The sequence below is a fragment of the Aotus nancymaae genome, unplaced genomic scaffold (assembly GCF_030222135.1).
Source record: "Aotus nancymaae isolate 86718 unplaced genomic scaffold, 86718_ANA_hifiasm-v0.15.2.pri h1tg000022l_1, whole genome shotgun sequence".
NCBI classification, from domain to species: domain Eukaryota; kingdom Metazoa; phylum Chordata; class Mammalia; order Primates; family Aotidae; genus Aotus; species Aotus nancymaae.
The window spans coordinates 8,706,402-8,778,490 of record NW_026988435.1 but is presented as its reverse complement, the minus strand read 5'-3'; the positions used below and the strand labels follow the sequence as shown (position 1 = coordinate 8,778,490).

The 72,089-nt window shown below is 36.3% G+C and overlaps 1 protein-coding gene and 1 pseudogene across 1 annotated transcript; one reads left to right on the top strand and one right to left on the bottom strand.

Annotated features, from left to right (window-relative positions):
• Positions 1 to 37,514: 37,514 nt before the first annotated feature.
• Positions 37,515 to 48,292, bottom strand: LOC105718815 (NADH dehydrogenase [ubiquinone] iron-sulfur protein 7, mitochondrial-like; annotated as a pseudogene).
• A 10,224-nt stretch (positions 48,293 to 58,516) lies between these two features.
• On the top strand, positions 58,517 to 71,686 carry LOC105718814 (required for excision 1-B domain-containing protein-like). The gene is made up of 2 exons (XM_064379941.1): positions 58,517 to 58,605; positions 71,113 to 71,686. The coding sequence occupies exons 1-2, from the start codon at positions 58,517 to 58,519 to the stop codon at positions 71,684 to 71,686; spliced, it is 663 nt and encodes a 220-aa protein (XP_064236011.1).
• The last annotated feature ends 403 nt before the right edge of the window (positions 71,687 to 72,089 follow it).

The following is a 72,089-nucleotide window of genomic DNA, read 5'->3' as shown; positions in this document are numbered from 1 at the left end:
TGAGCATAGTCACAGACAGGTTGCAGGTGCAAGCCATGCATTCACAACTTTGCCATTCCTACTTAGCTGTGATTATGCCCTTGATTTTTCTTTGTCCTGTCCAACTCCAAGGAAGAGAGCCAACAAAGGTTACCTAATAATATTTATTTATTCAGAATTCTAAGCTTATCAGCATGCCCACTCAGACAATTGAAACTGCTCCTATGTACATGCCCTTGTCTTGCTCTGCTTGTCTGAGTTTCTTGGAAGTTAAACTGAGAACAGCCAGGACTTCTGGGATTCAACCAGAAACTCAGTCTCTTTGCTTCCAAGTCTGACACCCAGCTTAATGTTAGAATTATGAAAAACTAAATATTAGTAGCACCTTTTGGAGTCATGATGAACTCACAACACAAAACCTGAACCCTCAAAATTCATTAGTTTGTAGTTTGCCAGGGTACCTTTCTGTGAACAATGCCTAGAATGAATCATTTATATTATAGAAAATGTTTGTCATTATAATTGTTTCTGCTTGCATATTGGCTTTTTTTTTTTTTTCGTCTATGAGGCTGAAAATTTGGACTCACTTCATTTGAAAAGCAAACAAAAACAATGAACAACCCTTTAGGAATAGTGGCTATGCTATTGATATGAAATTTCAAGTTTTATGTGTGTTTGTGTGTGTGTAAGAGACAGAGAGTATGTTATATATATATATATTATTTGGATAAAATCAAGTTCAGAGAAAAAATTTTTAGATGGCAGCCAATGGTTTAGAAGTCTAAAGGGAGGTAGCATGTCCATATTTGGATGGGAGGTGAGGCAGACATGCTTGAAGATGAAGGGAAGATGCATGGCAATGCAGGAGAGGGGATCACACAGAAGCTGAGAGAGGAAGTTTGAGATGAGAGCTTCAGGACCACTATGTACAGTTATGCACCATGTCTATTGCACAACTCTGGGAGGACAGTGAATACCTGTTCCAATGGAATCTTTGTAAGTTGTGCCCTTGGAATTGTGCAGTGTACTATACACAAATCTACTGACCATATATGGTAATCTTACACAAGACAAGTGATAAAAAACACATCAAGAAACTCCTCAAAAATATTTTGAGGTTGTTGCTGGATTATGTAACATCATGCCTGGTAAGAACCTGAAATATTTAATTTAGATAACAACAGGAAAGATGATCACAGAACACTGGAAATTTCAGAGTGAAGAGATACCCTTATAATTTAAATAAATATCAGCTCAAAAAACACCCAAACCTTACTTTGCTCGTTGTTCTATCAGATAAGCTTTTCCCTTTGTAAGGTACTTTGTAATTTTGTGATCGGAACAAATCTTTATTTTCCATTTCCTTGATGAAAAAATCAACCTATTAGTTTCATACATATTTTTCCTGTTTTCTTTGTATTTCTATGCCATATTCATTTTAGTGTTCACTCAAAATAATCTTACCTTTCTTATCTTGTTCCCTCACAGCTGAGCCTCCTTCAGGCTATCCCTATTCTCCATCCCAGAGTTTAATCCCATTAAACATAGATCTATTGTTACAAATAGTGCATAGAGAGATGTACATTTTCAGTTAGAATTTATTGCATACTTACCACTATGAGTGGCAAGAAACCACTCTTCCTTGAGTGGTTATTGCTTTAATATAAATTTCCCTCTCTCTCTCTCTCTCTTTTATATTAAGCAAGAAAATCAGGGCTATTTTTTTTCCCCCATTGAACTAATTTAAAAGTGTTATCTTCGGCTTCTGAATGAAGAGATCAGTCTATATGATATGATTTAAAAGGAGCCAGAATCATTCAAATCTATGTAAATGATTAATACATACACCAGTAGTTGGCAAGCTATCTGATTTCCAAAGTTTCCTAGCTTTGGTGGCTTAGAAGGGACAATTCATAGGGAAAATTGATTTTACTGGTGTGTCATATGTTCCTGGATGATTGAATTCCTACTTTTCTGTGAAGACATTGCTGAGGCACCGCCTACTCTTTGAAGGGAAAACCATTAATTACTTCCTTCTTTTGCAAGTGAACTTCCATACATATGCATGTCCACTCATGGCTCATACCACCTATTTTGGAAATAAATGTTTACATCACTGACTTGAGGGCAGCAAACTGAGGTTACTCACCAAAAGGCTCAGCAAACTCCCAACAGGTGGAAGGCAGGCAATCACTATTTTCTGAATCAGACTGAGAAGGGACTAAAGAGAAAAGTTGAAGGGAGAAGAAACTACTATTTCCTGCATGTCGCTCCTCTGCTAGGTTTTCTTTCTTTCTTTCTTTCTTTTTTTTTTTTTAATCTGCTTTAGGTTCTGGGGTACATGTGCAGAATGTGCAGGTTTGTTACATAGATATACATGTGCCTTGGTGGTTTGCTACATCCATCATCCGGTCATTTACATTAGGTATTACTTCTAATGCTATCCCTCCCCTAGCCCCTCACTCCCCTGCTATCCCTCCCCTAGCCCCCCACTCCCCAACAGGCCCTGGTATATGATATTCCTGTCTCTGTGTCCATGTGTTCTCATTATTCAACACCCACTTATGAGTGAGAACATACAGTGTTTGCTTTTCTGTTCTTGTGTCAGTTTGCCGAGAATGATGGTTTCCAGTTTCATCCGTGTCCCTGCAAAGGACATGAACTCACCCTTTTTTATGGCTGCATAGTATTCCATGGTGTATATGTGCCACGTTTTCTTTATTCAGTTTATCAATGGGGCATCTGCTAGGTTTCCTTTCATGGCTATCTTTTAAACTTTCCTATAATTTTCTAACAGTTCTGCTAAGAGAATGCCATCCAGAAAGGTTCAGAGAGACAACAATTGAAAACAGTCTTTTTTATTACCCAACGTGTCTTGTTTTTCAGTATTGTTCAAAATTATCTCACTGGTGAAATAAGCTAATATTTGCATTTTCGCTGACTCATTTAAAACAAATGTCACTACAAGTAGAGAGTAGAAGAGGAATGGTAAAGGCATTTTAGAGCACATCAAGAAAAGATTATGAATATTTTATATATTTCACAAGAAAAGCTAACACTGGCAATATTAAATGTCCAGCATAGACACTTTCTTGTTGAACTTAAAATGATACAAGTGGTTACTTTAAAAAGTACTTGGTAATTTAGTTTAAACTATTTTAAGGACCATTAACATCTAGTTGATGGTAGAAAGACGGTGTAATATATACTATAGGTAAACTTAAAGATAACACTACTTAAGAATTAACGATAGAAAAAGTATTTTATGACTTTCCCTAGAGGACATCCCGCTACTGCACTTCCTATACTACACTTTGTAAGAACCAGCATTATCATATAATTATAGGTAGATGTTTATATATTATAAATAGTGAACACACTTCAAAAATAAAGTCTGGAAATGCTAATGAAGTTTAGGTTGTTCCATAGAAACAGACACTAGACACTTGCAATTGTGACTACACAAAACATTTTAAATTATTTCACCCCTTATTGTAACAGTTCCCCACATTCTCATGTTGTTAATTATCTTTTCCAAAGTAAATAAATCAAAATATATATTTTTTTATTGCCAGTGTATGCATATGTCACTTAAGTCTCACTCAGTAAACATCCCCATGCAAGGGTTTGGATTGGACGTGAGCTTTGTGAGGAATCAGTGAGATCTTGCTTCTTGCTACCACTGTGGGTGGAGGTGGAAGCTGGGTGCCGCTGTGCTCAGTGGCCGCCTCCGCAGTAGCAGTTTCCTCACCAGGCCAGCTCTGCAAAGCTGTTTGAGGACTATTTCTAGAATCTCACCCTACGGTGTTCCTATAATACTGTGAAGTTCCAAACATCCTTTAATAAATCTACTCGAGCTCAAATTAGGTAAATTATTCTGTTGTCTGCAAATAAAAAATGTATATCTTATTTTAAAGACTCTACATCTGATGCCTTAATAAAGTCCCAAACTTATATTTAGCTTGACTCATGGAGGATCCTTGAAAAACATTTGTTGATGACGATGGTGGTAACAAGCATTTGCCAAAATACGATTTAATGGGATATATTTTACTCACGATTTGTGCTCACTTTCTCTTTTCCTCAATAAGAATGTCTGTGTTATGTGCTTGAATGGAATAGATCTCTATATTGTTAAGAACGAAGATGCATGAATTATGAAGGTCATTTCTTAAAATTCTGACTGAAAATCCTAACTTAGCTATGCTAACAAATGTGTTTTCTGAAACCTCGGTAAGAATAATAATTACACACACACACACACACACACACACACGACAAACTTAATTTTTTCCTATATATCTTTTGGAACTAGTTCAGAGACATTTCTGCAGCCAAATAAATCTGTCACTTTCTCTACTATAAAAAGCAAAATTGCTGAATTTCGCCAAATCATCACCAGTAAAATGAAAGAAAATAAATTAATATGAAGCAGTATAAAAAATCTCTCATCAGCTGTGAACGCTCCAAGTATTCTTTGTTTTCAATGTTGCTCATCTATATTTAAAAATTACTGTTCAAAGATTTCCTTTTTTATAACATCTGAGATGTTATGACAAAATCAATATTTAATATAACTTTATTCATCTTGCTGTCCTAACAAACTAAACTGCTTAAATTGTATTATTTGATGTTTTACAATATTTGAATCATAAAGGGCTTAGATTTTATTGGTTTATGGGCAAGCTTGAAATACCTTCGTAACATTTTCCCCCTTTATACCTCAAGGGCGTATAATCAAATTGATTGCAACCCTTTCACATGACTCATTTTCATCATAGATCCACGTTCAACTCTCTTTTAAATGTTGTTTATTCTTTTGGTTTTCTAATATATAATGTAAATCTGTGACACTTTTTGCCGAAGATTTCTGTTTTCCATATTTTTCAACATTCACTCTCTGCGGAATACCAAACTGCTACAGAAGATAGAACGGAAATAGGAAACCTAGCCTCAGTCCTTTAGTAAATGACTCAGAGTCTTTTATGGAGAAAGAACACAGTCATCATTAAACAGCAATTTGTAATAAAAATAAGAGTTAGCAGACAACTTCTAGGTAAAGTTATTACTTTCACAAATTAAAACTGCCAGAAGCTTAGAAGAATATTAAGTGAACAGATACACTATTTGAAACCAAGGCTAAATGAACTTGTACAACTCATGAGTGTCCTATTTTCTATAGGGTAGCATGATGTACTTTTTATAGATGCCACATCAAATCCAAACTAGCAGATGAATGAGAAATGAATACCGTGTTGCTCATTTATTTCCAGGAATGATTTAATTGTAGTTCACTCTTTAGAGTTTGTAAGTGATATGTAGTAAATAAGGAAACCTGAAATCTCCATAACAAAAACAAAAGTAAATATTCTTCTAGCAAATACATTATGTGGAATGAAAATAAACTCACATTCTACCTTCTAGGATTCTGCACTACAGCATATTCTATAATTATATTGTTCATATGCATATTTTCATATATGCCCCATTGACTCATCTTCCTTATGTATAGTTATTTGTGAACTATTCTTAAGTCAGAATTTTTTTTTTTATGGGACAGCTCATGTGGTTGAAGAGATGCTAAATTTAGATGATGAACATTTGGAGTCCTGTTACAGAGGTAAAAAAGGAATGACAGGAGAACAGGTAAAGCAAGGATTAGGTATTGAGGATCCTCATGTTAATAACCAGCTGAAATCAAAAGTAGTAAATGTTTTAAAAGAAAGGGTATATATGTATGATGGCTTTCAAAGGCTAACCAAAGGCAACTAGGCATCCTCTTTTATTATTCCAATATACCACCGTAATTGTCTTCTAGGGCTGCTAAAATATAATACCTCAGATTGGGTGGCTTCAAGTGCAGAAATTGATTTTCTCAAAGTCTGGAGGCTAAAATCCAACAGAAGGTGCCTTCAGATTTGGTTTCTTCTGAGGCCACTCTTCTTAGCTTGCAGATGGCTGTCTTATTGCTATGTCCTCATATAGCATCTGTGTGTGTGCACGCCTGCTTTCTCTCTGCATCAAGTGGGATTAGGATGTATCCTAATGACCTCATTTTAACTTAATTATCTCTTTAAAGGCCCTATCTCCCAAAGCAGTCACATTCTAAAGTACTAGGGGTTAGGTTTCAACACATGACATTGTTTTTCCGTGTGTTGGGGGAGGCAATTCAGCTCATATTAATCACCCTACCTTGAAATATCACGCAGAATATTCTGAGCCCTATACTTTAATCGGATCGGAAACACTCAACTTTCCCAAGCAAGCCATTATTTTATTGCCTTCTCACTTTTGGAAAATATATTCTCTCAGTTTTTCTTTGTCATAATTTTACTCATCCTTCCAGAGTCCACTACTTCATCTGAGGCCATTTTTGATCTATTTGTCTAGAAGGAACCACTTCCCTTGGCTTTCATTAGTCTTTTAGAACTTTTATCAAATGACATATTCTATCAAAATTGATGTACACCTTATTTGCACATTCATAGTGTACTGAACTCTTGTCTTATTTTTTTAATGCCTGGCATACAGTAGATACAAAATATTGTTTGTTGACTGGTTAAAGTTGAATGACGTAAAGATGTTAGTTATGTTTTTTCTCCAGTCTGTTAACATTTTTTCTAATGTTTTCAATTTTATCCAAGTACAACTTGCTATAAATCTCCCCAAGAACGCACATTCCACTTTTAAAGATTGCTTTGTTTATAATATTTTAGGAATATTTGAACATATTTCTCTCAGTATTTGATAGAGAGAGACCTAAAAAGCAACAATGATAAATAGGATTGTAAGAACCAATTAGCAAGCTTGATCTAATTAGTTTACATGAAACATATCACCTCAACATATAGGTACACATTCTTCTGAATCGCAAATGCAGACCATATGCTGGCATATAAAGCAGTTTCAACAGATTTCACAGGATTGGTAGCATGCAACTAATGTTTCTAGGCACAAATAAGTCTGATATAAATAGTAAAAACAAATGGAATGTCTAAATTGCTAGAAAATTATAATTTATCAAAACAGATTGTAGAAGAAATAGAAGCTTAAATAGTTTTAAAAGCATTAAAAAATTTTAAAAGTTATCTATGTTTATTTTTTATAATTTTTAGTGTTATTCTTGCTCCCAAACCAGTATCTCTAGTTCAGCCTCTAGAATAGGGAGTCATAAACACCTTTAAAGTTCATTACAATTAGTACTCTATGGAAAGAATTATCAACACTATGAAAGAGAATACTGACAAGACATCATGAAAGCCTAGAGGAATTACATCACTGAAGATGTTGTCATTGTTACAGAAAAAGCCATGAAAGTCATCAGGCCTGAAACTATAAATTCCTGCTGGAGGAAACTGTGTTTAGATGTTGTGCATGATGTCATAGGATTGATGACGGAGAAAATCAAGGAAATTAGGAAAGAGGATGTGAATATAGCAGAAAAAAAAAATGTGGAGGTTGATGGGTTTAAAGACATGGATCTTAGAGAACATCAAGCGCTGATAGATACCACATCAGAGGAATAAACAGAAGATAGTTGCATGGAAATCAGTACTACTGAACCAGTGCCAGATAGTGAGGATGCAGGCATAGAAGAATCAGTGCCAGAAGACAAACTGACATTAGTCAATCTGGCAGAAGGGTTCTGATTATTTGTGGATTATTTCCAATATTTTATGACATGTGCCATTTAGTAAATGGTGAGAGAAGAATCGATATTGTATAAAAACATTTTTAGAGAAATGAAAACACAAAAACGTCAGACAGAAATTGCAATGTATTTCTGTAAATTAACACTCTGGGTGCCTGCGTCTTCTGCCTTCCCTTCCATCTCCTCTCCACTTTGCCCACCTCTGCCACCCCTGAGACAACAAGACCAACCCCTCCTTGATGGGAAGGATGAAAACTTTTATGATTATCTAATTCCACTCAATGAACAGTAGATATGTTTTCTCTTTCTTATGATTTTCTTAATAACATTTCCCTACAGTATATCACACATATTACCAGTAAAATAGGTATTAAAAGACTGTTTATGTTATCAGTAAGACTTCTGGTCAACAGTAAACTATTGGTAGTTAACTCTTTTGTGCATCAAAATTTATATGCAAAATTTCAACTACCCATAGAGTCAGCGCCGCTAACCCCTGCATTGTTCAAGGGTTCATTGTATTTGTATTGTAGAAGTTTTTTATAGTTTTGTAGTGATGTAATATTATAGTTTTAATCTTTATTTCCCTAATAGGTAATGATGTTGAACATCTTTTCATGTGTTCATTTTCCATCTGTATATCCTATTCCCTAAAATGTCTCTTTGTGTCTTTTGTTCATATTCTAATTAGATTATTTTAATTGTTGAGTTTTGCAAATCTTGTTTTTCTTTTCTAGATATCAATCACTTGTTAGATATGTCGTTTACATATACTTTGTAGCTTTTCATCTCTCACCTTTACCAGGTTTTTCACAGATAATTTTTGAAAATTTTGATGAAGTGCAATGTATTCATTTTTTCTTTTATGGATTATGCTTTTGGTATAGTCTTAAAAACTCTCATCTAGCCCTAAATCCCAAAGATATTCTCATTTTTTTCCTAAAAATTTTATATTTTACATTTAAGCTTGTGATTCAACTTGTGTTGACTTTTGTGCAAAGTCAAAGTTCTTAAGTCAAAGTTCTCTTTCTTTTTCCTTCTGTCTTCCCTCTTCTCCTTCTATCCTTCCTTCCTTTTTTCTTCCTCCTTTTCCTCTCTCCAGCCTCTTTTCTCCCCTACCTCCCCTATTTCTTTTTCTCTCTTTTCCCTTCTCTTCCCTTCCCTTCCCTCCCCTCCCCTCACTTCCCTTCCCCTTCCCCTTCCTTCCACTCCCCTCCCCTCCCCTTCCCTTTACTTCCCTTCCTTCCCTTCCTGTCTTTTCCTACAGATGTCCAGCTGCTCCAGTTGCATGTATTGAAAAGGCCATCTTTCCTCCATTAAATGTCATCTGTATCTTTATTAAAAAATCAGTTGTCAATATTTGTATAGGCCTATTTCTGTGTTCTATATTTTGTTCTATTGATTTATGTTTATATCCTCCTGTCAAGATCACATAGCTTTATAAATCTGAAAAGCAAGTAAACAGATTCTTCCAAATTTATTTTCTGTGTCATGATCATTTATATCTATTTTAGTTCCTTTGTCTTTCCATATAAATTTTAGTATAACATTATCTATAAGCAATCATGTGGGCTTCAAAAAAATTTGTACTAAACATTTTTCCATTTAGAGAAAAGTAAAATCTTTATTATTTTGATTCTTTCAATCTATAAATGTAATATGTCTCTGACTTTATTTGTATCTTCTTTGATTTCTTTGATCTGTGTTTTATAGTTTTCACCATATGTATCCTATTTATATTGTTGACAGCTATTGGATATTTTTAGATATTGAAGATGGTATTTTATTGCAAATTTTGACTTACACAGAGTCATTGCTAACACATAAAAATAAAAATAATTTGTATTTTTATTGCCATCTTGTGACTTAGCTGAACTTACATATTATTTTAAGGATTTTTTTGGTAGATTCCTTTCAATTTTCTATGTAGGCAGTCTTGTCACCTACAAATAAAGACAGTTTTACTTATTATATTCCAGTCTCTATGCCTTTTATTTTCTTTTCTTACATTATTTTACTCACTATAATTTTCAGAGATGTGTTGAGAATGAAAAGAGTACACATCCTTGTCTTTTTCCTTAACTTAGGAGGAAACTTTCAGTTTTTTGAAGTGTTTTACTTGTCCTCAAACACAAACAACTTCATAAATCAATAAATTTGACAACATTAAAATTTAGAAGTGCTATTCATCTAAAAGCACTATAAATAAAGTAGAAAGTCAAAACACAAACTGGAAACAAATACAACTCTGTAACTGGAAAACACTTAATAAATAAACAATGGTTGGTGTCACTCAAATCAACTTAAAGGGAAGCAAGCAACCCAAAAGGAAAAACATAAATAAGCACTTCATTAAAGAGGAAAACTAAAAGATGAATAAAAATGCAAAGCAAACCAAACAACATAACACCCCCAATCTTATCAGTAATAAGGATAAAGCAAAATATAAATAATTAATTCTTCACTCATGAGACTTGTAAAATTTTAAAAATTGGATAATACCAAGTATTTCTAAAGATACAGCACACATAGCACATATATTGAAAGTGGGTATATCCATTGTTTCAACCACTGTGGAAAACAATTTGGAATGTTTTAGCATAATAGGTTTGGTTGTTCTGAGAAATAAATGCAGATTAAAAAATAGGAGTGGAAGTGCAGTAGAACAGAGAGGCAGCTGTGGTCCTGCAACAGAGATGTGACAAAATCTCTGCCAGTGCAACAGAAACAAGGATTGCCCATTAAAAGAGTTGCTGTTGGTAGAAATGTCTGGGATCTTTTCTTTACTTCCTGCTCAGTTGTTACCCAGCAGCCACTCTGAGAAAACCTTAAAGATTAGAACAGAGGTTGAAGAAACACTATTAGTGAATCACGTAAGTCAAAGTGGGATAGCAAGTCTTTTCTCAAGGAGAATCTGAGTAGTCCTCTCCATGTTGGCCACATCTAGGAAAGTGGATGATGTATATATTCTAGGACTCAAGAACTTTGCTCCCAAGATATGCAGGTTGAGTACTCCTTGTCTGAAATGCTTAGAAGTGTTTTAGATTTCAGATTTTTTTTTTTGATTTTTGAATATTTGCATATACACAATAAGATATCTTGGGGATGGGACCCAAGTCTAAACACAAAATTCATTTATGTTTCCTACATTGCTTATAGACATAGCCAAAAGGTGATTTTATACAACATTTTAAATGATTTTATCCATGAAACAAAATTTGTGTTGAGTATTTATGTGTGGAATTTTCCACTTGTGTTGCCATGTCAGCACTTGAAAAGATTTGAGTTTTGTAACAATATGAATTTCAGATTTTTAGATCAAAGATGGTCAATCTGCATATTTTAGGAACACATTTGCACATGTGCATTAGAAACAAGTTCTTGGCAGTACCATTTTAATTCCAAACTGTTGGAAACTGAATATTTGTGGGTACTGAAAATACACACAAATAACAGAATAGATTAATAACTTTTGTTATATTGAAACATTGCTGTTGGACATTAGTAAAAATAAATCTCACAGCTAGACACACTGTCGTATACAATAGCATGCATAGGTCTCCAGAACGTAATATTAAAATAATGTTTCTGAAGACTGCACACGGTTTTGTTCAATTTATGGAAAGCTCGAACATTTGCAAAACTAAACAGGATGTTCTCTCTCTCTTTTTTTTTTTAGATGGAGTCTCGCTCTTGTTACCCAGGCTGGAGTGCAAAGGCGTGATCTCAGCTCACTGCAACCTCCGCCTCCTGAGTTCAGGAAATTCTCCTGCCTTAGCCTCCTGAGTAGCTGGGATTACAGGCACATGCCACCATGCCCAGCCAATTTTTTGTATTTTTTTTTAAGTAGAGACGGGGTTTCACCATGTTCACCAGGATGATCTCGATCTCTGGACCTCGTGATCCACCCGCCTCGGCCTCCCAAAGTGCTGGGATTACAGGCGTGAGCCATCGCGCCCGGCCAGGTTATTCTTTATAGATACAATTAGGTAAAAAAAAATATGACTAGGCTGGACACTGTGGCTCTTGCCTATAACCCCAACAGTTTAAGAGGCTGAGGTGGGTGGATCACTTGAGGCCAGGAATTCCAGACCAGTCTAGCCAACATGGCAAAATCTTTTCTCTACTAAAAATATAAAAGCTAGCCAGGCATGATGTGGCACACCAGTAATCCCAGCTGAGGCATGAGAATTGCTTGAACCCAGGAGGCGGAGTTTGCAGTGAGCTGAGATCATACCACTGCACTTCAACTTGGCGACAGAGAAAGACTCTGTCTCAAACAACAACAACAACAAAAAACCCTTTAAAAACAAACCAAAAAAGCCTAAACCAAAGCAAACCAAAAAACAAACAAACAAACAAAAAACAAAAAAAATACCCAACTATGATGATAAAAAGTAAGATAGCAACCACACAAAACCTTTGTGGAGAAGAGAGAAAGGGGGATCAAGGAAGACCACACAGAGAATTTCAAAGGTAAGTCCACATTATAATGTCTTCAAAGGATAGATACGTGAGGTTTTGTTTTGTATGTACTGGTTTTATTTATGTTTTAAACACATTTTTATAAATATTATTTTATATTAATGCCACATTTAATCAAAGCAATTAAATGAAATATCTCAATGGTATTGCTCTAACTGAAAAAGCTGGACTTAACTATGACTTTTTAAGGGAGAGAGTTTGGAAATTAATGTAGTTGGACATCTAAATAGTTGGGTAATTTTATAGCTACATGCGTCTTTGCATCTGTATCTATGTAAAAATGGGTACAGGATGCAAAGGAGTAAAATACACTGTACATGTCAGGATGCCTGCCGTACACAAGCCTCTTTTAGAAATAATCTCTCACCCATACCTTATTCTGGGAAGCTGGTGTTTGTTTGTTTGGTTTTTGTTTCATTTTTAAATGTAACCACATGTTTCTCCCTTCATTTCAGTGATTAAATGAGAGAGTTTTTTTGTCTTTGTTTTATGTCAGAGTAGCCCATTCAAGGGTTAGTTAGTGGTATATGGCCATTAGCTGCTATAAAAAGATATATTCTTTCAGTGATCTGATTTTCTGGAAAATGCATAAAGACCATAGCCATTGACAGCAGCATGGTGGAGGATGAAGGGGTAGAAGAAGTCAAAAAATTTTATCTGACAAGATCAGATAGAGAGACCAAGTGACACAACAGTATTGAGATAGCAACATCTACAACTCAGTAGAGGAATTAATAAGTGAGGCAATGGAAATAAACTCAGAGAAACAACAATCATAGTAAAAACAACCTGAGATGTCATGAAAAAGTAGGAAAGTGTGTTGTGACTGAGTGCAGAGTAACAGTCCTTAGGGTGGCCTTGCTGCATGAGAATTTTCCAGTCCACATTAATTCCACTTTTCCTTGGAATAGCCCCAGTGGGACACTGTTCCTTGCAGAGAAAAAAAAGCCAGATTAAAGTAAAAGATAAAGTTATACATAGAATGTAATTTTGTATTACTTTACTGACAATTTCATTTTATTTTGTCTTTTACCTCCTAATTTTCCCTTCTTCCTTTTTTTTTTTTTTTTTAACAAATGTGAAGTTGTGTTTTCTTGCTGTATTTAAGGTCTCCTTGTAAGCCACCTGTAACCATTCAGCATATTATTTCGTACAAAAATAAATTTCCTTAGGCAGAATAAAAAAGTAATAAACTCTCTACAAAGCAGTCTGGAAACTCACAAATAATTACTTATTGGAAATAATGCATAAAAAAATTTTGATGGCACATTTGAACAAGAAGGGAGTCCTATGAAGGAAACACACAGAGAAGAGGAACATCTGTTGTGTGTCTCCCTCAGGAAGATGAAAGCAGGGGACAAATGTGGCTTTCCTTTCCTGTTTGGCGGGAATAAGAAACTATAGACAAAGAGCCATAAAAATGTATAACATTCTTAGATTTTTTATTTGCAATTTTCTATTTTCCCAAAGAGATTTGGGGCAAAACCCATAAAGTAAAAAAGCCTACAGTTTTGTCTTTGGGAGTAGCAAGGAAAGGAACTGCAGTTTGATGGTGACAGTGCTTTGTGAAATGCAACCATTTACCCAGGTAGGTTTTGGGAGAAATGGATGATCTCACCTCTTGAGAAATAAAATGAATACATTTTCACTAACTCCTCCATTTTGGAAGCTAATTCTAAGAAAGAGAGAAGAAGAGAGGTTTGAGTCCTGGAGTGATATTGTACTTTGTAATGCCACATTAGGTGGGGTTCCCACAGACAGACACAGACAGAGGTTTCTGTTTCTTTCTTTCCCTAATGGTAAGAAAGGAAGCTTTTCTACATTTTTTAGTCTTTGGCAACCCACCCAGGAGGCTGGTCTTTGAACTCCTCCACATCCATTCCCACAGATACTAAATTTATCTAGAGCAGACTTTGGCTCTAAACTCAGAACAGATGGCGAGAAAGATGCTGTCTAAGAAAAGCAGAAATGGCAAAGTTGCATTCTGGTTTGAATGTTCTTCATTAAGAGTGTTTATTGTGTTAATGCTGTGACTACATCATCCTACTCCAAGGGTAAGTGGTCACTGGTCTGAATATGGCCAGAATAGATGAGCAATATGATTTTAATTTTTTTTGATGAGCCAACAATAAAGTAAAGGATAAAATGGAGAGAGGAAAATAAGACAGGGAAAGAAAGATTGGTCTTTCCCTAGAGAGTTGTGCTCCTTAGGCCTAGGTAGTGGCAGGCACTGGTCTGGAGAAGTGCATGTGGAAATCTGTATATTTAAACTTAGGTCAGTCTTATCAGCAGACAAATGGGAGAAGCTTGCCCAAATTCTTTTTCCTTCCTGTGAGTGCATGGAGACTAAAACACAAAACATACCAAAAATCACATGAAGAAGAATAGGAAAAATAAATGGACCTGTATTAAAATTTTTTTAACTTTGTAAGAAAAATTGTAAGTTTTCAAGGATGTAGCTCTGAGAGATCTATGTTAGATCGGAGTTTATTTCTGCAATTAAAACTGAACAGTGATGAATTCAATTGGTGGATCAATTCTGATGAATTCCAGGATGTACCCTAGACCTTCATGAATAAGTAGGTTTCTTGATTGCCAGAATAGATTCCAAATATCCAGAGTATCCTGCACTTTCTCTGACATTCCTTCTCAGTATTTGTGGAAATTGTATACTGAGCTAGTAAAAATTAAGAACCTATTTTTCATTAGCATTATGGCCAAATAAAGTGTAATTTTCATTTCCTATATTTTGCATCATGCATGGAACCTTTTATACCATGTGATGAGACTAGATACAGCCAATCCAGTTCTTAAGTCAGTGAGTGTTTTTAAAATTTGAATGCGATACCATTTACTTGGGAAACCTCTATAGAATTCTGATTTAATTCACTAAATCTGGGCTGGGATTCTGAATGTCTATAAAGTTCCCAGTTTATGGTATTGTTGCTGGTTCCAAAACCGTACTTTAAGCAGCAAGGGTACAGGTGACAAAAAGATGCACTTCTTTTATCAAATAGTTCCCTAATGAATTACTATAGAGTTATACATTTTTTTAAATTACTTTTGAAGAATATTTAAAGAAATTAAAATTCTTAAGTTAAAGGAGAAATACTGGATGTAATACCTGTACTGTATTTTAACTTTTATTTGTAAATATGACAATGGTATATCAAGAAAACTCATGAAGACACCAAGTACATGTATAAATAAAATTATTTTTGTACATAAATATGTAACTACTTTGATTTAATGTTAATCATTTAAATCAGTCTCAATAGTCTTTTTCTCAGACATCAACTTATTTAAGAATATGTAACAGAGTTCCTGTACTATTTTGGCACTCATTAAATATTTGCTAAATGAATGAATAAGTGAGGATTGTGTTTAGAAGTTTTATGCTTTATGGCAATTATATATCATAATTAATTATTATTTTTTTAATTGTACTTTAGGTCCTGGGGTACATGTGCAGGTCATGCAGGTTTGTTGCATAGGTACATACATAACCAGGTGGTTTGCTGCCTCGATTCTCCCTTCATCTATATCCAACATTTCTCCCCATGTTATCCCTCTCCACCCTCCCCACTCCCTTCTGTCCCTCCCGTAGCACTCCCACCAGGAGCCCCTAGTGTGTGATGCTCCTCTCCCTGAGTCTATGTGTTCTCATTATTGAACACCAGCCTATAAGTGAGAACATGCTGTGTTTGGTTTTCTGCTCTTGTGTCAGTTTGCTGAGAGTTATGGTTTCCAGATTCATCCAAGTGCCTACAAAGGACATGAACTCATCGTTTTTTATGGCTATGTAGTATTCCATGGTATTTATGTGCCACATTTTCTTTGTCCAGTCTATCATCGATGGGCATTTGGGTTGGTTCCAGGTCTTTGTTATTGTACACAGTGTCAAAATAAACATACATGTGCATGTGTCTTTATAATAGAACGATTTACAATCCTTTGGGTATATACCCAGTAATGGGATTGCTAGGTCAAATGGAATTTCTATTTCTAGGCCCTTGAGAAATCAACACACTGTCTTCCACAATGGTTGAACTAATTTACACTCCCACCAACAGTGTAAAGTGTTCCTATTTCTCCACATCCTCTCCAGCATCTGTTGTCTCCAGATTTTTCAGTGATCGCCATTCTAACTGGCGTCAGATGATACCTCAATGTGGTTTTGATTTGCGTTCCTCTAATGACCAGTGATGATGAGCATTTTTTCATATGTTTGTTGGCCTCATATATGTCTAAGAAAAATCCTAAAATTTGAGAGATGGAAGGAGGAGAAGCAGGGAGATATTGAAAAAAGAGGATTCAGTAATAGATGATATGGTTTAGTTTTACGTCTCTGTTCAAATCTCACCCTCAATTGTAGTTCCTATAATCCTCACGTGTTGTGGGAGGGACCTAGTGGGAGGTAATTGAATCATGGGGGCGGTTTTCCCCGTACTATTCTCATGATACTGAGTGAGGTTTCACGCCTTCTGATGGTTTTATAAGGGGCTTCCCCCTTCAGTCGGCTCCCATTCTTCTCCTTCTTGCCAGCACATGAAGAAGGATGTGCTTCCTTCCCCTTCCACCATGACTGTAAGTTTCCTGAGGCCTCCCAGCCCTGCAGAACTGTGAGCACTTAAACCTCTTTCCTTTATAAATTACCCAGTCTCGGGTGTGTTTTATTTAGCAGCATAAAAACAGACTAATAAGATAGTGTACATCAGTTGTGGGCTAGGTTAACAACATTTCAGCAAAAGTGTCAAGGTGAGACATCACAGAATATAAAGATAAATTATGTGATGTAAGAAATTTAATTTAATGTAATTTCTTTAAATTTGAGATAAACTATGCTTAATTTAAAATGTTACCCAATGCAGCCCTAAATTTTTTCCTCTTCAAGAAGCAAAAAACTTAAACAAAATCCGTTACACCTGACCATCACAAGTCAGCTACAGCTGGCTCTCATTCCTGGTACCTCATGTAGCCATTTTGCATGCATGCACAAGTGCTTGAACACAAATCTCCACAATCTCAAAGTCAACCTCTCTTGTCTTCCAGATTTCAGAGAACATGTCTCATTTTCTCTACCTCCTAAAGCTTCTGACCACAATGTGCTGCTTAATTTTAGTTCTAATGCCAAGACTTATCCCTACACTGACCATATTGATTATTAGTTGTCTCATCAGTAAAGTGTGTGTGTTAATAAGATAATTTATATGTTAAAAGACAGCTGATTGAAAACTAGACAACTCAGGCTCTCTTCTCAGCTTTTCCATTATTTTTGTGTGTTTCCCTGAGGAAGCCACATAATATTTCTTGGTTTCAGGATGGCAGTAGGCCATCAATCTCTCTGAACCTGCATCTCTAAATTTGAAATCCTTGAAGATTTTTTAATAAAGTCATCTTGTTAAAGTAACCAAATTAACTTTGCTATAGAGTGAAAGTCACAGACATCTGATATCTCTAATTTCCATTAAAAAAATCTTTATACGACTCTAATTTGATAGTGTTAATATATACATGACATAATCAAAGTTAAGTTTGAATATAATGTCCTTGAAAAGAGTGAGAGTTTCTATAAAGAGGAATCTGACTTTGTATTATGTTTTAACACATTTTTTAAAAACTATGAGTTATATGCAGGATGTATTTTATTAAATTCTTGGGTACATTGAAGTAAATATTAAGGCAGAAGTAAATTTTATTGCATATAGGTTTTAACATTTTCTACAATAGATATATCTTTAAAATAATATTCTATGAGAAATATATTCAGTATGCCTATAGTTGTTTGACATTGTTTTAATATAAATACCAAAGTCTTTAAGAGAAAATTCAAACTTAAATTATCTTCTTTTATGATTTTTCAAACTTTGGCTGCAAATTTATTACATAAGAGTAAATTCTATTCACATGTACAGTTTAGAAGGATGAACGAATGTAAAACAAGAGGAACTAGAATTAGATTTCATCATAGATTTTGGTTTGTTCGGCGTGATAGCAGATATATGCACAGAGGGAGTCAGTGTCAGTTGAATACAGAAAATCCTAGATCAGGCTCATGTTTTTTAAGAAAGGGTCTCACTCTGTCACCCAGGCTGGAGTGCAATGTCACAATCATAGGTCACTGCAGCCTCAAACTGCTGACCAGGCTCATTAATATGTTACCTTTGGTAAAGGAAGAAGAAAAAAATGTGGATTTTTTTGAACCCCATATGAGAAGTATTTGGCAATCTTTCTTTCAGAGAAAACTTTGATTATTTATTTTAATATTTTAACTACTTTATAGTTTATATATTATTCATCTGTTTTCCTTTATTTAATATTTTTTTTAAGGCTAGTCAAGTGAAGCAGTGGGAATGGAGAAAGAACAAAGAAATCTGTAACTGGTTGTGATCTATTAGTTGTAAACACCACTGCACTCGGTCAAGCTATTCATCTTTTTTCCAACAATTCTGAAATATTGGAATCATTCTAAAGGATTTGTATGTTTTGAATCACTTCAATATAAAAAAAGTTCAGAAGAAACTTTTTTGGGTTTTATGTGTAACAGTTAAAAATATGATAGCACAATTAGTGTATGTGGAAGTATATGTGTATGTGCATTAATTTATTTATATTTATTTCTCCGACTATAAAAGCCAATGTAAATTCAGTACAATTTTCAAGTACCTCTATGAAGGCCATATTTTTGCCACTTAGCAAAGGTAGCCCTATAAACTCTGGGAAAAAAATCCCAGAGCCTCAAGTACTATGAAGTAAAAGAGAAGTAACCTCACACTTAACTAGAGTTACCTTGAACGATCTTTGAGTCTTCATATATTTGAAGATGACACTAAGAAGGACCTATTTCTTTAATGATTTTCTGGAGAATTATTATCACTGGTTAGTGTAAAACAATCTCAGATTTTTGAAATATATATTATAAAAGATTTTCATAGCAATGTATCAATTGAAGGAATAATTGACCTTAAATAAATCTGAATGACAAGTCACTTTAAAGCAAAAATTACAATCTAATTTGTACATACGTTATGGAAATAAAATTAATCCCAGTTAACTAACTGAATGTATGTCATTAGTAATCATAACATTTTTATGTATTATTTCAAAAATATCATTAGTGCATAACTAAATTAATAAAGTTATTTCAAGAGTCTCTACAAAAATTAGCAAAGGAAATTAGTGAGATAATACAACACACTATTTTGTCAAAAGCTGTTTATACTACTTGGGAGGCTGAGGCAGAAGGATAGTTTGAGGCCAGGAGTTTGAGATCAGCCTGGGTAGCATAGTGCGACCTCATCTCTACAAAATCTTAAAAAGCTTTGGTGAGGCATGGTTACCCATGCCTGTACAGCTACGTGGGAGGCTGAGGTGGGAGGATCACTTGAGCACAGGAGTGCCATGCTGCAGTGAGCTATGATCATGCCACTGCACTCCAGCTTGGGAAACAGAACAAGACTCCATCTCTCTAAACAAAAGCAGAAAAAAAAAAAAACTATTTATAAAACAGATATAATATGTGATTTCTACTAATTGATATTTTCTGAAACATAAGGAATAACTACTGTTAAAATTTACCACTAATCTAAAATATTAGAACTTTTATAATATAATTATCAACATATTAGTGATATTCCAACATTTCACATTTTATTTTTCCATTGTAGTGAAACTCCTTCACAATTATTTGTCGAAATTCAATGCAACTCATAATACTTACGGCAGATTATTAAAAGTTATGCAACTCAAGCACATTTCTCTGTAGTTCCTACTGATTTTTAATGCCAAGAGTGCTTTGATTTTGTTCAACAAATTGGGGCCCAGTTTTGCTTTGGATCTTTTTTTCAAGAAGCTCCACGGAGTCCTAGAAATTTAGCTATTTACTACCTAACTTAGTTGACTGTTTTTGATTTCTGGCCTTTAGCAAAAATTTAACAATGTTATCTTGTTCATACAATTAGGTATACAAGGGAGTCTAGAAGTTCCTGCATAGTGGAGGTAATTAAAAATATTCTGAATATCAAGATTAATAAGGTTTGCAAGGGCATAAAGTGAATTATCTAAACAATCTACTTGAACATTTCAAGAATAAATGAGAACTTGAATTGGTGTTTGGTGTTTGTAAAGACTTTTGCCGTCTGTTTGACTAAAACCCATTCTGCTTCTAATTTCATCTTTTTGTTGTTTGTTTCACCTTTAGGATGATCAAAATAAAACTTTAGTAATGAATTTTGCTTTATCAAAATTTAAATTCAAATTTTCTTTTGCATTTAATTAATCTACAGATGGAAAATGGAAAAATTCTTTAGAGTGCAATGATGATTAAATTCCCATTGTCTTTGTACCCTGGTGTCATGGATATTTTGATTATGAAAATTAAATCATATACCTTTTTATCTCTTATTCTGTTTCAAAGGCAGGAAGAAAAATAGTGCAAACATAAGGTCTTTTACAATGAACATGTTACACTTCTTTTGGATGTTTGATTCATAAAATATCGGCTGTGTCTAAAAAAAATGTTAATTTTTCTTTTTTTTCCCTAAAAGAGAAGAATTTCCCAAGGGGAGAAAAGACAAGAAACCAGACTTCCCTTTCAAAGAGTTAGCTTCACACAGACTAGAGTCATGGAGAAATGGGATTGAAAGTGAAATGGTGGAAATTGGAATTCCTAAATTTCAACATTACTTACCTTTTTGGGAAGGGCACACTGTGGGTTGCAGGATGACTGGTGTTTCTATTGAATATTCTAACCTTACTCAGTAGAGATGGCTTCTTGCTGGTGGATTCTGGGTTCTCAGATCTGATAATACCCTGGAAGTCCAACTTCTCTCCCCAGACAGTGTCAACTTTGTATCCACCCATCATTAAGGGACTGTTTGATTATATTGAGTTAGTATGACATTAATAATAAGCTGTTGAAAAGAATTAAGAAGTAGAATCAAAAGATTTCTTTATTTCTTATTCTAAATATATGATTCTATCCAAAGATTTGTGTATCTTACTGATATCTAATACCATGTAAACTAGAAATGGGTGCATTTCATTTCATGATTCAAGTAACATTTTTAGTGATACTATATCAAATAGAGCACACTATGGGGCTGGGTGCAGTGGCCCACACCTGTAATCCCAGTACTTTGTGAGGATGAGGCAGGTGGATCATGAGGTCAGAAGAATGAGACCAGCCTGGCCAAAATGGTGAAACTCCATCTCTCCTGAAAAAAAGTAGCCAGGCATGGTCGTGTGTGCCTGTAATCCCAGCTACTCAGGAGGCTGAGGCAGGAGACTCACTTGAACCTGGGAGGCAGAGATTGCAGTGCGTCGAGATTGTGCCACTGCACTCCAATCTGGGTGACAGAGCTAGACGCTGTCTCGAAAAAAAAAAAAAAAAGAAGCAGCACACTATGTTTAATTCATGCTAAGTTGTAACTGATCGATGTCAAATCCTTTCTTTATAGCATCTTTGACAAACGGGAAGGGAAAGAGCAAGGGAGCAAGGCTGCTCTGTGTCTGGGAAGATGAAGAATAGGAAACCATTGCTTAAGTGTTTTACTGAACAGAACTTCTGCCCTTGCATAACTAAAATGTGACAACACCCTTTCAGATGGTCTCTGCTTCACTATGAACCACTTGGATACTCTACTCACTATCCTAAATGCATTTAACATCACAACGCATTAGCAAGTAATGATGTTTTAATGAGATTTTATATAGAAAGATAATAGGAAGATTTCACTATGTACCCAAGGGAAAACATAATATGCTTCCTCCAGATTATGGTGGTTTTTTTGTTTCAAGCTCACCAGCCATCTCATTTCTCCTTCTTTCTCCCTCATGTGTAATCTAAAATTGTTTCTTTGGTTCTGAATAATTCTGCTCTGATCTCACCTTATATTCTCCAATCAAGTGATAGATAGGCTCATCAATTGTCACTTCATCTGGGAGCATCGATGGTCACTTACGAGTGGCTATTGGATCTCTGATATCCTACTCTAAATGGCTTATCAAAATTTCTGTTTAACAGAAATAGCTTCTTCGTGTATGGGGACTTAAATTGGTTTAGAAAAAGTTATTGCTAAGGAAAAAGGTTTTATATACTTTTCTACATATGTTTTGCATATGTGTGTGTATGTGTGTGTATACACACAAGGGATAAAGGTATAACAATAAAGATAATGTGTGTATGTATGTATCTGTATATATGTATATATACATACATATATGTGTACATATAGCTATACACATATACACTTATATGTATATAGTTATACACACACATATATCTTTATTGTTAAACCTTCATCACTTTCTTTCCCAGTCTGATAAGCAGGACTGGACAAACTTAAAGAAAATCCTTAGGGCCTCTTTATCTTATTTCCATTACCATAGGATAGATATATAACAACTGTATTAGTTAATTCTGAGACTCGGTAATTCATGAAGAAAAGAGGTTTACTTCACTCATAGTTTTACATGGCTGAAGAAGCGTCAGGAAACTTGTGATCATGGTGGATGGCGAAGAGGAAGCAGGTACATATTCACATGATGATGGGGGAGAGAGAGAGCAAAGGGGGAAGTGCTGCACTTTCAAACAACAAGGACTGGTGATAACTCACATCACCATAACAACAGGGGTCATTCGCTCCCACAATCTAATCACCTCCCACCAGGTCTCTCCCCCAACATTGGGGGTTACAATCTAACATGAGATTTGAGAGGGGCCACAAGGCCAAACCATATCAGCAACTGACCTTCTCCTTCTTCAGACTGTACCCCTGCATTTGCTAAATGAAAGGAACTGCCTAAATTCAGAGTCACAAAATGTCCCTCATACCATGTCCTTTGGCTCTCCATGATTTTAACTTCCTTTACCCTTCACTCAGGGTTTCATCCTGAGTTCAAAAATGACAAATTTTAAAATGATGAGGAGCAGAAGGAAAGGGATCTGTGTTCCTCCATCAGTGGAGCAGAGTGGCATTACATGACCTCCTTATCTTTTTTGTCAGTGTTTAAATATGGTAGATTTTTGTGGGCACAAAGGCTCACGTCTATAATCTCAGCACTTTGGGAGGCCAAGCTGAGTGGGTCACTTGAGGACAGGAGTTTGAGACCAGCCTGACAAACATGGTGAAATCCTATCTCTACTAAAAATACAAAAATTAGCTAGGCGTGCTGATGCATGCCTGTAATCCCAGCTACTTGGGAGGCTGAGTCATGAGAATCACTTGAGCCTGCAAGGTGAAGTTTGCAGTGAGCTGAGATCACACTACTGCACTTCAGCCTGGGTAACAGAGTGAGACTTTCTAAATAAATAAATAAATTCAGTAGATTGAAGTTCAGAAGTATCAGTTTTTCCTGATGGTGGTAGTTCTCTTTAAGGCACAGAATACACATATTTTGCTTTTGTTTTAATAGTTTTTTAATTTTTAGTCATTTGGAAATATATTGATGTTACATAGTAACATTAGAGAAAAAAAAAATAGTCCCCAAAAGACTTCAGAATGTCTTAAATGTGTTTACCGTATCTTTAATTTTAATTTTCTCATATTTCCACTAGTGAAATTTTTTCTTTTTTTAGGGTATTCAAAATGTAAATGTAGGGGCACATTGTATTAAATGTAAGGCAAGTTTTTACCTGAAGTCTTTTTTTCTTGTGTAACACTTAAACCACTGATCAAATAAATGAAAATGCTATTTAATACCTAGTTGACTACATCCAGTTCTGTCCCTAAGGAAATGGGATAATTTCATGGTCTATTAAATTTTTTAGAGTTCAAAATTGTCTTTTTTTTGAGATGTTTTAATGTTACATTAGGTTATAGTAGGTTACAATGCAGCAAGATATAAGGACAGTTACTCAGATGAAACATTTATTTTTGTCAGTTGCTCTTGCGAGCTCATGTTTGATTTCAAGAAAACAAGCAGTGCATATAATGAGGCCATTCGCCACATGCTGCTTCACAGTGAAACTCTGACACTAAACTGAATGGTTATTTGAGAGGGTTGGGAAAAGTCTCCAGCTAGTTGTTTTTTCAGGCCAGTTTACTGTGACCCATCACATTTCTCTTAAATAAGCCACACTTACCAGTGAAGTACCACTTCCATTGTATCCACATCACATTCCACTTCTACTGAGGATATCTTTCAATAGTTTCTCACCACACAGTCCAGCAAATCACTCCAATGTGACACAAAAATTAATATACCCTTTGCATTTTCCATTCATGTTTCTTTTTATTGACATTGTTATTTTTGAAGTGACATCTTTTTTAAAAATACAAAAGCATTTTAAATGAAGAATAAAAGTATATTTTTACTAATTTTTAAGAACATTCCCTCAGCTTGAGTTTCACTATCAAAAAGTAAAACCCTCAGCAGTTTCTTGGATATCCTTCCAGAAAACTTGCATAAACACATTTATGTTGCACATATTGATTGTACCTTGCTTTCTGTTTTACTTCATTTTCATTACAGCCCTACTTTCCTTTGTTTTTACTTGTATATCTCTATTAATCTGTGCCTTCGATGAGCTACATTAAAAAAAAAGATTCCCTATGAATAATATTTCTAGTTTCTGTAGTCTTCCCAAATAATGCTACTTTGAATATAACATTCGTTACTTAGATATTAAATATCATGGTCAATTGTTTCAGTAAGAAGACAGTTGAGGTATTTTGTTTTTATTATTTAATGTATTGATTTCATGAGAAAATATATATAATGTTAAAATATGCTTAACGTTATTTTAAACATTTACTAGTTTTTAAGTATTTTTATGTTGTAAAACTGCTTTTCTTCTCTTTTGGCTGATTTACAAATACTTATTTTTATTTAAATCTAAATTGAGTATTTTTATGATAATAAATGTTAAGTATTTTCCCAAAAGAATGTTTTACCTTTTTATTTGTCTAAATGTTATGACCTTCAAAATGACTTTTATAGAGGTTCATTGCATTTTAAAAATATCTTATTTTCATTTTGTTGCTAATGTGATTAAAACACTTATTTCTATGTTATAGTATGTATGTATGTATGTATTTATTTGGCTTCACAAACTTCTCATTCTCTTCATCTTTATTCTTACCTGTATTCTACTTTTCCATCCAGATAATTTTCCTTTTGCAATAACAGCTCCTTGTAATATTGCTCTTAGTACAGGTCTGATGATAATGAAGTGAGTGTCTCAACTTTTTGTTTGCCTAAAAATATCTTTATTTTGGAGGAAATTTCTCTCCACTATGTTTGGAGAATGTAGATATTTTATGTCAATCTGCAGTTAACTAACACTGTCTTATACAGTAACCCATCCATAAATTCTGAATTTGAGACACTGTATTTTTGGAAGGAAGTATTTGATGATGACTCTTCCCTTTTACCTATTTCATTATACAATTTGCTCATAGTTATTTCAACGCTTTTGTCTGCTGATGTCAATGTCTAAATCATCTATGATTTCATTTCTTTTCCTTTTTAGGTTTTTTGTCATATGGCACTCTCTCTTAACATGCCCAGTAATTTTTGAATGCATGTGAGAAGTAGTGTCTAAAAAGTATAGAATCTCAAAAAGATATTTTCTGCTAGACAGGATTCCTTCTCCTTTCTTCTCCTGGACAGAGTAGAGTCTGAGTATCTCAAATCTAAGGATATATGAATTGGGCTGAGTTACTGTTTAGACAAAGATCAGTCAGTCTCTGATTGGCCTCCATTTCTGAAATACAGTCTGCTTCTTTGGGTTTTTAGTGAGGAAGCTGAAGTATTCTACAGGGTGTGTTCTCATGGGAGGTCTTGAATTTAATCCATTTTCTCAGCAGAAAATTGTTCTGATTTTCAGATAAGCCAAAATACTGTACCCCTAAAGATGTCCATATCCTAATTACCAGAACCCATTAACATGTTATGTTATGTGGTAAGAAGGAATTATGTTTGTTAATCAACTGAATTTAAGATAAGGAGATTATCCTGGATTATTTAAGTGGGCCCAATAATGTAATCACAAGGATCCTCAATTAGAAAAGAGGGAGGCAGCAGAGTCAGAACCTGAGTGATACCATGGTGAGACTTAATCAGCCATTGCTGGGTTTTGAGATGGAAGGGGTTTATGAGCCAAGAAATGTAGACAGCCTCTAGAAACTGGATGGGAATAAAATACATCCTCTTCTGAACCTGCAAGGAAAGTATACAGCCCTGATACTTTGAATTTAGTTCAGTGAGACCCCTTTATAAACTTCTGAGCTCCAAAACTGTAAGATAATAAATTTGTGTTGTTTCAATCCACTAAATTTGTGGTGGTTTTATAGCAGCGATAGTAAATGAACACAGAGGTTTGTGGTTTATGTCTTTAGTCTCCCACACATACATCTTCAGCATTTAGAAATTATTTTGATAAGGCAACAGTCATGGGTATGAGGCACCTGAAGCCTCATACTCTTGCTTTGCAAGACTATTTTTGCTGTTTTTTTTCTCCTTATGGGGAGGCTTCTACTCATTAAAAGGTCACATTCTTGGTCTCCTGCCAGCGTTCAGAATAAGAAGATGCCCTGAGAGAAAGCAGATAGCAAAGGTCATCTCATTTGGAATCAGCACCTTTAGTCCTCCTTGCTTCATTAGCTGTCCAGTAACTTTACATATGTGATGTTTGTATTGTATTGAGTTCTAAATTGTTTTCAGTTGAGTACTTGTTGCAATCTACTCCATTGTACTAGTTCATTTTCATACTGCTATGAAGAAATACTCAAGACTGGGTAATTTATAAAGGAAAGAGGCTTAATTGACTCACAGTCAAACCTCCCTTCATTGCCTGGGATGATTCAGGAAACTTACAGTCATGGTGGAGAAGCAGGAACCTTCTTCACATGGTTGTACAATGAAGTGAGTGCAAGCAAGGGAAATGCACAATACTTATAAAGCCATCAGATCTTGTGAGACTCACTAATTATCACAAGAACAGCATGGGGGAAACTGACCTTATGATCCAATTACCTCCACCTGGCACTGCACTTGACCTGTGGGAATTCTGGGAATTAAAATTCAAGGTGAGATTTGGGTGGGGACACAGATCCAAACCATATTATTCTGCTCCTGGCCCCTCTCACATCTCATGTCCTCCCATTTCAAAATACAATCATGCTCTTCCAATATTTCCTCAAAGTCTTAACTCATTCCAGCATTAACTCAAAAGTGCACAGTCCAAAGTCTCATCTGAGACAAGGCATATCCCTTCCATGTATGAGCCTGTAAAATCAAAATCAAGATAGTTACCTCCTAGATATAATGGGGGTACAGGCATTGGATAAATACTCCCATTACAAATGGGATAAATTGGCCAGAACAAATGGGATATAAGCCATATGCAAGTCCAAAATCTAATAGAGCAGTCATTAAACATTAAAGTTCTAAAATGATCTCTTTTGACTCTCTGTCTCACATTCAGGGCATGCTGATGCAAGAGGTGGGCTCCCATGGCCTTGGGAAGCTCTATCTCTGTGGATTTACAGAGTACAGCCCCTCTCCATTGCTTTCACAGGCTGGTGTTTAGTGTCTGTGGTTTTTCCAGGCACATGGTGCAAGCTTTTGGTGGATCAGTCATTCTGAGGTCTGGAGAATGGTTGTCCTCTTTTCATAGCTCCAGTAGGCCTTGCTCTATTGGGGATTCTGTGTGTGATCTCTGACCTCACATTTCCGTTCTTCACTGTCCTGATAGGGGTTCTCCATGAGGGCTCTGCTCCTGCAACAAACTTCTGCCTGAACATCCAGGTATTACCATATATCCTCTGAAATCTAGGCTGAGTTTCACAAGTCTCAATTCTTGACATATGATAAATACCCGCAGGAATATTTATCAATGTCATGTGAAAGATGCCAAGGCTTGGGGCTTGGACTCTCTGAAGCGATGGCTTGAACTGTACCTTGGTCCCTTTTAGCCATGGCTGGAGCTGAAGCAGCTGGGATGCAGGACACCATGTCCCAAGGCTGCACAGAGCATGGGGGACCTGGACCCAGCTCATGAAATCAATATTCCCTCCTAATCCTCTGGGCCTGTGATGGGAGCGGGTGCCACTAGGTCTCTGCATGCCCTGGAGACATTTTCCCCCTTGTCCTGGTGATTAGCATTCAGCTTCTCATTACTTATGCAAATTTATGTAGCCAGCTTGAATTTCTCCCCAGAAAATGGGATTTTCTTTTCTACTGCATTGTCTGGCTGCAAATTTTCCAAACTTTTATGCTCTGTCACATCTTGAACACTTTGCTGCTTAGAAATTTCTTCCATCAGATATCCTAAATCATCCTTCTCAAGTTTAAAGTTTCACAGATCTCTAAGGCAGGGGCAAAATGCCACCAGTCTGTTTGCTAAAGCATAGCAAGAGTCACATTTGCACCAGTTCTCAAGAAGTTCCTCATCACTATCTGAGACCACTTCAGCCTGGACTTCATTGTCCATATTACTATCATGTTTTGGTGAAAACCATTCAATAAATCTCTGGGAAGTTCCAAACTTCCCCACATTTTCCTGTCTTCCTCTTAGCCCTCTAAGCTGTTCCAACCTCTGCCTGTTACCCAGATCCAAAGTTGCTTCTACATTTTCTGGTATCTTTGCACTACCTTGATACCAATTTACTGTATTAGTCTGCTCTCACACTGCTGTGAAGAAATACCTGAGACTGAGTAATTTATAAAGGAAAGAGGTTTAATTGACTCACAGTTCTATATTGCTGGGGAGACCTCAGGAAACTTACAATCATAGCAGAAGGCAATGGAGAAGCATGGACCTTCCTCACAGGGTGGTTGGACAGAGTGAGTACAAGTGGGAAAATGCCAGATGCTTATGAAATCATCAGATCTCATGAGATTCATTCATCATCATGAGAGCACATGGGAGAAACCACCCCTATGATCCAATTACCTCAAGTGGTCTCACCACTGACATGTAGGGATTATGGAGATTACAATTTAAGATGAGATTTGGGTGGAGACATAGAGCCAAATCATATCATCCATTCACTATCTGGAGACAGAATTCCCTTCTGAGCCTTTTTGTCTCAAATGTTTCACCTTAAATGGTTTTCTTCTATTATATCTTAGAATATACTTCTATTTATTCTTATTGTTTCCTGAAAAACATTATGTTCTTCATCATTGGCATATTTTATACCATTATCATTGTTTTTTAATTCTAGAATAATTTCTAAGTTGTTCCCCTACAACACTGTTATTTTCTTCAATAACATATTTTCATTTTGTTGTTTAATGTATAGCATTTAAATCTTCTATTGCACTATTATGTTTCCTCAATAAAAGTGTAAAATTTGGAGAAAGGAGTGTGATTGCAAGGCTGGAAATCAGAGGATTTTTACATTATGAACATGTTTTGTATCATTGTCAAGTAGAGGCTTGAAGTTGGAATGGTTGTAATATTTATGTATCTTTTTTTTTATTTGGCTTCACCATTCTACTTTCAAGGCCCCATGTCTACTTTTCTTGAAAAAGTCTTAGCAATCTTTAGAATCAATTTCCTTAAACAATGATTATCATGTAACCACAAACCCAGATTTTAAAATAATATTAATTTACCTACCCAGTGATTCTTATAAAGCTATAAACAAGCAACAATTCTCAATTCAATTGTTAGGGAGATTATTTGAATGTTTTACCCCACACCACTGCATTCTATAATCTTCTCTTCCCCAAATGTATTTAGAATTTTATGTAGGAAAGGAAAGTTTACAAGAATTATTTCAGTAAGCATTGAACATGCTGACAAAGTTCTGGAAGTGCTAGTATCTTTTCTTTTTTCAGATGGAGTCTCACTCTGTTGCCCAGGCTGGAGTGCAGTGGCATGATCACTGCTCACAATTCTCCTGCCTCAGCCTCCAGAGTAGATGGGATTACCAGCATGCATCACCACACCTGGCTAATTTTTTTGTATTTTTAGTAGAGCCAGGATTTCAGCATGTTGGCCAGGCTGGTCTCGAACTCCTGACCTTAGGTTACCCACGTGCCTCAGCCTCCCAAAGTGCTGGAATTACAAGCTTGATGCACTGTGCCCAGCCATACTACATTTTTTGAACGTTTTATGATGCAAGATAGACAAGCTTTTTGGCCTTAGTGCACGTTAAACAAGACATACCCTAAAACTGCCTTGAGAGGCACCACTCCCATTAATCAAAAATGGTTAAAGTTATTGTAGGGTGAAATAATACTGAATAGGAAAATAATTAACATTTACATTGTAAGTCTTCTAATTTGGCTACAGCATCTTTTAAACCCACACCCAAAAGTGCCCTTTTCTGTAGTTTATAATCTTTTTTGATATGTTTCTGGTGCTTGGTTGTAGAGTGATTTACTAAAGTTTAATTATTTCTCACAACAGAGGATTAGTGTTACCACCTATCTGTAGCAGACTTAAATGTTCTGTACAAGGTTGTATTAGTTTGGAGAGAGGGTTATGCATTCTTTCATTCAAGATGAATACAGTATAAGTGATTTAATTATTGTGACCACAACTTTATAGTGTTGCATTGCCTAATAGTGCCTTTTTTTCTTTCTTTTAAAATTATAAAATTTCGTTGTGTAATTCAGTCAGCTGACTTAGTTTCTAAATATGTATCAGTCTTCTGGCACTAAAATATTAAAATAATATCATCATTTGACTACATGATAGATTTCACATTGGTGAAGATAGAGACTCACAAAATTCAGAGATCCAGCTGAGAGCGTTTGTCACTCACTACTTTGATGGAAAACAGTGTCAGGTCACCTCTGTAAAATTCTCTGCACTATAGAGATCTAACAGATATTTTCCCCCTCACCAAAAAAAGAGATACTTTTATTCCTGGAGTCTTCTGCCAAATTCCAACTTTACCTCCTAACGCTTCTCATTTTTTCAGCCACTTCAGTAGTAGCTAATAAGATAAAGTCATCAGCTATAGTCATTTTTTGCTAAATTTTATAGTACTAAATCTTTTGGTAACAATCTTTTTTAAAAGTTATAGATATTTGTTTGGTATTCAGTTTTTTAATAAAACAAAGTATTGTAATAAAATAAGAATTTATGAAATCTTACCTTAAGTAAAAACGTGTGATTATTCCTTCAAGCTATATCAAAAACATCTCTTATTCTACTTTCAATGTTTTATGGTAATTTTCCAAAACCTGTTTTTATCCTCACTCTGCTCTACAGAATAACTTTAAACTCAGCTATGTTAAGATTTTATGCCACATTTTATTCTTCCAAGTTATTTTGATTAATTCTGTTATCTATGAATTTTTACTTCAGTATGGTAGACCCATTTAAATTCTAAAGTAAAATTAAATACCCTAGAGAATTAAAATTGCTTCACTAGAAGAAAAATAATAATGGGCAGACTTTAGCCTAAGTATCCCATTATCATTTCCATCCCAAAATACAGTAGGGAAGCTTCATTCACAATGAAAAAAATGACCAGTAGTAGCATCTTAGGATACTGAAGAGGAGAAAATGTTTTTCCAATACATTATTCTTTTTCTTCTTATGTGAATATAAACTTATTGGGCCTCATTGAAAGTCTTTCCAACATAGTTACATTACGGGTTTAAGATATTAGCCCTCCTTTTGGGTTCTTCTTATACTTGCCCTTAGTATAACCAATGACAGTCTTTATTCTAAATTTTGAAGAATCCTTTTCTTGCATGGGGAGAGAAAGGGAGAGGTTTTTACAAAGGTATACACATTTCTCTCCTAGGATTGATCCCAAGGGTTGCCTACTCCCAGCGTTCCAAAATAAAAGAAAGTAAAAAAAAACAAAACTGAATTTAGTGTGCATGTGATCCCTTCATCTGTCTGTAAACAGAAGTTGTAAATCAATCTTTATAGAAACATAAGAAATCATTTTTTTTTTTTTTACATTTTCCAGTGTCATGGTGTTGCAGCTTTTTCACTCCCAGGTAAAATGAGTGGGAGGGAGGTTACTGCTCTTTCACTCCCACTGCAGGCGAGCTCCCAATTCTTGTCCTATGACCAAGAAGAATAAGAAACGTGGACGCCAGAGAGTAAGGAATATTTGAATTTATTAAGCAACAGAAAAGCTCTCAGCAAAGAGAGGGGATCTGATGGAGGGTTGCTAGCTGTGGGGCTAAGTTTGGGAATTTTGTGGATTGTGAAGGGGCAGGAGTGTGCTGACTGGTCTGCTGGCTGTCTTGAAGAAAGCACCACTCAGAAAGAGTCACCGTAGTGTAAAGGACCATTTGGGGCTGAAGTGAAGGCATTGGCCTGGGTTCAATCAGAGGCTAAAGTGAAGGCTCTGAGAAAACACTTGCTCAGTAGAGGAAAAGGATATATAAAGAAATGTGAATGAGAAAACACATTAATATCTTTCAAAAAAAGTAGTCCCTATTACACAAACACTGAGCTTAATAAGAGAAGTTGTTAAAAACAAAAAACCCCAAAAAACTCACTCCTTGGAGTTAAAATGTACTCTTCTGTAGTGTAAATGAAGCCTAACAGAAGTGAGAAAGAACCTCATGTATTCTAGGAGGAAACAGTATGCAAAAACATCATTGAGGTCCATTGCTTCATGTTTTTGACTTAGGACTTGTGATTTATTAGATGATTTAACATGTCTGAATCTCAGGTTCCTATTTGTAGAATGAATATAAATAATTTGTTAACAGTGGCTGTAAAGACATAACAAACTTAATCATGAAAAATGAGGAGGGTTATTATTGTGAAGTTAATGAAAATCCTTATTTTTCACTTTGGCTAAACTGTCACAGAAAAAAACAGAAAGGAACACAATGAAACACATTATACAGAAGGTACAGTAAATGAAACAGGGAGATTCCCAAACTAGTAGGAAATAGTCTCTTGGTAATCTCGCTCCACAAAACCACATAAGGACTTTAGTCTCTTCAAGCACCTTTTTATAAACTTCATCGAAGCAGAGCACAATCTGTATAATTCTCACATTGCTCAAAGGTGTCTCTCCAAGGATGTTGTAATGATTAATCAACAATCAATTTGATTATCCATTAAAATGTTCTCAATAATATATATTAATATATCGGGCAATGAATTCACCAAATAGTAAACAATATGGTGTTTGGCCTATTCGATATAATCGGGCACTTTAAAAAATTATTTAACCTAGTAAATGTATCAATTGCAATTCAAATAAAATTATAGCTTAATATTTCTGAATACGAAATTAAAAATTACCTGAGGGAAGATTCTATAATTAGTAATTTAAAATTTAAGTTAAGTAGACTCTTAGTTGGCCTCAATGTCTATTCTTTCATTTTCCCCTCCTAATAGAAACTCTGGCTTGTATCTGAACATCTGGACATCCAGTTTAAGAACATTGTTCAGTCACCCTTTGCCTCCAGATCACTCCTCATGACTAATTTCTAACCAATTAATTTGAAGTTTTATGTGGGAGATTTAGGAATCTTCCACAAAAGGAATTACACATAACCATGACAATTTTTTTCTTGACTTATTCTGCTGCAAGAAAATCAGAAGCCATCTTGGGTCATGAGAACAAGGGCCACACCTTAGGAATGGTGTACACTGGGCTAGAAGGAGATGGGTTTTTAGAGGGAGTAGAGCTGACATATCAGCCCTATACAACTTATCTTAGAATATTACTTATTCAGACATAAATAAACCTCTGTTGTTAAGGCACACTATGATTTAAGTTGTTACTTGCAGCAATTCCTTATCTTAAATAATACTGCATGTTTCTGATAGCTTATGTTTTATCTTATCATTTATCTATCTTATTTTTATCTTGAACATCTCATTTTATTAAAAATTTTGTCTGACAAACAGCTAATACCCAGAATCTACAAAGAACTAAAGATTTACAAGAAAAAAACAAACAAACCCATTCAAAAGTGGGCGAAGGATATGAACAGACACTCTTCAAAAGAAGACATATATGAGGCCAACAAACATATGAAAAAATGCTCATCATCACTGGTCATTAGAGAAGTGCAAATCAAAACCATATTGAGATACCATCTCACGCCAGTTAGAATGGTGATCATTAAAAAATCTGGAGACAACAGATGCTGGAGAGGATGTGGAGAAATAGGAACACTTTTACACTGTTAGTGGGAGTGTAAATTAGTTCAACCATTGTGAAAGACATTGTGGTGATTCCTCAAGGACCTAGAAATAGAAATCCACTTGACCCAGCAATTCCATTACTGGGTATATATCCAAAGGATTATAAATCATTCTACTATAAAGACACATGCACACATATGTTCATTGCAGCACTGTTTACAATAGCAAAGACCTGGAACCAACCCAAATGCCCATCAATGATAGACTGGACAAAGAAAATGTGGCACATATACACCATGGAATACTATGCAGCCATAAAAAAAGATGGGTTCATGTCCTTTGCAGGGACATGGATGACTCTGGAAACCATCATTCTCAGCAAACAGACACAAGAACAGAGAATCAAACACCGCATGTTCTCACTCATAGGCAGTGTTGAACAATGAGAACACATGGACACAGGGAGGGGAGTATCACACACTGGGGTTTGTGGGGGGGGGGGACTAGGGGAGGGACAGTGGGGGGTAGGGAGGTTGGGGAGGGATAACATGGGGAGAAATGCCAGATACAGGTGATGGGGATGGAGACAGCAAACCATATTGCCATGTATGTGCCTATGCAACAATCCTGCATGTTCTTCACATGTACCCCAGAACCTAAAGTACAATAACATATATATATATATATATATATATTCCCTTTTTAAAAAAATGTGTGAACTTAGCTACCAAATAATTTGACTTATTATACTTCAAAAACTACTATATTAAAATGGAACCACCTATTTATGGATCATATTACTTATGTTTACTTATAGCAATCCAGTTAGATGTTTAATATTTTTAAGGGAAATGTGAATTTTCATGTTCTAAAGATATCTACATTATATCTGCATATGTATCACATATAGTGATTTTAATGATACCCTGTTCTACTAGGGAATAGTTACCAATACTTAGTCCCCTAATTTTCTTTATAAACATACATTTTCCAAGTTTGGCATGATTGTAGTAAAGATATTTATCGTATTATATTTCCATGAAGTGGAAAGATTAGAAATAAATTATTAACTTAAGGCTACTATTTTCAAAATTGTATTTATGTAATGCATATAGTTTTATTAAATATTTAAGATTAGAGTCATTAAGCAGATAATCACTTAAGTCAAAAGAAAAAAAGTCAGACTCCTTATTTAGACTGTTAGCTAATCAATGTTTGAGTGAAAACAAGCAAAAGAGAGTCTGCAAACAAAATATTGGAAATGTTTGGTCTCTGGGCTGTGCAGGTACCATTTGGTAAGTGGGCATAATGAAAATCTAAGTGGTCAACAACAAAGTAATGCTAGTAGCTTGGTAAATGGGGCTTAAAGAAGTGGAAACTGTTGAGTTATTTTTTTCCTTTGACATTTTGTAAGTACTATTGAGTGGGTGTACGGAAAAGCATATTTCCAGTCTATATTTTCTGGCTACCTCTTGTGAAATTAAGAAAATCTCTGTTAAGACAAAGTGGCAGCTCCATCTATTACCTTCCTTCATAAAATAAAACCTGCAGTCACAGGATCATGGTGTCTAAACGGGGCTAATATTATTTGAGTATGATATCCAGAAAAAAACTTGTATGGAACATTTCTAAATATTATTCTTGGATTTTCATGAGAAAGACAGTATCTATAAATATTGCTTATTACTCTTAAGGAGAATTTTTCTGAGAAAATATTTCTCTTTTTCTTCTTGGTCCAGGTAGCCTAAAATATATTGTTGCATGCTTTGGATCAGTTTTGAACCCTGAGAAAGATGTACATCTCATACTGACAGAAAAAGTATCAATGACCTCAGTTTACTTATTTATCATCATGCAAATAACATTTTATTGTCTTGAAATATTTATTGTCTAATCTTGATTCATATACTATTTGCTATAATAAATATTTAAATACATAGTTTACTATAGCTGATTTGTAAAAGAAATAATGAATTAACTTACTGTTGGTATTGAGTGCTCCGAGGAGCTGTGGGTATAATTACCACTGAAAACAGTGATTCCAAACAAGATGCCTACCAAGAAAACAGCAATCTTTAATTACTATCTTCAAAGAAAGGAAGTGCTGTCGACAGTTACTTCCGTGAAAATAGGCAGAGACCTAAAAGAAAGGCCAGGTAGAGTGAGAAATACCTGAAACAAATAAAAACCTGCTTTTTTGTTACTATATCCCAGCACTTCAAAAAGTGAAAATTAGCAATGGCTAATGGCTATGAAAGAAAGACCCAGAAAAAGGACATAGTAGAAATTGTGGTTGGCATGAAGGCAGAGTTTTAAAAGATCATTCAATTTTAAGAGGGGGATAAAAGTTTATAACCAGAATGACTTCATTATCATAGTACTTGTATGTGTGGTGAAAGATTTTTTAAAATTAGACCGTGGACTTGCAACTAGCCCCGGGCTTTTCCTACAGCTAGATGGGAGCAGTAAGTTCTAGTGTTTTGTTCACTCTAGGGTGAATATGGCTAACAATAATTTAGTGTGTGTTTTCAAAAAGCTAAAAGCTAAAAGAGAATATTGAATATTCACAGCAGGAAGAAATGATAATTGTTTGAGGTGATAAAGATGATAATTACCTTGATTTGATCATTGCATATTGTAGCCATATAGTGAAATATCACTCTGTATCCCATAAATATGTACAATTATGATGGGTCAACTAAAAAGGAAAAAAGTTAACAACACATTAAATTTTAATTCCTTTACTAACTCTGTCCTGCTGTTCTCTACTCAGCCTGATCTTCCTTACAGAGCTTATAGGGAAAGGCTCTAAAGCCTTTCTCACCTAGTGGCCTTATTTTTACCTCTTGGCTAACTGAAGTTGATTGAATCAAAGGGAAGATATATGTCTGGCTTCTATAAAGTTCTGGTGCATTTTTTTCTTTCATTAAACATAAATATAAAAATTTTACTCAAGCTCCTCAGAGAAAAAAAATAAAGAGGTGAAAGATTTATTTGCGAGAAGTTGATGAGGTGAGCTGGCAATGATAGAACAATTTACTTCAAATAGCACTTACTGAATTCGTAGAATGGAAATGACATGGTTTACACCACCAGCACTTCAAGAATTTCTGCCTTTAAGGAGCTAGCAATTCCCTGAAAGGAAAGATGTATAAAGAAAATATTAAATGCAACAACTTAAGTATTACATAAGCGGAAGAAAGAATAAACGAACAGAACTGGCCTGCACAGGATTCCCCTGAAAGTCCACAAAGGGGATTTTTTTTTTGGCAGAGGCCCGAGGGTGGGTTTATTGACAAACTCACGGGACAGAAGGGGGACAGGACGGCTCCAGCGAGGCTCCGGGGCAGAGGTGGAGCTACCTGCGGTACCAGATCTGCAGCCTCCGCTCCCGCTTGATCTTCCTCTGCAGCTGCAGGATGCCGTAGAGCAGGGCCTCGGCCGTGGGCGGGCAGCCTGGGACGTAGATGTCCACGGGCACGACGCGGTCGCAGCCCCTCACAACCGAGTAGGAGTAGTGGTAGTAGCCGCCTCCGTTGGCACAGCTCCCCATGGACACCACGTAGCGTGGCTCGGGCATCTGGACGTAGACCTTGCGGAGCGCGGGGGCCATCTTGGTGGTGAGTGTGCCGGCCACGATCATCACGTAGGACTGGCGTGGGCTAGCGCGGAAGACCGCGCGGAAGACCACGCCGAAGCGGTCCATGTCATAGTGGGGTGCTGCCATGTGCATCATCTCCACGGCGCAGCAGGCCAGGCCGAAGGTCATGGGTCACAGGGAGCTCCTGCGGGCCCAGTTGATGAGGTCATCCAGCTCGGCCACTACATACTCTCCCCGGCTGCTGGGTTTGGGAACCACGGCTCTGGCCTTCGGCAGGGCGGGCTGGGTGCTGCTCGGGCCATTGGTAGCCACCGTCTGATGGACACCTCGTGCCTGAACAGCTGCGCCCACGCTGAGCACAGACCAAGGATCCACAAGCCGCGCAGACTTCTCTCTGTGAAAGAGAATTACACCTGGGCTGAATCTTAATGGAAGACTCGGGGAAGAATTAGGAAATGGATATTCCAGACAGAGGTAATAAAATAATCACAGAATGTGTAATGAGAGGAGGAATTCTAGAGTTGGCAAGTTGAGTGAGGAAGTATTGGAGTAATCTAGATAAGAAAATATTGAGAACCAGAACTAGCGTCTTGTTAATTTGGATAGAGAAGACAGACTAGATATGAGAAATTTTGTGTAAATAAAATTATAAGATCTTATAAATTGATCAGTGTAAATAATAAACAGTTACCTAGGATGACATATATCTTTTGTAACAATTTAGATTGTAGTGCCAATATATGAGATAATATTCAAGAGTATAATTCTGGAGGATAAGATGAAGGGAACTTGTTGAACTGGAAGTATCTGGAGCACTTCCAGAAAGATATGTCCATTAAGCACTTTCATATGCAGATATGAAATCCGGATGCTAGATTAAAATTAGATGCATAGATACGAATGTTACTAGCATATAGTCTTGGTTAAAAATATGACAGTAAGAAACATCACCCAGAAGAGAAATGAAGATTTAAAAACAAAGACTCAGTGAGCAGAAATGAGAGTCATGGAAATCAATACTATGTAATGGAGGGAGGAAGAAAGAAGTTGACCAGGAAACCAAGAATAAAGATCAAATAGATTGGAAGAAGAATTAGAAAAATATTTTATCACAGAAGAAAAGGGTGTAGATTCTCAGAGTAAGAAAAGATCAATAGGGTGAAATGCAACAATGAGATCATCGTAGAATGAGGACAGAAAAGTGTCCAGTGAATACAAAGATACGGAGATTAATGGGTCCAGCTTGCCAGAGGAGTTTCAGTGAAATGATGGGAGAGTGCTGGTAATGAATTGCCACAAGAAGAGATTAAATATTGTCAGCATTTTCAAGATAATCAGCTGAGGCGGACAGGAAAATGAGGAAGAATGCCCTGTTACATAGGATACATTCTGCTTGGAGGTTTGTACTAGGGCCTCTGAACTCCTTGGTAATAATCACTATCATTTTCACTTTATGAGTGAAATATTTTCATGTTAGTAAACTAACTATTTACATGTTAGTGAATTAATGTTACTGAACATTAAGTTTTAGGATGAATTTTATTATTTATTGATACTACTAACTCCCCAAATTCATACTAATGCATTATTTTTATGTCTTTATAATAGAATTAGCTCAGCTGTACTAATTTAATTAGTTAGTAGATACACTACTTAACTTAGAAATAGTAACTTAAAACATGCTTTGATGTAAGCACATTAACTGACCAAGAATGGTATAATTTTAGTAAAGGTGTTTACTGTATTGTATATGCACAAAATGCAAGGATTAAGAATATAGCAATTAAATTGTCATGGTATTTTCTGATTTGTCCTTATAAAATATGCAAATCATATTGTAAAAGCACATTTTAGGTGATGTAGAAAGAAATAAAAATATCATTAGTCACATAAAGCTTAAAGCAATCAATAAAATACTTTTATTCATAATAATATCTCATCAATTTTGGAATGGAAGCAAGCAAGAGATAAACTATTCAGAAAAGACATTTTGCAAATGATAAAGAATGTCTGATCTTGTCCAGGTAATATTTATAAAAGCAGAAAAAAAATTTGCAAGAGGAAAGCCAAGATTGTTCTTAGAGATTTTGTAAATCAGGCTTGAAATATATATTTTTGAGCTGCCTTTCTATGTTTTTGTCTTTTTTTTTTTTTTTTTTGAGAAGAAGTCTTGCTCTGTCACCCAGGCTGGAGTGCAGTGGCATGATCTCTGCTCACTGCAACCTCTGCCTCCCAGGTTCAAGCGATTCTCCTGCCTCAGCCTCCTGAGCAGCTGGGACCATGGGTGCACACCACCAAGCCCAGCTAATTTTTGCATTTTTAGTAGAGATGGAGTTTCATCATATTGGCCAGACTGATCTCGAACTCCTGACTTCGTGATCCACCCACCTTGGCTTCCCAAGGTGCTGGGATTACAGGCGTGAGCCACTGTGCCTGGCCTGTTTTGTCATTTTACGGCCACCATTGCATATAGAAATTACCTTTCCAGTCTAAATTTTTTTGATCATCATTTGTGAACTTAATCAAATTGCCCTAAAACAAATCTGCAGGAATTTTCCCTGGGTCCTTTAAGTTGCAGAAAAAATAGCCAAGCCTTTAATTTACTTTATACTTGCTTAGAGCTTTTTGAAGGATATATAAATGATATTTTACTAACTATTTTGAGAGTTTTCTTGTATTTAGTTCTCCTCGCCATCTATGCACAGAAAGAACAGGACTTTGAAACTCCCTAGCAGATGAGCAAGGCCCTATGACTAATTCTGTCTGGTCTATGAGGTGGTTATAGATCTGATGTCTGTCAATTGTCAATTGTTAGCTGAGGCAGTGAAGAATTCATTATGAATTTTCCAGTCTCTTTCTGTGTGCCTGCTATGGTAATTGTGGAGGAAAGAATATATTGAGATGGCGAGTTCAAAATGTGAAAGCAACATGAATTACTGAGTTGCTGCATGGGGTCTGTTGTTCAGAAGTCACGTCAAACTGTAGCAGACGCTGTGTGAGCAAAAACCAAACACCTGCGGTGCTGAGCCACTGAGTTTTGGAGATGTTACTGGAGCACAACCTACCCTCTCCTGACCATAAAACATTCAGAACATCCTTTTGTATCTGAAGTAAAGCGTGTCATCTACTTTTTTCTTTTGGCTAGTATCTATAAAGTAGACTTGGGGGAAAAAAGGCATAAGAGGATGAGAGGGAAACTAGGTGGGATGGAACCTGCAGGAGATGTTAGTAAAATGCCCAAGACAGTAATTTAAGGGACTACAATTATTCATTAGGCTTTTAAATAATCATATTAAATTTACAGATATTTCTCCTCCTTGCCTTCTCCAACTCAGTGAGGATATAACTTGCCATAGTTGTTAGAGAAAATTTCTTACCGAGGTCTAATGAGGATGCTGCTCTGACAGTTCAGCTCTCTCGTTGTTCGCATTCCTCGTTCATTTGTGTGTCGTAAAAAGAAAAAAAGAACAGTATAAATCACTGCATTCCTTTCTACTTCCAAATCTCTGCTATATGATTTTTTGTTGCAAATGAAGATATTTATTATTATTACATTCTCCCTCTCCCTACATCTTGTTCTGAATGCTGTGTCTGAGTATTTCACGAAGGCTTCAAATTGTATCCCTTCAGTTGCTTTTAGTTGCAGAATGAGTCGAGGGAAAGTACTGTTTTTGGACATCAAATGATTCGGCAACTTACGACTTAGAAACTAGTCACCTTTCCCTGGAGGTTCACTATAATCTCAGACTGTGAGATTTGTGTGTATAGGTGATTCTGAGATGTACTGTGCATGTGTGTATGTATGTAAGCACATACACGTGTATGTTTATATTCATGTGTACACACGTGTATATATGTATGCACACACACGTAAGTACAGGCATGTGTGTATGTATGTATGTACACACTTTTTTGTACATATGACATGTATCTTACCCATAGGTATGACAGTAAGTGGAAAAATGAGATTTAGATTTTGGAGATCCAACAACCAGGATCCTATGACATTAAAGAGTGAACTTTTATTTTGTAAAGGATCTAACAAGGAGTAAAAAATGAAACGAGAGGCATTTTTAAAAAAACAGTCTGACGCTCCTGTCATAATATGGCTTTTTTTCCACTTAGAGAGTTTTGCATGGTGAGGCAAATACCAATAGTAGCTGTTTAAGTAAATGCTACATTTTCCTATACAATTTACTTCCTTAAAGAAAGTATTAAGTGAACATGATTTTTTAAGGTAACTATTTCTACCTATTTATTATTATAATTTCTAACTAAAGTGCCACTCTAATTCTAAAAAATATGCGTGGGCACGTTGGCATCATCTCTGTGTTAACTCAGGTAGCTTAACAGTCCTGACTGTTTTTGGCACCACACGGCTGGCTCTCACCATGGTAGTTCAGCCCAGCAATCTGTTCACTCTTTCAGTACTGCCGCTTTTTAAGTCTATTATTTCAGACCCGATTAGTGGGTACTTAGGATGTTGTCTACATCCTGAAGCCCTGAAGCATGCTTAGTCTTCGATATACTGTTTATCAGGTCCCCATTTACATGCAGGTGATGTTGCCTAATGAACTGGGTCCCACTTGCTGCTCACTGTTTTGCATTTTGCTCTTCATCCATTAGCCAGTATTACGGCAAGCATTCCTTCACTAACAGAGAGAGCTGTAGATGTGCCAAGCCCCATCATCCTCTCTTTTCTTTATGAGGCATGTTGGGACCAGATGGTATTCTAAATAGAGCTTTTAAAAAGAGCTTTCGACACGTTGTGTTTCAAGAGGTAGTTTCCTCTCTTTGGTGAACAGGTGATTTCTTATGGGGTTTGAGCCCCTTGCTCTTTATTATTTCTTCTTCTTCTTTTTAAAACAGAGTCCTCACTCATTTTCATGAAGGAAGGAAAATGGAAAGTGTATCCACTCCAAATCTTGAAGCATACTGGTTAAAAAATAATTACGTTCAACAGGCTTTTATAAAACATTTTCTCTTTTTAGTTTTATAACAGCTCTTGAGATATGGTAGAAAAATGATCTTCATTAAAAACCTGAGAACAAGAGATTAAGTTTCTTGACCGGTTAATAACAAAGAAAGTTAATAACAGAACTAATATAACAGTCCCAATGTTCATTATTGTATTTCTTACTCTTTCCAAAGTACTTATGACTGTGATGTAAAGACTCAAATCATCACCACTTGACCAGAATAGAGCAAAGAAGAAGAATACATAAATCCATTTTGCCATTTTAATTTCATTTTTCCAAACCAAGATCAAGAGGCATATAACAATGTATATTTGTGATTTATTAATAATGAAGGAATAATGAATATTCTAGACATCAGTTCCCAATACTTGACAATGATTAGGAGAAAACAAATACATAGAAAAATAGTTCTGCCACAACTATACATAGCTTGCAGTATGTATTCAACTGAAAATTAAAATTTTAATTTACCCATTCAGCCATTTTTTAATTTGATGGATCCTCTTTTCAAAATAAGTATAAAAGTAACTAAATTAATCATTAAATCATTTGATCTATGTCTAGTTAATATACTTTGTGGAAATTGATTTTAGATGTACTTAGTAGATATCAATATTTCCCTCTCTTTTTCATGCTGTCAGATTTATTTTGATTTCTATAAAAGGCATCTACATTTTTACTCATGGCTATAGATATTAAAAGGGTTTATTCCAATGCCTATAACACCAACAAATTTTCTTTCTGTTTTCACTGGGTTTGATTTAAGGAGAAAAAAGAAAATCTGTAATTAAAACCCTAAAGATAGTACAAAAATAAACTGCATTTTTGCCATTCCAAACTTAGCTAACTGAAATGTAATAAAAAAAATTACAAAGATTAATCATTATACAATAGATATTTTAAAATGCATTGAAACATTCATAAAAAGAAGATTATTTTAAGAGTGAGTGAAAAGTTCTAGAAAAATTTTAGGAATATTTTACATTTATTTGAGTGAGTATATTTTGTCATCATATACTATTGTATATCACATGCTGCTTTCCAACTGTACATGTCTTAAAATGCCCCAATTTGTGAAATGTTTCTTTAAGTTTAATGGGAAAAAAATCATAAATGAGGTTTCTATTCTTTTAAATTTTAAATAGAGGGTTTATTTTGAGGGATATAAATTAGGCCTTGTCTAGAAATAATTAAGTGAAATACTAGTTTGCCGTGATCATTCTTCCACCACCAAAGTTTATTTTTTTCTTCATTTTATTAGCCCTTTTAACTCTGCTAATATCAGAACGCCATATTATTTAGATACTCTTTAGATGGCACACAACCAAGGACAAGAGAGCCTAACCAGGTGGTGACTCTATTCACCAGTCCTATGTTTACCCTCAATAAAATTAATTTTATTAATTTTTTGCTATTTATTTTTGTTTGTTTTCTTGAGACAGGGTCTCACTCTGTTGCCCAGGCTGGATTGCAGTGGCACAATCACAGCTTACTGCAGCCTGCAACTCCCAGCATCAAGCAATCCTCCTACCTCAGCCTCCCCAGCAGCTGGGACCAGAGCTTTTATTTTATTTTATTTTTTTTTAAGAAAAAAGCTACATTCTAAAGCCATGGATAATTCACATTCCCATGTGTTAAAACACAAAATACGCATTTTCATGGGGCAAAGGCTTCATTAACCTCCCTAATAGCAAAGTGCAACAAGGCTATAAAACATTTGGCACTTTCTCTTCCCCCTCAAAATCCAGTTTTCTAGATCTACTTTCTCACCACATAACTCCCTGTAACAACCTTAAATAAGGGTAATCCTACAAGGCCTTGGGAGCAGAAAAAGATAACTGTAATTACTTCTACTATGTGTTGATATATAAAATATTTACTCCTCTCAGACAAGTACATAAACATACGACTTTAGTTCAATAGATTTATACCCTTAATCAAAAAATGTATGTTTCGGACTTTCAGCATTCTATATACTGTGGAGCCTATAGTCAAGTGTGTTTAGTGATTAAAAAAATGAATCCCCATGTTTTATTCGACTTATATTTCCTATAATAGAACACTTTTCAGGTATTGGCTGAATGTACTCTTGGTCAACAGGTGATCTTTGATGTGGTGAGACAGAAACCCAGGCAACTGCAAGAAGTGGTTCCCCAATTTCTAGGGCATCCTCTTGTATAGCCAGGTACATAGGAATTAGGAACATGGAAAAATCCCACTACTGGTGTATAGGTCCTACCCTGGAAGGGATGCACATCATTTTGTTTATATTCATTTGGCAAAAATAGCTGGATGCAAGGGGAGCTGGAAATGAGAAAACAACTTCCAAAGATCGCTCGTCTTAGAAAATAGCAAATAACACGTATCAATACAGTGTTATTTTGGTAAGGACTGGAAAAAATGATCTGAAAAAGAAGAAAGTCATGATATTGGAAATAAGTATTCTATAATTTAATCAATATGAGTGAAGTAATTTTGAAACACACGTGAAGTGTATGCATCTTCTAAAATTGTCAATATCTTCTTTACCCTTAACTCGGAATTGGGGTACATACTTGTGAATATTTTAGGGTTGCGAGCCACAGAAAGTATCTAAAACTAGCTTCAAAACAAAGATTTGTTTCGAGACTTTAGGAGTGTGTTTACAAAAGCTAAGAGCAGAAACACAGCAGCACTGGGACCAGGGACAGGTAAAGTCTGAGGCTTTAAAGGTCTCTTGTCTCTAATGCTTTTGGTATACCTTCTCTTTCTGACGACCAACGCTTTCAAATTCTCAGAACACAGGCAGTTGCAAGATGCATATTCTGTACTTTTCAGATGTGTGCTTCTTACATTCTGGAAAACTAGATGAGCTAGGATCTCTTCATTTCAATTCAAAATTCGAGAAGAAAACACGTAATTAGCTCATCTTGGATCCGTTTTCTACCTCTAGACTAATTCACTGCAGGAAGACACATTGCACAAATCTAGGCTTAGTTGTTTAAATCAGAAATCTATCTTGGTGATCTTTGCAATATTTGGTATGGCTCAAGTAAGCTACTAAAAAGCTCACACCTTTCAGCTGTAAGAACTAGTTCAATGAGTCTGGATTAGAAGATGCATAGATGAGAGTGGGAATAGATGAAAATGAGATAGACAGGATTGGAGTGATTTATAAAGAGACTCAGAATATCACACTAATTGCAAAGGCATGATAGCATAATCAGAATGATGATTTAGAAATATCATTTTTAAAGTATTGCAGAACTTGAAATGAGAAAGTATTATGAAATCTCAGTGGGCATTGTTGAGGTGGTGTTGAAGAGAACTATGGCTGTTTCAAACGTAATCATCAGAATACGACTAATCAATTAATTACAACTAGTTTATTCCTGGTTTTTCTTTCATGCATATTTTTAATTAATTGAAGAAAACATTTTAGTCATATTTAGAGATTTATTTAGCCAAATTATATTAATTACAATACTAAAAGTAAAGACATGGTGAATATTATCTACAATATAGTACATTTGTTGATTATGTTAGCGGATAAAATATTTTTGGCAATACATTTCTGCAACACTCAAAGTTACCTTGATAAATGCATACTTTTAATCTAAGTTTTCATTATCTAACTATTTGACATTTCTAGAACATTCAACACACATTTCATACTTTTAAACTTAAAAGTTTAGGAACTATGGGCATATATAAATAAATACATCAAAAAAAACAAAATTCATATACATTTCTGATATTTTGAAGTAGAGTGTTTTATCGGTCTTTTCCCCCATTTTTCCTAAACAGAAATAATGCAACCCCAACAGTGATAACATTTTCAAATATTAAACATACGATTTTTAATTCATGTATACACTGTGTTTTATTTCAGCCTTACTATTAAGGCTAAACCATGAATTTTTTTTACCTCAGGAAGAGGGAAAATGATGCCTTAAGAAAGTCGTTGATAAAATCTTCATCTCAAAGTTCACTCCCTTGAACCCACGGTATATATTTTACCAAATTTTAAAAAGTCCCACTATAAATTATATATTCTATGTTGTGCATATAGTAATTCTAGTAACAGGAAGCTGAAGAGCACTTTGGCCTTTGGTTTAGAAGAGAGAACCTGGTCGGGCGTGGTGGCTCACACCTGTAATCCCAGCACGTTGGGATGCCGAGGCGGGTGGATGACGAGGTCAAGATGTGGAGACCATCCTGGCCAACATGGTGAAACCCCGTCTCTACCAAAAATACAAAAAAGTAGCTGGGCATGGTGGTGCGTGCCTGTAATCCCAGCTACTCAGGAGGCTAAGGCAGCAGAATTGCCTGAACCCAGGAGGCGGAGGTTGCGGTGAGCCGAGATCCTGCCATCGAACTCCAATGTTCGTCTCAAAAAAAAAAAAAACAGGCCGGGCGCGGTGGCTCACGCCTGTAATCCCAGCACTTTGGGAGGCCGAGGCGTGTGGATCACGAGGTCAAGAGATTGGGACCATCCTGGTCAACATGGTGAAACCCCGTCTCGCGCCATTGCACACCAGCCTGGGTAACAAGAGCTAGATTCCGTCTCAAAAAAAAGGTCGGGAGTGGTGTCTCACGCCTGTAATCTCAGCACTTTGGGAGGCCGAGAGGACTGGATCACGAGGTCAAGAGATCGAGACAATCCTGGTCAACATGGTGAAACCTCATCTCTACTAAAAATACAAAAAATTAGCTTCGCATGGTGGCGCATGCCTGTAATCTCAGCTACTCAGGAGGCTGAGGCAGGAGAATTGCTTGAACCCAGGAGGCGGAGGTTGCGGTGAGCCGAGATCGCGCCATTGCACTCCAGCCTGGGTAACAAGAGCGAGACTCCGTCTCAAAAAAAAAACAGAAAACAAACAAACAAAAAAAAAACTGCCGGGCGCGGTTGCTCACGCCTGTAATCCCAACACTTTGCGAGACCGAGGAGGGTGATCACGAGGTCAAGAGATCGAGACAATCCTGGTCAACATGGTGAAACCTCGTCTGTACTAAAAATACAAAAAATTACCTGGGCACGGTGGCGCATGCCTGTAATCCCAGCTACTCAGGAGGCTGAGGCAGAATTGCCTGAACCCAGGAGGCGGAGGTTGCGGTGAGCCGAGATCAGGCCATTACACTCCAGCCTGGTTAACAAGAGCAAGACTCCGTCTCAAAAAAAAAAAAAAAAAAAAAAAAAAAGAGAACCTTTTGAAAGTAATATAGAAAAAAGGAAATAGAATAAAGGAAAGGGCAAATGGACAGGCAGGATAAGGGCATGTGTGGGGCAGCGGAGAGTGACATTACTCTCCTCATCACCCAGATTAAATGCGGGAATGAGAGAGAAAAAACTAGAAACTCAAGAAAAATAAAACAAAAAAAACAAGAATGCTTTTGTTATGTCTTCTCTTTTGAACTCTGAGAGGATACAGACTTATGGAAGTGTTTGAGGAGATACAATTTGGGGAAAAACTTCAGCTAAATAGAAATAAATGTGATGTGTGTTAGGTACATAAAGGCCAAGTTCTACGGAGATCCCTTAAGACTGTGTGGAGATCAGTCATAACGTCCGCCATGCCCCCTACAGGAGAAATGAGAAGGAGTCAAAAGAAAGACATCTATGGGCCTGCTTTGGGTTAGCACGGTGATGACAAAACAAGGGCGTGAGAGAGGACACCACAACCTGGGACAGATGAAGACACAGTTGAGATTTAGAAGTCCTGGGGCAGTGACATGCTTGTGAATGATTATCAACTGGCTAGCCAGAAAAAAAAAGCCTTGGTTTGCAATGCTTGCCCACTTCTGTGGTGAAATACTCCCACTGTGTGGGGCTTCAGGTCATAGGAGGCCCAGCATGGATTTAGGAAGAGTTATAAACAGTTGGCTCTCAGCAGCCAGCACAAGCTTCCTTCAGCACACCACGTTTGAAACACATTGTGGGGTCCCTCCCATCCTGCAGCTTCCACCACACCATGTACATTTAGGAGACCAAAAACAAACCAGCAGAGGCACTGAGCTATAAGCTTTCTGGAACTTTGTTAGTAGGAGGAGACCCTGAGCCAAATAATGAAAAAAATATTCAAGAGAAGATGGAGTGCTGACCAGGGTTGGGGGCCTTCAATTCCTTGACCATGGAGCTTCCCAACCCCAGTGATGCCTGTATTGATCACAAGTGCAACAACACATTGATGCCCTGAATCCACGGGGCAGCAAGCAGAACTGGTTTGGCTAGAAACCCAGCCATGATATTCAGCTTGCAAACACTCTGGGGACATGCTGTATTAACCATGTCTGTTACCATGTGAGAAAGTTTGGGAGTATCTCTTCTATGGTACTAATTCCCTCTCTATCCCAACTATGTTTAGGTCTTCCCTGGCTGTTAGGCACTGGCGTGGGTCAGCAGGTAATGCCTATTGAGTTCTCTGGTGGTCAGAGGGTCATGTGAACCTGATGAAGCTCACCCAAGGCCTCTGGGGCCAATGGCTGTGAAATTCCATGTTACTCTGCTCCTGAAGACACTGAGCCAGGAAGAATAGGGAACCTCAGACTAGGCCCAGATCCCCATGGATTATTGTGGAAAATGGTTGTGGTTTTTACATGTAGAAGGATGCAGAATTTGTAATTTTTAGAATCCTACTTTTTAAGCTCAACAGTTAGGAATAGAGAACTGACTACTAGAATTTTTGCCCTTTTGACAAAAACAAATGCTTAGATGCATAGAACATTATTTGGAGGCCTTGAATCAATGTCCCAATATTACTGTAAGCCAAACTTGAGAACACACTATCAGACATGAAAAACAAACAAAACAACAACAACAAAACCTAGAAGCAATAGATGAAGGCCTGGAAAGTTCTTTACTTCGACTTAAAATACAGACTTTTAGGAAAAGGACTGAGATAAGAGAAATCTAAAGTATTAGAACAAGTTGTGTTGATGGCAGATACAACAAAGAGCATTCATTCGTTAAAAGATGCATCAGGCCAGGCGCAGTGGCTCAAGCCTGTAATCCTAGCACTTTGGGAGGTCGAGGCGGGTGGATCACAAGGTCAGGAGATTGAGACCATCCTGGCTAACAGGGTGAAACCCTATCTCTACTAAAAATACAAAAAAATTAGCTGGATGTGGTGGCACAAGTCTGTAGTCCCAGCTACTTGGGAGGCTGAAGCAGGAGAATAGCTTGAACCCTGGAGGCAGAGTTTACAGTGAGCTGAGATCGTGCCACTGCACTCCAACGTGGTGACAGAGTGAGATTCAGTCAAAAAAAAAAAAGATGCACCAAGACACTTCCAATTTCATAAAAGTTGCAACCAAAACAAACTACATCATGAGAATAAAGAACAGCTTCATACAGCACTAATACATACTTTTGATGAAAAATCTCATCTTCAGAGAAAGATAACACTGCTTTCACAAGAAGCAGAAGGATGCAAAATAAGAATGAGTGAACTTAAAGTTGTACAGAACAAATTCTAAAAGACAAAGCCAGATTAACTCTCTGAGTGAACACATGCTGTTTTTGAAGAAGACATAATGGTTTGGAACGAATCCAATACAACAAATGTATCAGAATAGAGACACCTGTTAGAAGGCATTTTGAAGAAACTGATTAGGCTGAGTAAAATGGTTACTGTGGTAGGCTGAAAACCTTTCCCTAAAGTTCCTGGTCCCAGAACCTGTGAATTTGTTGCCTTACATGGAGGAAGGGACTTTACAGATGTTCCTAAATTAAGGATCCTTAGATAGGGAGATTATCTTGGATTGTTTGGATGAGTCTAAAATAATCACAAAGTTTCTTATAAAAGCAAGGCAAGAAGGTCAGAATCAGAAGAAAATGTGATCACAGAGGCAGAAATCAGTGATGTGGTCAGAAGCCAAGACATGTAGGCAGCCTCTAAAATCTGAAACGCACACATACACACACATACACACACACACACACACACACACACACAAAGAAATGAATTCTCCCCTAGGGCCTCCAGCAGGAATGTAGCCTTGCTATATTTATTTTAGCCCAATAAAACTGACTTCAGACTTCTTATATTTAAAACTTCAAGATAGTAAATTCAAGCGTTTTAACCTACTAAACTAAGAAATTGTGGTAATTTCTTATACAAGCAACAGTAAACAAATACACTTGCTTAAAAATTCTTAAAGGTAAGGAGGCTGAGGCAGGAGAATTGTCTGAACCCAGGAGGCAGAGGTTGCGGTGAGCTGAGATCGCGCCATTGCACTCCAGCCTGGGTAACAAGAGCAAAACTCCATCTCAAAAAAAAAAAAAAATTCTTAAAGGTAAATGAGACCAAATATACACCAAATCAGCTGAAAGATAACATAACTGATGCACTGTGAGGTCTATTAAAGTTTCCCAAGTGAGAAAACTTTGCTACAGAAAAAAAAAAATTAGAAAATGAGAAGAGAAGTCCCAGGAAAAAATACCCAGTCTGAACCACATTAAGAAAAGAAAATAAACTTTCACCACATACTTAATTTAGAGGAAACTTTCCAGAAAAACAGAAAATTTGCAAAGCAATATATTAGCCACACATCTGAAGAGTTGAATACTTATAAAATATAAGTCAATACTTTTCTAGAAGAATTGAAAATAATCACTGGCAATTATCAACGTTGGCTTGTTTTCTATGAAAGAAAGCTCACAGTAAAAAACTTGAGAATGCTGCAAGAATCCTTGATAATTTTTTTAAAAAGCAAACTTAAGACAAATATTAATTGAGGAAAAATTTAAATGTGAATGGTTCAAGGTGTATTCTTATGACTCAGTTATGTCCTAGATGTTTAAACTGTAACATTTGGCAGAAGGCTGAGATCACCAGGTAACCTCCAGATGAACGGATTCTTTAGAAGGAAGTGAAATCAGGCTGTAATTGTGTGAGGATCCATGGTTTGGTGTCCAACATACAGATGGCACCCAGTGGGGTCATGACCTCAGGAGATGACCCTGCCATTAGGCCATCTCCATTCTGACGTTGTGAGTCCTGCATGAAACAGAGCTTGTCCTGATGTTCCTGGCACTGGAAAACCCTTTGAGTCTTCTTTTAACCCACGTATCCCACAATAATGGAGAGTCACTGCCCAGGCTTTGGTTCTTTACATATTCTGGTGTCAGATGTCATATGTTACAGAGGGGTCCCTGTCAAGAGGACTCTGTCTTCCCTCTTCTAGATGGCAAGGGCAAACCTCTGGAATCCTCTACAAGGCACTTCACTAGCCTATCGTTTCCTCACTGACAATGAGAAATACTGCTACACTAAGGACTGCATTTGGTTTTGTATTCACACAGTCTGCAAAAGACATGAGTCACTCTCCCGTTTATCCCTCCTTCTAATGAGCCTACTCCCAAAACCACACCAACATGCTTTTTTTTTCCTTTCTGTACGAAAGTGATTTTGATTTTTTTCTCTTTTCATTTCACTTTATTGCTTTTTTAAGTACCATTTACTCAAATGGAAAACTGGCAAAATTACAATTTGTAGGACGATTTTTATAACTGCAGATTGTTTCATTGTGAAGCTTATGGTTTAATTACTTTCATTTAATTGCACTTACATTTTGTGTATTTACAGTATTTACGTTGTTAACAGACCATTGAAAATATACAAACACAGCAAGAATTCTGATACGGTTCTGTGTCCCCATCCAAATCTCATTCAAATGTTGGAGGAGGAGCCTGGAGGGCGGTGATTGGGTCATAGGGGTGGACTTCTCCTTGCTGTTCTCATTATAGTGAGTAAATTCTCAGGTGATCTGGTTGTTTAAAAGTGTGCAGCATTTCCCCCTACATGCTCGCTCTCTCCTGCTCCACCTTGTGAAGATGTGTCTGCTTCCCCTTGCCCTTATGCCATGATTATAAGTTTCATGAGACCTCCTCAGCCATGTTTTCTGTACAGCCTGAAGAATCATGAGTCAATTAAACCTCTTTTCTTCATAAATTACCCAGTCTCCGGTAGTTCCTTATAGCAATGTGATAATGAACTAATACAAATTCTTTTTGTCTTCTAAAATAATTTTGAAGACAAACAATTTGTCTTCCAATATTTAGAAGACAAATATTTTGTCTTCTAAAAGAATTGTGAAGACTTTTTCTGTTATGGTTTTGTTGCTGTTATTTGAATAATGATACAGTAGCTGAAATGGAAACATCATAGTATTATACATCAGAATAATTTAAAAATTAAATGTATGGCATACAAATGTAAATCTTGTTTGTGAATTATTTCCATTTTATTTGCTTTCTATCTGGTTTATATATAGCATTTGTCTTTTTGCTATAATAGGCCTCTTCCCTATATCCACAGAATTTTGTCTCTATTCTAAAGTATGAATTTTCTCATTTGGTTTTGCTGCTAGACTTAAGTGATTATGTATTGTTCAAATGGAAGTTTTATAAGTGTGGTTTATTTAGAAGTAAATTTTATGAGTAAATTGTTTCCTTTTCTTTGGTTTCTAGAGAGTGTATGTCATCTGTTGACATTTAACAATCTCCTGACACAGCAATATGAACAGTGATGAGTTTTACATGGTCAGTCTCACATTTGGAGACATTTGAAGCTTTAAATTCAAATGAGTGTACTAAGAATTGAATTTATCCTAGTCATAAAACTAATATGTTTATTTAAATAAATTTTAGTTTAAAAGAAAAACTTGGCCAGGTGCAGTGGCTCATGCCTATAATCCCAGCACTTTGGAAGGCCAAGGCTGGCAGATTACAAGGTCAGGAGTTCAAGACCAGCCTGGCCAACATAGTGAAACCCTGTTTCTACTAAAAATGCAAAAAATAATAATAAAGAAAATTATGCAGGCAGCTATAATCCCAGCTACTCAGGAGGCTGAGGTTGGAGAATTGCTTGAACAAGGGAGGCAGAGTTTGCAGTGAGCTGAGATTGTGCTATTGCATTGCAGCCCAGGCAACACTGTGAGACTCAATCTAAAAAAAAAAAAAAAAGGAAAAGAAAAGAGAAACTATCTGATGGCTCTCACTGTGCTGAGCATAAAATTTAAACCCAAACTTCTTACTGTGGACCATAAGCTGCAATGACAGACAGTCTCAAATGCATAATTTTATGGTAGATTTGAGGCCAAAACTACTCTGGATATTCATAAACAACTGCCTCATCACAAAGGATTGAGCCATGGGAAGCACAGGGAAGTAGAACTGGGCCATTAAGCTAAATTACTCTTGAACCCCATTCTTTGTTTCCACTTATGTGAAGTCAACATATTTCCTTAATGTTCGAGTCAGTTTCAGCTGGATGCTTTGTTACTTGCAGTCAAATTCATAATAACTGATGTTGTCTCCTAACATCATTTCAAGCTAAAACAATATTAAATAAGATATTTTACATATTTCAGTAAGATTGAAATTATTGTAGAGAAGTTGTGTGATAAATTCATTCTTTTATGAAATTATTTCTTAGTAACTTTTATGTCCTGGATTTGGCAAATGATTTGATGTATCATATAGAATCCCTTCTAGGAATAAATGATTTAACTCCCCATCGCACCCAGCCTGTTGAGAGTGCGGCCAACAATAGCCTTGAGGGGACAGTGGCTTTGGGATTTCCTCAGCTGAGAAGATTCACTTTGCTCAAGTTATGCCCGCCTTCCCAGGACAGCCTGCATCCAATACCTGGTTGACTGGAAGGTATAAAATCTTGGCCCTCTTGTGTCAATTCGAGTAAACTCTGAAGACTTAGCTTCAGAGCACCCTATGGTTTGGCTGAGGCTTCTGTTAAGGCTTCAAATTTCACTTCTTCCTCTGCCTAATCCTGCAGTCTTCCAGGTTTTCATTCCAAGAGTTTCCAGAATAAGCTTTCCACGGCTAACCTTCATCAAATAATCTGTTTCCCAGGGAACTTGACCTGCAGTACCCGGTGATGTTCTGATTCACAAAATAAAAAATGATAACATGAATTAACAACTTCCTCCCAAATCATACTGATAAAGCAGAATACTATGTAAAAATTCTGAATTCTTGCATTATTGATTGATTTGTCAATTCACTAGAATGAATGTCTGCTTGCTATGTCCCCAAGGACCTCTCACCACACTCCCAAATTGTGTTAATTATCATGATGTCATGACAATGAAGGGTTATAAGAGTTGTACAGTTTTATTTCCACATTGAAACTAAAAAGGAAAAATGGCAGGGTTTTATTCTAACGATCTCAAACTACCAAGTGCCTTAATTGATATTATTTTGCTTGGTGAGGTGCTGCTCTTGGGGGTTCCCATGTAAAGACAGTCATTTGCTTTCCAGATTAAAGACCTGTATATCCAGCCCATTTCCTGATGACTCTCTCTGCATTCTTATTACAGGATCACCTCTTTACTATTCCCTTCCCCACCTTATGTTTAGGAATCACAGTTCCTATAGTCTATTCATCCGTTATGTGCTGTTCTTCTTTTCAGTTTATCCTTTCTTCTCTGTTTACTCTCCTGGTTATCATCAAATTTATTATTACCTTAATCTAAGTTACCACAATAATACCCTCAGATACTAACTATGGCATATAACACATCAGTATCTTTGAAAATGGCTAAAAATAGAGTTTCTTTTCAAACATAGACAAGCACGCAATTTCCTAGATCACATCAAGGTGAACGTGAGCCTGCCAAGACTGTGCACTGCGTTCTGGGATTAAAACAACATGCCAATGTAAGTGACAAAATGTGCCTTAAAGAGAAAAATGTATGCACTGTAACAACTTAGAGAAAGTTGGCCCATGCCTAATGCGCCTGTCTTTAAGTCTTATCTTTTTAATGCAGAGAATGGGCTCACATTTATTCTGCATCCACCAGAAAACTGGCAGCGTTATCATTCTGTCACCATTTGCATTTCCAAGATTTCCAAGCCATCTTTCCCAACAGACTATGTTTACACTGAATCTGGAAAACTATGAAGTCAGTCGCATTGTTTAAAAGAAGGTATTTTTACAACCCATTAAGGATAAAATACCACCAAGAAAAAGGCCAATTTTTGGCAATATTTTCACGACAAAAAACATTTAATGCAAAATGTTCGGTCTTCTCTTTTTAATCCTATTTTCCTTTTTGAGCCTTAAAGATGACTATCAACCTAGGATGTCTCAAGTTATCAGAGTACAGTATCTTATGAAACATATGATCTCTAAGAAGTTAGATTACTAAATTGCTCTTCACCTATCATAAATCTTCTTTGAAAATGCATGACACAGGAAATAATCAAAGGACTCACTCACAAATGATAGCAATGTCAGTACCATGGAAACATAGAAAATTTATATTTGTTTCAAGAGTTAAAATGCTCAGATACCTTAAACTGATATTATTTTAACTTGGTAAGGTAATGACCTTAGAGATTCCCTGGGTAAAAAGTTTTGCCTTCCAAATTTGCCTATAACTTAAATTCAGAACCTTTTTAATATACTGAACCATAAACAAAAAATGTATCAGTTAATCTTAACTTCCTGAAGTGGAGCAGTGTAAAAAGCTATCAACATGGGCTTTTAGAGTGCATACATATTTTACTGAAAAATGACTAAAACTATATTTTGTCTAGATGAAACTTAGCTTTTATAGTTCCTAGAATATCTCCAATAACATTGGTAATGAAATGTAAGCTATGAAAACTTAACGAAACGGACATTAAAATACTTATGAGATTAGTGACATATTAATCCAACCCAAAAATGTGAAGAGCCTTTATCAAAGAATGAAGAAAAGAGATAAAGCTTTCCAGAGGATATTTACTTCAATCAAAAATTGAAATACTGAAGTGAGCATCACATCATGGCTGACGGGTGAGTGATAAACTGATGTCTAGAATTAGTCTTTCTTACTGAAGCAACTGGGGCTTTATAATCACATCATAATCCCCCATGCCCAAGAGTGGCACCATCAGATGGTTACCATGGCTATGGAACAGGGATCATCACAAGGTGCTATTAATAATTTCATTGCTGCTGAAAAAACTCTCCCATGAATATCTGAACAAGAGAATGATTTGACACACACACAAACCCACAATGTCTTTAAAGACAGCTTGATAAATTTATTTCCAAATAAATTAAAATAACCAAGCGCAATGGAAAATCATGATGGAGAAAAGTAACTTCTTCCAAAATTTAATTTGATAGATAATATTAAAACTCATCATGAAAGCCTTTAATATGTAGTGAGCATTTTCTCTGTTCTAGTTAATTACAAATGAATGACAAAAAAACGACAATTAAAAAGTGCTTTTCAGTGTTGAAGGCAAAAGGTGATTTCAAGGTGCCTTTGGATATGTGTAGACTTAATTTTTGAATGATAAAAGTAAGAAAGCCATGCATGCTTACTGAAACAATTTTTATATGCCGAGCACGGTGACTCACACTTGTAATCCCAGCACCTTGGGTGGTTGACACAGGTGGATCACCTGAGGTCAGGAATTCAAGACTAGACTGACTAACATGGAGAAATGCTGTCTCTACTAAAAATACAAAATTAGCTGGGCGTGGTGGCACGTGCCTGTAATCCCAGCTACTCAGGAGGCTGACGCTGGAGAATCGCTTGAACCCGGAGGCGGAGGTTGCGGTGAGCCGAGATCACATCATTGCACTCCAGCCTGAGCAACAAGAGCTAAAAAACTTCATCTCAAAAAAAAAAAAAAAGAATTTTTATATAAAAAACTGTAGGTGTAAATTAAGTGCATTTTAATTGCTTGGCATGTCTTCCCTAAAGGCATCGTGGAAATAATACCACTTTTGAATGAAATATGGTTCAGATTTTTTTAATAAAAAGAGAAGGAGGGAAAGTAGAGAGAGATATGTTCTTTGCTTGCTCATTCTATGGAAAGTACTTTTGGAATTATTAACTCATTGAAAACAGTGCATCAGCTTGATTCATTATGGTGATGGTGTTCAATAAATTAGGTTAATTCTATTTAAAAAAATCAAGAAATTTGCACACTTAAACCAACCTCATAAAATGCATGGGATATATGCCTGTTTGACTTATTCGTTTAATTTTAAAATTAAAGTCTGATTTTTTTTGTATTTTATGAACAAAAGCATTTTGAACTAATTTAAAATGTATGTGACATGTATTCACAGAGCCCTTTGCTCCCCACTTCCAAGGGACAGTATCTGTAATCTAGACTGGAGTGAAAGAGAAACTTGGAATTACTCCTTCTACTCTATTTCTTTCTCTCTTTCCCAAGAAAGTGAATTCACTCCTATATTCATGAATCATTCTCAAGGACTTCTGATTTTCCCAATCATCAAAAAAAATTTCAAAGCAAAGTATACACACTACCTGGAACCTCTCATTTCTTGGAGTTGGGAATGTGTTTGGATTAAATTTACTACCCTATTCCTTGTCAGAATTTACAGCAACTGTGAAGGTACACACTCATTTTTGACTGAAGAAATAGGATAATTTCAAACAATCACTACCTGTAGGAGGGAGGTTCTTAAATATTCGACCACCTGAACAATCCCTTGGGTCTTAGAAGACTGTTCCCACAGAGAGGGGCTCCTAGTGAGCATTTCCTTTATTCCAAGTTTTGGGTTCAAGTGCCCTGTGCCCTCTCCTTAGTCAGTATCTGTGACTTCAAGTAACCTTATTCAAAATGTATACCCTCTCTATTTCCTGCAATACTAGACAACACCCCTTCTACTTCAGGAAAGTATTTCTAAAAAAGTTTTCCCATGCTCCCCCAAACTAAGTAAAATTAAAAGTCAGTGGCAGCAGTTAATAGCTATGCCATGTCTTTTCTCAAGCAGTGGTTCTTAAACCTAGTTATACACTGGAATAACATGGAGAAAAAGTTTAGAATACCTATTGTTCAGCAGATGCTGAAGAAGCTGTCTTCATCGCAAAGACTTTCATTTGATTGGCATCATCGGTATGGGAAAAAGATGGTTTTAAACACCCACTATAACCCCATGATCAGTTGCAGAAAAAAAGATTATAAGAATGACTAGAATTCTTTCTTTATTTTGTTATAAGTATTTCTACATGGTGATAGCTAATTTTATGTGTCAACTTGTCTGAGCATGGTGCCCAGATATTTGGGCAACGATTATACAGGACGTTTCTGTGATGGGTTTATGGAGGAGATTAACATTTAAATTAGTTTACTTTGAGTAAAGCAGATTGGCCTCCATAATGTGGGTGAGCCTCATCCAATCATTTAAAACCCTGAATAGGACAAAAGACTCACCTCCCTTAAGCAAGAGGGAATTCTGTAGCAGATGGCCTTTGAACTTGAACTGCAATATGAGCTCTTTCCTAAGTCTCCAGCCTGCTGGCACACCCTGCACGTTGTGAATATGCCAGCCACTATAATCACACGAGCCAATTTCTTAAAATAAATCTCTTTCTGTATACATATATATCTTGTTCTGTTTCTGGGCAGAACCCTGACTAATAACAATTTTGGCATCATGAAATGGGATGCTACTGTAACAGATAACTAAAAATGTAATAGTGGCTTTTTAACTTGGTAGTTGGTTCAGGTTGGAAGAGGTGTTTCGTGTTTTTTTTGTTGTTTGTTTTGTTTTGTTTTTTGAGACGGAGTCTTGCTCTGTCACCTAGGCAGGAATGGAATTGCTCACTGCAACCTCCACCTCCCAGGTTCAAGCAATTCTCCTGCCTCAGCCTCCCGAGTAGCTGGGAATACAGGTTTGCACCACCACACCTGGCTAATTTTTGTAATTTTTAGTAGAGACAGGGTTTTGTCATGTTGGCCAGATTCGTCTTGAACTCCTCAAGCCATCCACCCATCTTAACCTGCCAAAGTGCTAGAATTTCAGGTGTAAGGCATCATGCCCAGCTAAGGCTGGAAGAGTTTTGAGGTGCAGGCTGGAAGAAGCTTAGATCACCTTGGGGAGACTTTTGATGAGAATATGGACCTTAAAGTTGTTATGGTCTCAGACAAAATGAGGAACATGTAATCTATAGCTAGGTTGGGAAAACACTGAGCTTGATAAGAGTTTTATATCCCCATGGAGCAGCGTATAAAACTGAGATTTCTTTATACCATCACCCACCATACTGATTTCCATGTCTGCCAGTTCCCTTACTACATTTTGTGTATCTCCTAAGGAGAGAAAGCAGTGTTCCAATCACAGCACAATGTAAATACCTACAGGGAAAATAAACATTGTTTATTTCTGTTTCATCCTGCTCTTGGAGCCCATGGGCTGTATGAGCAAATACATGTTGTTTTCTAATGGTCAGAATTACCACTGGAACAAAGTTATCCTGTGCCAACCTTAATGGCCACTTCATTTTCTACCCAGGAAAGGGCAAAGTCTTCCTCAAATAATTTGGATTCAGCAAGTCTGCTTCTGGAAGACAATAAGAACTTGTTGTTCCAGGAACTTGTTTAAGTAGAATTTGTTTTGTTCCAGGAACAAATTTAAGGACGTTTTATACATATTAATGTATTTAATACTCATTGTGGTTTTGGGAGGTAGGCGTATTGTTGTCTCCACTTTATAGATAAATCTATTGAGACCCAAACTATTAAGTAATTTACCCAAGGTCAAATCAGTGACAGAGCCAGGACGCAAACCCAGACAATCAGACTCTAAAGTTCATGCTCCTCATCATTTTTCTACACTGCCTTTTAAAGCAGAGAAGAAAATTTCTATCTTATGCTTGATTTCACTTTATTTTTTTTAATTCAACAAATATTTATTGAAGACCTATTATGTGCAGTTACTATTTTGAACTCTGGGAATATAGTGATGAGCAAAACAGATTACAAAATTTTTCTGTCTTGAAACTTTCATTCTACTTTGGAGAGACAAAAAAAAGTCATAAAATATATGATGTTTTAGAAGATGTAAAGTACTTGGCACAAGGAAAAGCAAATGAAGGGAAGGGCATAAAACTGACATATTCAAAAACCAAAAATTTCACTGTGAGTGGAACTGAGTGAGTGAATGTTTCAGATTGCAGAAGAAATTGGCAGGGCATGAGATTGGGCTCTGGGACCATTGTAAGGACTTTGAGTGGGAGAAAAATGATCAAAGGAGTGGCATAATTTGACTTATATTTTTAAGTAATTCCTCTGGATATTGTGAATAATAGACTGGGGTGAGACAGAAACAACAAGGTCTGATGGAAGAAATCCACTTTGACAGCTATTGTAGTAATCAACATGAGAGATGATGTGTGTATGATCAAGTAAGGTGCGTGATATGTTCTAAACCCCACCCATTACTTAAATAAAATTTATTACAAGAAATTGGCCTATGCAATTAAAGAGACTGAGAAGCACCACATTCTGGTTAAAGGCTCAGGAAAGCCAAGAGTAAATTCTAGTCTGTGACTGAAGTCCTGAGAACCAAAAACACCAGTGTTTAAATTCCAGTGCAAGGGCAGGAAACAACTGATGTAACAGCTCAAGCAGTCAGGCAGAGAGAGATAATTAATCTTCCTCCACTTTTTTGTTCTATTTAGGCCTTAATGGGTCCATCACATTGGGGAGGAAAACCTCCTTTACTCGGTCCACCAATTCAAATGTTAATCCCTTTCAGAAACATTTTTACAGACAAACTCAGAACCAAGGTTTAACCAGATATCTAGTCATCCCATGACCCAGTCAAGTTGACATACGAAAGCAACCATCAGAGTTGGTATTTAAAGCCATGGTCTAGATGAAATAACCTAGAGCAATGAGTCTCAAAGTGTGGTGCCAGAACCAGCAACATCATCATCACTTGGGAACATGTTACAAAAACAGGCTTTTGGACCCCACATTTGAGCTTACTGATTCAACAACTGCAGAGGTGGATTCCAACATTTAACCCGCTGCATGTCTTCTAGGTAGTACTGAATGATGCACTGTATCAGTCAGCTTCGGCTGCCATAACAAAATACGACAGACTTGATGGCTTAAATAACAGAAATTTATTTTCTCACAGTTGTGGAAAGTAGAAGTCTGAGATCAAACTCCCAGATTGGTTGGGTTCAGGGGAGGCCTTTCTTCCTGGTTTATAGGTGGCCACCTTCTTACTGTGTCTTCACATGGCCATTATCTGTGCCCAAAGAGAGAGAGAGAGAGAACTCTCTTTGATGTCCCTTTCTCATTTTATAAGGACATTGCTGCTATCAGATTAAAATCCCACTCTTGTGACCTCTTTCTTAAGACTGTCCATCTCCAAATACCATCACATCAGGAGTTAGGGCTTCAGCATATGGATTTTTGGGGGACCCAATTCAGTTCATAAGCACCGCTGACCTAGAGAGTAAATGTAGACAGACAAGAGTTCCAAAACTGAGCCTTGGAAAGCTTTATATATAGAGGTTGACAAAGTACAGAGGAACATCCATACAGATTGAGGAGCAATAGCCAGTGAGAGAACAAGAACACCAAAATAGCCTGGGTCCTACAGAATCGATCAAAATCAGATTAAGGAAGTAACAATATATTTAGAAAAATAAAATAAAATTGACAGATCAAGCAAGGTGAGAAATAAGAATTGATCATTGGACGTTGCAATTCAGGCTCATGATTGGTCTTAACAAAAGCCATCTAATTGTATAGTGGAGGCCAATGCTTAATTTGAATGGGCTAGAAATAAATGGGAGGATAGGGGTGGTAGATATAAAGTATACACAAGGTTTTCAAGGAGCTTTTCTTTTATAAGGATGAGCAGAGAAATAGGCTGAAAGGCTGATAGCTGAAGAAAGCAGCAGAATTATGAGAGTTTTATTTTTAAGTTATACCATGTTATACCATGCTAGCATTAAGCATGAAAGACAACAAACAAAATGTTTCAGGTGGGAGAGGAGAGAATTTATTGTGCAGATGAGAAAGAATGGGGACCAATGAACAATTGCGGTCCCTGACGTTTATAATACAGGCAACATAGTGGGGGCAAAATGTATTTATCATCAATATAGCAATTAGACTTTCATAAGTTAATTAAAGATTGACTTTTACTGCTCTAATTGTCATCTAAATTCCTTGGTCCTTAGGTATCTCAAAGAATTAGTTTATGTCTAAAAATTGCAAATGGTTTGTACAGTTTAATGCTGAATTTCTCATTGTTCTGTGACACATATACATCTAGTAATATTATATTGAATACTGCCAATGGGGATAACCTATACACAGAAGGGAAATGTAAATTGTTTACTGGAGAGTAATTATAAACTAGAGGAACAGTACATTTAGTTAGTGAATCAAAAGTGGACTGGTAAATAAGTCAACAGATTTGTAAGTTCTTTCCAGAATTTTCTTCACTGGTTTTGTGTGAATACAGCTGTTGAGTTACTTTCATTAATTTAATTTTATCATAGACAGAATTACATTTTTCTCTTAAGCATTGTCTGTCTTTGGAATACTAATGAGAAAAAGAAAAATATTTATTCAAAGGGAAAAAGGAAAGCAACTCTGATGAGTTTCTTTACTATGAAAGACCAATAAATATTTTATTTCATAACATTTCTCAGATTACATTTTTAGTGTTTCATACTTTAACATATAATAAAAAATATACCACATTAAAAAATATGTCTTTATTTGCTCAAGGCTAGCATTAAGTATTAGTAGATGTACAACATTCTCTCCTTTTCCCTTATGCCACTCTTCCTCTTATGTGGAACACTGCACCCACTTTCAACCCTTGCTCCCTTCTCTTCCTGCTTTCGGAGTCCCAATGATTTGCATATCTCTGATGATTAGTTATGTTGAGCATTTTTCTTATGTGATTCTTGGCCACTTATATGTCTCCTTTTGAGAAGTGTCTGTTTGTGTACTTTTCCCATTTCTTAATGAGGTTATCTGTGTTTTTTCTTGTTCATTTAATTTTTTTTTATAGATCTAGATCTTAGTTATTTGTTGGATGCATAGTTTGCAAATATTTTCTGCCATTTTGTGGCAGTTTCTGTTTACTCTTTTGATAGTTTCTTTTGTTGTGCAGACTTACTTTAGTTTAATTAGGTTGCAATTTTCAATTTGTGGTTTTGTTGCAATTAGTTTTGAGGACTTAAATATAAATTATTTGTCCAGAAAAGTATTGCCTAGGTTTCATTCCAGGATTTTTATAGTGTGAGATCATAAATTTGAATCTTTAATTTATTGTGAGGTCATTTTTGTATATGATGAGAGATAGGGGTCCAGTTTCATTTTTTTATAGATAGTAAGCCACTTTTTCTAGCACCATTTATTGAATAGAGAATTTCAATTTTCATTGCTTCCCCATTGCTTATTTTTGTCAATTTTGTCAACGATCAATTGGCTGTAGGTGTGCAGCTTTATTTATTTGATTCTTTATTCCATTCCACTGATTTATATGTCTATTCTTCTACCAATACCATGCTGTTTTGGTTATTGTATGCTTATATTATGGTCATATAGTGTGTTATCTCTGGCTTTGTTCTTTTTGCATAGGATTGTTTTGATTATTTGGGCTCTTTTTTGTTTCATATGAATGTTAGAATAGCTTTTTCTAATTCTTTGATAATGACTTGGCAATTTAATGAAAATAGAAATTAGTTCATAGATTACCTTAAGAAGTTTGAACATTTTAATGATATTGATTCTTCCCACATGAACATGGAATATTTTTTCATTTGATTGTGTTGTTTCTGATTTCCTTCAGCACTGTCTTGTGTTCTTTCTTTAGGGATCTTTTACTGCCTTGGTAAGATGTATTCTTAGGTATTTGTGTGTGTGTTTTATTGTAAATGGGATTATGTTCTTGATTTGGCTCCCAGCTTGAATGCTATTCATATTAATATACGGAAATGTTACTGATTTTTGTACATTGATTTTGTATCCTGAAGCTTTATGGAAATTGTCTGTCAGTTCCAGGAGACTTTCAGTGGAGTCTTCAGGAATTTATAGGTAAAGAATCATATCGTTAACAAAAAGAGACTTTTATCTTTTCCTATCTGGATGCTTTTATCTCCTGTAAAGCAGAAAATTTGTAACAAATAGAGACCTTCCAGAAAGTAAGTGTACGTGTGTGCATGTGCGTGTCTGTGTGAGAGAGAGAGAGCATGAACAAACCTTCATAGTAGATTTTAAGATGTATTAAGAGTATTAGATGCTTGTACAAACAGTTCTCTACTTATGATGTTTTGACTTCAAGTTTTTTGACTTTATAATAGTGTGAAATCAGTACACATTTAGTAGAAACTATACATTGAATTTTAAATCTTGAACATTTCTTGGACTAGTGACATGCAACACGACACTCTCTTGCAATGCTGGGCAGTGACAGTGAGCCACAGCTTCTAGTCAGTCCCATGATCACAAAAGTAAACAACGGAAACTCTACAGCGCGTTGTGTTCAATAAATTACATGAGGTATTCAACACTTCATTATAAAAAGTGATCATTTGCCTTTAATGCCAAGACTATATATAAAAAGCCCCAACCTACTGGGACCCTAGATGATACCTGTGGAAGAGAAAGAAATGGGGAAAAGCATCAATTTAACTGAATTGAGAATTGAAATGACAAGGTTGTCTTGGAAATGACAAAAATTGTTTTCTGCTATTAAGTAGATAGAAACTTAAGAGCAACTTTGGTTTTTGAAAATTAGAAAAATGCTAAATATTCTTTGTATATGTAGGTATACAGCTGGTAAATTCATACTCCTTTTATGTACAGTGCATCCCAGAATCATTAGAATATTTTAAATTATTCTGAGAGCAGAATTCTTTAGAAAAGATCACAAACCTGGAATTGGAAATTTTAAGTGTTAGTCATATGTATATGTACCATAATGTTGGATGAAAATCTTTGTTTGATTTGGGATTTCAGCCAAAATATTTACACATTGTAAAGAAAGGTGTAAATTTACTAAAGTTTAGAAAAATCATTCCAGCAGTGAGACCTCCTGCATGCTCTATAGAAGAAGATCAGGAATGGAAAAATATACTTTGAGGGGAATTTGAGAAATAGGGAATGCACTGCTTATTCTCCTTCCTCCCTGTGAACGTAGAGACTGATATCTTCTTTTTTTTTTTTTTTTTTTTTTTTTTTTGAGACGGAGTTTCGCTCTTGTTACCCAGGCTGGAGTGCAATGGCGCAATCTCGGTTCACCGCAACCTCCGCCTCCTGGGTTCAGGCAATTCTCCTGCCTCAGCCTCCTGAGTAGCTGGGATTACAGGCATGTGCCACCATGCCCAGCTAATTTTTTATATTTTAGTAGAGACAGGGTTTCACCATGTTGACCAGGATGGTCTCGATCTCTTGACCTCGTGATCCACCCGCCTCGGCCTCCCAAAGTGCTGGGATTACGGGCGTGAGCCACCGCGCCCGGCTTGATATCTTCTAATGTGAGAAAAGAAAAGCTGCCTGTGTGCACACCCTAGAAACCAGCTTGTTCAATAATGAACTAGTTACATTTATCAGTAGTGCATTTGTGACCTTCAAGGAAACATTAGAGCTTTAACCCCAGGAACTCAGAATATTCATTCAATTCGGAGAGATTCAGAATATTATGTAAAACTTATTTGATTCATTTACAGTATGAAGAAGATATTGGGGAGTGACTGAGGTTATTGAAAATCCTCAGATTGTATGTAGTCTATTTGTCAAATCATTTGGATAAAAAAGGTAAGTCATTTTTCCAGCTGTTTTAATCTGTTTAACTCTTTTCAACCTCCTGAAAATGCTCATTTTCCAGTTTTAGGGTTAAGACTGTTTCTTTGATACAATTAAACATGATTAAGTGCCTACTAAGTACTTGGGATACTACCATCTCTTCCTAATATTTCCAAGGAAGCTTAGAGGGGAATGCGCTTAAATTATATTTTTCTGGGTCATCTGTATCTCCAATGCCCTGCTTCAGTTGGCAGAACACGTTTCTTCTCCTAATACACTTTTTTATTATACCATTTACTGGAGTCATGGGTTAAAACATAGCTAAGTACAGACAATAATTTAAAATTGAATATTAGAAATTGTCTTAGAGATCAGTATCTTTATTTCTCTTGGATATATTATTCCTCAAAGCTCTATCTGCTCTCTTGTTACCTGCTCTTCACTATCTTCCTGCTATCATTCCCTATGTTTTCTTATTTTGCATGCTGTCTCTACCTGTAATTCACTATTTGGACACTGGATATGTCTATTTGGATATATGATATTATGTAAAATTACCAGTTAATACATTTACTTATCTAAAAGAATTAGAGCTCAAAATATTATTTAGTTTGTGTAAATGCAGACATTTTAAATTTAAAGCAACTTTAACAAATTCTAACAATTCCTGAGAGTGTCATCCATGATTCAATTAGTTTTAAATAATTATTTTGTTTTTCCTGGAATTTAAGACTGTATCTACATATACACACACACACACACACACACACACACACACACACACACATATACATATATATGATTTTATACATTTGTTTAAAATTTATATTTTCATTAGTTATTTCCAAGCATAAAATTTCAATACCATCTTTTTGTATCTGTGATTAATTATACCAGCTAAGAAAGTCCTGTAACTTCTCCACATCTATTGACAAAAATGCTCTTTTGAAACTCAAGAAAATGCCACATCTTTAGAGAATGCTTCCACTAATGACTATAAATTACAATATCCAACATGTTTACTGTAGTAGTAATATTACTTTATCTCTAAATTCTCTCTTTTTTCTCTAAATTCTCTCATTAGGTCTTCTCTAACTATGCTATATCTCCTATTTTTAATAGATTAAGTTTTATGTCTCTTTATATCTGCCTAAGCATAGAATCAGGAACATGATATGCACTCAGGTATTTTAAAGAAATTTCATTGAATACTATAACGGTATACCGGGACTTCAAAAGTACTTAAAAACAAAGCATCAATCTACAGTAAGATATTATATGCATACACTTTTGCTTGGGGAAGATACTTCTTCATGGATTTTGGAAGTATAAATTTTACAGAGTGAAGTGCACTGATCTTAAATGTAATCAGGTGTGATAAATGTATATATTCACATAATCTACAACCCTGCTTATTTTTTTTTTTTGCCATTAGGTAGATATGTATCTAATGCATGTATATCTAAAATATGTTATTTTCATAATTCCAGCTAATTATCTTATACACCATTCCGTTTCCCCCACCCCCCCCCACCCCTCAGCCTACTGGAGGTAACTACTGTTATTATTTTAATCACCATAGGTTAGTTTCGACTGCTCTAGAACTTCATAAACACAGAATTCTACAATATGTGCCTGCCTTCTCTCACTCAGCCTAATGTGTTTTGAGATTCATCCTGCTGTTGTGTGATAACAGTAATTTACTCCATTTTATTGCTGAGAAGTATTCCATCACATAAATGTGCTACATTTTGCCCATTCATTTTCTTTTTAATGTTCATTTGGGCTTTTCAGTTGGAAGCTATTGAGAATAATGTTGCTAGGAACACTTTGTGCAAGTTATATTTGGACACAGTATTTTATTTGTCTAAGATACCCTAAATATCCTAGATATACCCAGAAAGAAATGGCAGTATCATAGTATAAATGTTTTAACTTCATAAGAAACCACTAAACAGCTTGTAACACGGTTGCCGTTTTATGTTTCTAAAGGAACATACAAGGATTTGAGCTGCTCAACATCCTAACACTCAATGTTGTCAGCTCTTGTAACTTACTCATTCTTGTGAGTGTGTACCAGAATCTCATAGTAGTTTTAATTTGACTTTTCCTGATGACTAATGCAAGATATTTTCATGTGCTTATTGTCCACTTTCACGTTTTCACTCTGTATGTTGGTGACTATTTAAATATCCTCTTCTATAAACTGTATATTCAAATCTAATGCAATTTTTCTGTTTTGAGTTGTTTTTCTATTTTTTAACTCACTTGTATAAATGTCTGTACTTTCTGAAGACAAGTCCTTCTTTGGATACATGTTGTGCAAACATTTCACCACACTCTTGGGTTGCCTCCTCACCCTGTTAATGTGTGTTTTCATGAACAGAACTTCTTAATTTTCTGTAGTATCATTCTATTCTTTGATGATTTTTGTCTCTTGTTCAAGAAATCTTTGCTTATGGTCATGAAGAGCTGCTTTTATGTTTTACCCTCAAAGACTTTTGTTTGTATCTATTCCCCTCATAGATCTTCCATCTGAAATCTATTAATTTTTTGTATAGGGTGATACAGGAGTCAAGAGTAATTGTTTTCCACATGCATAGTTTCCTATTGTCTCAGTACTATTTGTTGGAAGATTATTGATTTTCCTCCACACTTCACCAATACCTTGCTAAGTCAGGTGACAATAGATATATGGATTAATTTCTGGGCTCCCTATTCTGTCTTGTTGACCATTTTCCCTCATACTGTTTTAATCACTTGAATATTATTGTCTGATGTTATATGTCTTCTTACTCTGTGTCTTCTTTTTCAAATTGCCCTGATTATTTTTACCTCTTACATATCCTTATGAATCTTCAGAATTATTCTTTTGATTTCCCAGAACCAAAAACAAACAAAACAAAAACTTGCTAGGCCCCTCACTTGGAATGTATTGAAACTAGAGGTTTTTCAAGAAAACTGACATTTTTTACAATACTGAACCTTCAGATCCATGAATGGAATCAGCTTACAATAATGTTATGTAGTAACCTCCAAATCCAGTGGTTTAAAAAAGAAAAACAATCATTCATTCCCACAGATCTGTCTGTCTGTAAGAAGGCTGTGATGGCTGGTATGGCTAATCACCACAATGGTCTGCACCATACTCTATCCATCTTCCTGAGGCTGCTGCAGGTCCCTCTCATTCTTCTTGGACCAGTAATTAGAGCAGACATGTCCTTCTCACAGCAATGACAAAATTCCAAGGGGGCCAGGCCAATTTCAGCATATTGCAAGCTACTGCTTGAAATGTATCTGCTAGTATCATGTTGACCAAATATTTCATTTGTCTGAGCCCAACAGCTGGGGTGGAAAGTATACCCCAACTTTGGTGGGAGCACTACAAAAATTGTGTACCAATGGGCTTGGCATCAGGATGAAGTGAATACTTTGGCTTGATTGAGGGAATACATCACTTTAGACAATGCTGAGAATTCTGCTTCTCTCATTAAGATTTAATGTTGTCATACCTACAAAAACTTTGGTGTATCAAATATTTCAACCTTCTTTTCACTCCTCACTATACCTCTGAAGCTGTGTGATGAAATAATCTATACAGTAAACCCCAAGACACAAGTTGACCTGTGTAACAAACCTGCACTTTATATATATATTTTTATATATATATAATATATAAAATATATATTTTATATATATAATATATAAAATATATATTTTTATATATATATAATATATATAAAATATATATTTTTATATTTATATATATATAAATATATATATAAAGTTGATATTAAATTAGAGTTTCAGAATCTATGAAGCAGAATGGAAAGTAAATATTACCAAATAGATATATCCACTGTAATTACAACTCTACATAATGCATACACATGCATATTATGGTGCAAAAATCATGAGATAGTGGATAAATGTCTTAATTTTTTTTATATTTTCAAAATAATCTTTTTACGAGAAATAATATTCAGCATAAATACCACATTATTTTCCACAACGTCTGAACTAATTTACACTCCCACCAACAGTGTAGAATCATTTGTTTTCTTCTACAACTTTTCCAGTGTAAGGCCGGTTGCCTCGCTCGCGGGGGCGGGGGGGGGGCTTGGACACACCCCCTTCCCTCTCCGGGAGCTCGGACACACCTCCTCCATCCCCCGGAGCCTGGAAAAAAACCCGGCCAGGACCTACCTGCCTACTATTTTGTCCTATCTGGGCCCCACTCCCTGCCTACTATTTTATCCTTTCTGGGCCCCACTCCCGTCCATTTTGTTCCATCCGGGCCCTACTCCCCTCCATTTTGTCCCACTTACCTTGGGCACAACCAATCAGACGCCTCCACTCCCTATAAAACCCCACGTCTGAGCGAAGTCCCTGCGACTTCTCCGGCCCCTCCTGTCCGGACCGTGGAACCTCACCCGGGAGCCTGAATAGATTCCTTTGCTTGGATTATTTTTGTACTGGCCTCAGTTTCTTCATTTTAAACGCGGCAAGAACCCAAGAACAAACCTTACATCCAGCATCTGTTATTTTTTTACTTTTTCATAATAGGCATTCTGACTGGTATGAAGTAATATGCCATTGTGGTTTTGATTTCTATTTCTCTAATGATCAGTTATGTTGGACTTTTTTTCAAATGACTACTGGGCACATGTATGTCTTCTTTTGAAAAGTATCTGTTCATGTCTTTTGCCCACTTTTTGATGGGTTATTTTTTATTTATTTTTTATTTTTTGTAAATTTGTTGTAGTTTCTTATAGATGCTGGATATTAGACCTTTCTCAGATACATAGCTTGCAAAAATTTTCCCCCATTCTATAGGCCTGCTGCTGAGGCGGCCACCGAAGCTCCGGGACACGAGGGGCCGGCGTGGCCCTGGAAAGACGCCCCGATCCAGACGCTGGTGCCGCGCATCTACCAGCTGCAGGCTGAGCGCACTCACGGCTTCCGCCGACTGGAGGAAGGCCAGCGCCAGTACCTGCGCAGCAGCCCGGACTACGACTTCGTGTGCTTCCGGAGCACAGTGCACGAGGTGACCCAGGCTTTCGCCGCCGCCTCGCGGGAGGTGCTGGCGGTGGAAGCAGAGCTGGCCGGGCCTGGCAGGCAGCTGCTGCTCACCAGCCACGTGCGCAGCCTACAGCAGTTGGAGCAGACTCGGCTGGGCACGGTGGCCCTGCTGCAGCTGATGGAGACGCCAGAGGTGGTGGAGCAGAAGGACGCGGTACAGATGCACCAGCTGAAAATGAAGGTAATTAAAACCATCACTCTGGTGATAGTTTCTTTTGCTGTGCAGAAGCTCCTTATTTTAATTAGATCCTATTTGTCAGTTCTTGCTTTTGTTGCAATTACTTGTGTTGTCTTCATCATGAAATCTTTGCCCATGCCTAGGTCCTGAATGATATTGCTTAGGTTGTTTTCCAGGTTTTTATAGTTTGGGGTTTTACATTTAAGTCTAATCCATATTGAGTTAATTTTTGTATATGGTATAAGGAAGGGGTCCAGTTTCAATCTTCTGCATATGGCTAGCCAGTTCTCCCAATGCCATTTATCGAATATGAAATTATTTCTCCATTGCTTGTTTTTGTCAGGTTTGTCAAAGATCAGATGGCTGTAGGTGTGGGCTCTTACTTCTGGATTACCTATTCTGTTCCATTGTTTTACGTATCTGTTCTTGTACCAGTACCATGCTCTTTTGTTACTGTAGCCCTGTAGGATAGTTTGAAGTCTGGTAGCATGATGCCTCAAGCTGTTTTTCATTTTGCTTAAGGTTGCTTTGGCTATTCAGGCTCCTTTTTGGT

Excerpts from the sequence above, each read along its gene's own strand:
- LOC105718814 (XM_064379941.1), top strand. The coding sequence starts at position 58,517 with ATGGAGAAAAAGTTTAGAATACCTATTGTTCAGCAGATGCTGAAGAAG. Across the intron at positions 58,606-71,112 it reads TCATTTGATTGGCATCATCG|GCCTGCTGCTGAGGCGGCCA; the intron begins GTATGGGAAAAA and ends CCCATTCTATAG.